Source organism: Amborella trichopoda, chromosome 3 (assembly GCF_054954075.1).
Source record: "Amborella trichopoda isolate Santa Cruz 75 chromosome 3, AtrichopodaSantaCruz75HAP2 v2.0, whole genome shotgun sequence".
Taxonomy (NCBI): Eukaryota; Viridiplantae; Streptophyta; class Magnoliopsida; order Amborellales; family Amborellaceae; genus Amborella; species Amborella trichopoda.
In genome coordinates this window covers 2,103,426-2,170,691 of record NC_142338.1, presented here as the reverse complement: position 1 = coordinate 2,170,691, position 67,266 = coordinate 2,103,426, and the positions used below count along the sequence as shown (strand labels likewise).

Below are 67,266 nucleotides of genomic sequence, written 5' to 3'. Positions count from 1 at the left end.
ATTCTTTACTGATCTCGGAGGTTGATCCATAAGAGGAAACTTTAATTTTGTCCTACATGGATGATCCAGGTGAATGCTTGCTCCAAGAGTGAATCAAAAGTATGCTTTTGATGGATGGTCAGATCTAGGTCTTGAAGAAATCAAACCTTTTTTTCCCCCCTCTTTTCTTTTGTGTGCAAGCAGACGCAACCTACTTAGAAGGTAAGGTGTTAACCCAAAGATAGCGATAAGCTCTGATTCGCCCTCTCGCGCATAATGGCGAGCTTTGCTTGGGCGGTCGCCAGAGCAGTGATCAGCTTCGCTGATTAGCGAGGCGATTCGACAAAAGTGCATCTCCGGGAGAGTAGGCCAAATAGCAATCGGTGGGGAAGGATGAATGAATCTTGCCGCTTTAAAACATCGAAAAGGCCTTTCTTTTACTGTAGCATTTTGCCCATAGGCATTGTGTAGATGCCTCATATATATAAAAACTCTTCCCAACGTCTATAGGTAAAATAAACAGTGATTTCGTTTGCCCTCATCATCATCTAAACTTTATCGCATAGTCACAATTGTCCGATAGTGTTTTAATTTTCATTTTTTTTTTTATTAATCGGAATGATATGAAATTTGAAATGTATGTAGATCTTAGTTAGACACATCTAATAAAACTATGAAAACAATAATTCACAAAATATAAATTGATCAAAATACCCCAAAAAATTTACAAGGGTATTTGGTCAATTTATATTTTGTGAATTATTTTTTTCATATTTTTATTAAGTGCGTCTCACTATGATATACACACGCTCCAAATTTCAAGTAATTTGGATTTGTAGAAAAAAAAATGAAAATTGAAACACTATCGGACAACTGTGACCGTACGATAAAGTTTGGATGGTGATGAGAGTAGACGAAATCATTGTTCATTTTTGCCTATAGGGGTTTTATAGTTTCTTCTATATATATATATATATATATATATATATATATATATATATATAATTTAAGTTTATCTAATGTTTTCTGAGATCTTTCTAAATCACCACCCTAAAAATACATTTTTTTATTTTTTATTTCATTTTTCTTTAGTACTTTTTTGGTGAATGACATAGACCTTTGGGTTAATGATCTGGACTACTGATTCGGGTTTAGTAACAATGATCGAGAAAGAGAGATAGAGAAAGAGAAAGTACATGGATACAATCTTTATCTACAAGCACAATCAACCATAAATGGAAACAATATAAAATAGTCAAATTAAAAAAATAAAAATAATAAGCTGGTTAAATAAATGGAAATTATCGCTAACATACTTTAAATTTAACAAAATTGAAAAAAAAAAATCTCAACCTTCCCAAAACCTCACCAACACTTTTTTTTGGTGGCAAACAAAATTACGGTACTTTGAGTACCTAACACTTATTAAGGTATTCTTAGTACCGTAATGCTTGTGTTGAGATTTGAGAGATTGAGCTGCAAGAGAGCGAATGACTCTTTTCGAGTCTTCTGCACGACACTTTCTGTACCTCCTCCCCTTGCGGCAACACTGGGTACACATATTCAACACAATTCCCTTCAAAGCAGTTTCTGCTGCTGCTGCAACCAAATGCTTAATCTCAATTTCTGGCACTTGAAGCCCAAGAGAAGATGTCACATGATTTTTTAAGAGCGCATATTTGGGTTCCAATACCTTTACAGCAGGTCCACTCATCATCGAAGTAATTGAACCTTTGCCAAGCAGCAAGAATAAAAATCGAAGAGTACAAAACTCTCTTCCCTGCGAATGAAATGCATCCCATTTTCGCCTCAAATCCAACAAAAAAAAAAAAAAAACATTTTTCAGCAAAACCGGCTTCAAATTCCAACCAAATGTTTCCAAATTCCAGCACAAACGAACCAGACCTCAAATAAATCCGGTTCAAGTCCCTTCAAAATCCGGCCAAAAAACCCTATAACTAGCAAAATCGGGCCAAAAAACCTTATAACCAGCAAAGTCTGGCCAAATTTCCACAATTAGCTGGAAATTTATTGGGGTTCTCTCATTACGGTACTCTTAGTACCGTAATGCTCTTAAATTTATTTACAGTCATAAAGAGACCGTAATGGCCCAAAGTTCACTGGAATTCCAGTAGACTTTGGACCATTACGACCTTTTTATGACTATAATGGTCTTAAAGAACTTTACAGTACTAAGGGTACCGTAATGAGCATTACGGTACTAAGAATACACTAGAATTCCAGCAAACTTTGAACCATTATGGTCTTTGGAGCATTATGGTCTTTTTATGACCGTAATGGTCTTAAGGAGCATTACGGTACTAAGAGTACCGTCTCTTAGTACCATAATGCTCCTTAAGACCATTACGGTCATAAAAAGACCGTAATGGTCCAAAGTTCACTAGAATTTCAGACTGTAAAGAAGTTTAAGACCGTAATGCTCATTACGGTAAAAAGACTACCGTAATGAGCATTTTCATCCAAAAAATCGTGAAAATTAGGAAAAAGGGTGTAGGCGAGGTTTTGAATAGTTTGAGTTTTTTTTTTCAATTTTGTTAAAATAAAAGTATATTAGCGATAGTTTCCCATAAATAAAATATTTACCAACAAAGTGGTACTCTTCAAATTTATTTTTCACTAAGTATTTTATCTAGATTTTTGTTTAAAAATTGCACAAATTGTGTTTTTGGAGGTTTGCAGCATTACTTAATAAAGATATTTCAATGATTTAATTCATGTAGTCACTTGAGTCAAATAATTTAAGGGATTATATACAATGAGACCATTTACCTTTACTATAGGGAGGTCACAATTACTTACAAACATTTGATGTAAAATTTGATAGCTTGGGTGTGTTACAAAGTTCAAAAAATTTTATTTTAAACTTTGAGCTTAGTCAATGAAATAAATACAACTACTCAATTTCACATCCAATGGCCACGATTAGCTGTGACCACCTTGTATCAAAGGTAAATGGTCTCTTTATTTACTTTTTCATAACTTAAATATTTTTTATTGTTTTATGTAATTAAACCAATTAAGTCACTTGAACCAAATAACTTAAATACTTCTGCTTGTTTTATGTGATTAAATATCTTTGCTTGTTTTAGGTACCAAACTAATGACATGTTCTTTCATTTAAAAAATCTTATTCTAAATTTGATACCTGGAACAAAGGGACGTTTTCATAATTAGGTCCCACTTGGGTCATCCAAGTCCAAAGACGTGAATGCCCTTGCTTATTTAAACTTCTTTGTCGGATCAGGTCTGGATCCACCTAGATCTGGATATCCAAAGACTACACCTAGTATCCGTATCTGGACCCATAACAACGAACCGCACCCCTACCCATTCAAAATGTAACCTTAGATGGATAGAGCTTTGCCTGGAAAGAAGATTCCACCATGGACGGAGATATGGTTTAGAGAGAGAACCTTTTGGCGGAGGTATGGTTTAGAGAGAGAATAGAAAAAGAGAACTATGGTTTAAAGAGGAGAAAAATAGAACCTTTGGCAGAGCTATGGTTTAGATAGAGGAGAGCTATGGTTAAGCGAAAGGATCTTTGTCTCTGACTTCAAATGGGGCTTGGGGTTTCTTTCCAACCAGCGGAGCTAAGGTTTAGAGAGAGAGAGAGAGAGAGAGAGAGGATCTTTGTCTCTTGACTTCAAATTGGTCGGGGGTTTCTTTCCAACCAGAGAGGAAAAGAAAAAGCTTTGATCGTGTTCAAGTGGGGATTAATTTTCTTTACCAAATACCACAAGAGAGACAGAGAGGGGAGGAAGCAGATCCCTCCATCCTGACTCCCTCTGTGGGTTTTCAAAAGGGAAACTAGGTTTCTTTCCATAAGATAGAGAAAGATTTGTGAATCTTTGGAAAATTTCCCTATGCGGGCAAAAAGGAACTGGGTTGGAGTGAGAGAGAAAGAGAAAGAGAAAGAGAGATATTGACAAATATGGGAATTGAGTTTTCTTCACACAAGAGAGAGGGAATGGGGCGTCTCTTCTTAAGAGAGAATTACTTGAGATAAAAACCGGGTTAGATCTGGTTCAGATCCACATGTACACTGATCCTATCCAAATTTATGATCCGAAACCAAATTTTAAATCAAAATCTTAGATCTATATCCAGATCCAGAAAAAATCAGAATTTCAAGTTTCGGATCCAAACCAGGTAAGTTCTCAACCCTATTCCGGAACATGTTCTTTTATTAAAGAAAACTAGCTATGGATTTAAAACCTAAAATAAGCTCCTTTCATCTCTGGTGACTTAAAGTGGGGCTAAATCGCTGAAATGCCGCTGCCTATTGTAGCTTCAAATACAGAAATAAGATTTTCTCATGAAATAACACAAAGGTTTGAAACTTAAAATAAACAAAGATTTAAAAGTCATTTGAGTCAAATGCCTTAAACAAGTCAAATTAACCAAAATACCATCACTTGTTTGGGCTACAACCCCTAAATACCATTTTATTTTCTCCTTATAAATTTTTTGAGGGAGCTTACTGAACGTGTTTCCATAGAGTAACCACTCTTGTGGTAAAATTGTTGATTTAACCATCCCATTGATTGTTGAGGTGGTTTCAACTGTTTTAATGGAATTTTCCCAACAAAAAGACAATTCGAATTCAGAAGGGAAAAAAAGAAATTCACCACAAACTCATCCACTTGTAATCAGTTTCATCCTGAGAACCAGTTCTAGTGTCAAGCTGAAACACATCACAAAAAATAACTGTTTCCATGAAGTATACAACACATAATGCAAGTTTCCATTGCATAAAGACTCGGTGCTGACATAAACACAGACAAAATACCCACTGCTGAGACATATCGCAAGGACTCTATACAATCAATCCAAGTTCTAAAGATTAAGAAGGACTCAATGCTGAGACATAACATGAAGACTCTATACAATCAATCCAAGTTCTAAAGATTAAAAGAATCGTTTGGTGTTCGTATCTACCGACTTCCCTTTTAATTAGTGGGATCCATGGAACCCCACATCTTCCAATGGGTTCTCTTCTGAAGCTCCATGAGCAGAGACATAAATACAGATGCTTTTCTCGAGACAATTCACAGACACTACTGTGGCAAAGAGAGAGGAAGGTTAAAATAATGTGTTGAATGATTCCTCAGATTACCAGAATGGTTTTACTTGATTAGCCTTCTCTCAAAGCAGCTTGTGGGGTTTCTTTTGGGACCATGACAATGGACGACCTGGAATTTTACAGGAACAATGACGGTTGTTAGAGATGAGATGAATAATAAAATATGTGACACATTATAATCCAGGCAAACCCTCTGCCTTTCTTGCATGCACACACTATATGGTTCATGATGTCATAGAATTTAATCTTTCATACCTTGTCTACATTTGTTTGTGCATATATATTTCAACTAAATGGTTGTATTGGTTCAATTTTTTTTTTTTTTATTGGTAATCAAACTCATTGAGCTAAAAATCAAAGTGCAGCATAAAGATAACCCTCAATTTTTTCTGGATCTGGATCTGATCTGTTTATCACTCGAATTCATCAGCTCCTCAAATGTGTCTGATGCTAGACATTCAGTTTGAACACAGGAGTGGCATGATAGATTGCTTCTAAATTCTAAGTCATCTAAATTTTCATTGTTTCTGTTGCATGTCCATTCTAATGCCACCAAGGTAATGGAACAGCATATTGTCTGGATAGATTTAACTACTCTTCATACTAGTCTACTCTATGCTTGCACAATTGCTACTCTACTCATCACACACAGGCACGCACACACTTTAACATATAAATTGTTCACTCTGATGCACATGATATTTTGCTATAGTATTCAATTTGGGAACATAGGTTCTATATTTTAGAGAGTAGAGGTCACCTCTAGAATGCAAAGATAACTACTTGCAAGGCTAGATTCGAAGCCTGCCACTCGAGTAGCAGTACTGCTGTTCTTAGTCCTGCTGCAATCTAAGGATTCCTGTTAAAAAATGGCATTAGAGCCCTCGATCACAAAGTAAAGGGAAAAGGTCAATTCAATGCACAAAAAACTATAAACTAGGTACCCCAAGTTTTTCTTCCAAGTTCTCTTCTTCCTTTAGTTGGTATGAGAGAGAGAGAGAGAGAGAGAGAGAGAGAGAGAGAGGTACTCTGAGTTTTTCTTCCAAGTTCTTTTTCTTCCCTTAGTTGGTATGTACCCCAACTATGTACCCCACGTTTTTCTTCAAAGTTCTTTTTCTTCCCTTAGTTGGTATGTACCCCACGTTTTTCTTTGAAGTTCTTTTTCTTCCCTTAGTTGGTATGTGAGAGAGAAATAGAGAGAGACGGAGAGAGAGACAGAGAGAGCACTGAGTACCTCAAATGTCAGAGTTCATTTCGCAGCCCCTTTCAGCCAGCTGTTTGATCTGAACCACTTGTAGCCTGAGTGAGCTGCGGAGAATGTGCAGCAATCATAAATTGTGGTGGTGCCGTAACTGGAGGAGCTACACCTGAAATCTCTAATAGTAAGGGACTGTTCATTCTCATTTCAAAATCTCACTTCAAACTTCAAAGAATGAAGCCAAGTTAGAAATAAAAAAGAATCACCCTATTTTCATTTCTGTTTTTTTTTTTAATTATTGATAAGAAATTACTGGTATAAAGGGAACCCAAAAGGAAACTAGAACTACAAAAAGGAAAAGAACGCTATGCCTGAAGGGAATGGTGCCTGGATGGATGGCAAAGGTGTAGCTGTGGCTCCATTGACATTCGGCCCACTAAATTGCATTATATGATGACTAGGCACTGCATACCCTTGAAGTGCAGCATAACCATGACCGCTTGGTAGAGGCTGACCCACCTGAGCATATGGGTAAACGGCTGTATTAAGGGTTCCTGGTGCACTATACATCTGAAGGTACTGATGCCCTACGTAGGGGGTGTACATATTCTGCTGCATAAAAGGGACAATCGAGACATCAGCCATAAAGAAAATCTTAAGCAACAAGTTGAATTGGTACAATTGAAAATAGATTTTATATGTTACAAAACCAAAAGGACAGAATACCAAAGCCCAGTGGATTAATGTATGGATACCCATAATCCTTGGCTGTAATTACCATCTGATTAGTTGGTAAACATTGTTAAAGAGACTGTGGGACCCACTAGAACAGGACATGGTGCAGCAGTGGGTATCTCACTATTCATCGACGTCATTCATTTCTTTGGACATTGATGAGTCCATGAGTCATTGTTCATGGCCCATCAGAGAACAATATACTTTATCCAAACTAAAAACCTGCGAGACATAATTATATAAATATTCCTAAACACCATGCTTGATATAGATCACCAACCTGTGCATAAACATATTCTGGTCCATATGTTGCATAGCTGCAAAAAGAAAAAAAGTGATCATTAGTTTCTTAGAGAAAACTCTATACAAGTCTTACTTTGAAGTTTGAAGACAAGTAAAAATCACCCATAAGGCTTCTAAATGAGAAATATACCTAAAGAAACAAAGGAAATACTGACCCATATGGAGGATATGCGAATCCCTGCTGGTAACTGTAGGGAACCGGATGGTAATATGTCGGACTTCCAACATATGGCCCCCGACCTCCTTGGATTGCTCCAACATAAGGGCCCCCTGAACGTATCCGTCCTACAAAAGTAAAAACACCAGAGAGGTCAAATAGTAACTCTAAATTATCTAGATGTATTACAGAACAACTTTCCTAATATGATATCCTCATCTAAGAAAACAATCGACTTCTGAACATATGATGAGGAAGAAACCATAAAAAAAATGCATAGAAAAGCATTCGGCTTTACTTTTTAAAATATACCTGTTTTCATATTAATCTGTATTAGAGACAACAGCTAAGCAGATTTTTCTTCAATGAACTCTAATGAAAGGGACCCCTGAGAGCTGTATTGGTGAGGTTGTTAATTATATTGTTAAGATCTTAAGCTATTGTTCATGGTTGTTCTAGTAACAAGACACCACGATCTTGAAACTGAAGCACTTCCCCATGTTAAAAGGATAGTGATTCTAAAGAGAACTATTGGAAGTCTTCACAGCATTTTCCCAAGTAAGACTAAAATTATGGTTTCTATATCATTCACATGCTACATATTGCACAAACATACACATCAGGGGCAGCCGCTGTCTGTTCTACAAATGGACAATGGAGATGAACATTTTAGGGTGAATGTCCATCAATGAGGAACTACTTAGCTCCACTCTCCACTATGAGAATAGACATGTCGATGTCCGGTGAGAATTATATATTGTTCCAAAGCCTCAGTACCATGGACAAAGAAGCTAGAAAGAATCTTGATGGAGAATAAGCAGAGGGCAGGCAATAAGATGCAGAAGGTCTACTGAGGCGAAGTGAGAGGTTTTGCGAATCTAAGAAGCATGCTTATCAAAATAAGGCACTCAGAGGGAAGTGGCAATTGAGGAATTTAACAGCCAAGGGACTCTAAAGGAAGGTAATATGCATGAGTACAAATGTGGTGAGAGTGCGTGGAGGGGATTGGAAAGACATTAACAGGTTGACCCGGAGTTTAGTAGGGCACTTTGGTTGAGGTGTTAGGTTTTCAAATGACTTCCATTGTGACAATGGTTGCTCAAGGTATCCTTGCTGGAGAAGAAAAGCTTATTTGTTTGTCGCCACTGCATGCAACTTGACAGAAATATCATATTATCTGTACTCTGGAATTTTTTTCAAAATACACCATCATAACATTGTAGATATTTTCTTTAACTAAACAAAATTTCATTCAACAAAAGGCAGTTATAAATTAAAGGGAAAATTTCGTATAGACCCCTAATTCTTCATATTATTTCATGGTAGACCCTCCTTCCGTTTTTCTTTCAAGCAGCATTAGGAAACCCTTAAAGATTTCACCATACCCTCTCATCTCTTATCTCCCTCTTTTATTGCCTTTTGACTATAAAAATTAGCCCTCAACAAATCTTTTTATACTATTTCAACCCAAAAACTTTTTAACCATCTTTTTCTCTTTCCACCCATTAAAAAGTTTGAGTTAAAATAGTATAAAAAGATTTGTTGGGGCTAATTTTTGTGGTAAAAAAGTCAATAAAAGAGGGAGATAAGAGATGAGGGGGTACGGTGAAATCCTTACAGATTTCCTTATGCTGCTTGAAAGAAAAATGGAAGGAGAGTCTACCATGAAATAACATGAAGAATTAGGGGCCTATACGAAATTTTCCCTAAACTAAATGTGGAGAAAACTTAATTTTGTGATTGATATTTGGGCTTCTTTCTAATTGACACATTTTAACTCTCAAATACACACACATACAAAGAGAGAAATTGACTTGCCAACAAACACATAAACAAAGAAAAATCTCTCCTTCAAATATACATATATGGGATTGTATACAATGAGACCATTTACCTTTGGTACATGGAGGTCACAATTACTTATAACCATCCAACGTGAAAGTAAAAGGTCACAACCCTTGGGTGTGTTGCAAAGTTTGAGAAAATTTCTTTTGAACTTTGAGCTTGGTCAATAAAATAAATGCAGCTACCCAGTTTCATATCCAAGGGTCAAGATTAATTGTTATCACCTTGTACCAAAAGTAAATGGTCTCATTATACGCTTTCTCTCTCTCTCTCTCTCTCTCTCTCTCTCTCTCTCTATATATATATATATATATATATATATATAGGGAAATGTTAGGCCCTGGCAGGTATGCACTCAAATAGATGCATCAGTGAGGATCTATCGTCCATTTATACGGATGGTGAAGACACTTCCCATAAGTCCCAGCCCCGGTTCCTCTCTCAGTGGGGCTTTTTCCTTCTCTCTCTCTCTCCCCACAATTAACCAACCACTAGAAATTCTCTTCTCTATTCACTCTCCTCCCTCTTTCTAACTCTAAGAGAAGCCAGTATCAGACCTCTGCTTCCTATTTTAGAGAATCAGATATCTGGTATATATTCGATGAATGAAAGACTTCCTGGCCAAAATCAGTTGGAGCATCAATGTCTGATTCGTCTCGGAAGTTATGGGGATCAGGTGAGAAGAAGAGAAAGCTTAGGTTTCCAAGATCCAAATAGGTGCAGTTCCACAGTTTGGAGGTTTCCAATGACTTTTCAGGTTGATTTCTAGCTGGGAAAGTAAAAGAACTTCAACTCAATGGGGAGAGCAAACCCTACATTTACCTCCAATTCAGGCCTGAATCCAATGATTTCATGGTCAAGAATTTGCACAAGTTCTTGAACAAGAGTCTGGTGGTTTGCAGGCAATATGACAGTTTTCAGATAAAAAATGGTGGTTTTCATGTGAATTGTGAAGAATGAAAAAGAGAGTGTATCTGAATGGTGGTTTTTCTGAGATCTGGGATCAATTTGAAGGTGAAGAGTGAGTTTTCTCAGAAAAAATGCAGCTTTAAGCAGATGGGGTATTAATTTTCTGGAAAAAGGTGGATTTTTGGCGAGAAATGGATTCCATTACCTCACAATTGATGAGTGTGGAGTAAGTCAGAGAGTACGGGAGGGGGGGGATCGAGTGTCCTGGTTGGTTGTTTGGAGGTGAACTTAGTAACAGGGATGTGCTTTTGTTATGAGAAAATCCACTGTTTAACGAAGAAAATGGAATGTCAGGGAAAGAAATATGAGGTCACATGTCAACCCTATAGACACGGCCTGACACATTGGCCATACGTGTCGGGCCATTTTATTGGTTTTCAGTACGTGTCGACACCTTATATAGAAGTCTCATCATTATTTTGTATATTAACAGGTTCATGGCCACACACGAATGTAGTTCTTCTTCACACAAGCGGTCTTGAGATTGAATCCATATGAGGGGGTTTATTTTTTATGAGACTAAACCCTTGTTGAACTTTGCAAGATTGCACTTTCAAAATTTAATGCCATGGGCAGGTTTGAATACTAGACACGTTAAATTGGAAGACTACACGCTACCACCATCCGTGGTGCTTATGTGTAGATAGTCAACAACATTTTATCTACTAGACGATAGTTATTTAATCGATCAGCTATTAGAGCATAAAGTCAAACAATTTAAATATTATGACTCAAAATAACTCTCTTACAAAATACTAAAATGTGACATTTATGTCTATATTTATTATAATATCATATTAAGATTGTTCCACAAAGAGTCCCAAAAATTTAAATGGGATTTATATTCTAAAATACAAATTGCAATTTGTGGATTCAAGCTTGCCATTGTCATTTCAATTTCTAAATGATTCTACTGACACAACCGTGAAATATGTATGACATGCCTTGTGCAAAATATTATTTTTGCATAAATAAAATATTTTTTTTCTTGCATAAAATATAGGGAAAATTTCATTTAGAACCCTAATTCCTCATATTATTTCATAGTAGACCCTCCTTCCGTTTTTCTTTCAAGCGGCATAAGTAAACCTCTAAAGATTTCACCGCACCCCCTCATCTATTATCTCCCTCTTTATTTGATTTTTGACCCTAAAAATTACCCCCAACAAATCTTTTTATACCATTTCAACCCAAAGACTTTTTTAACCTTCTTTTTCCCTGTCCACCCATTAAAAAAGGTTTTGGGTTGAAATGATATAAAATATTTTTTGGGGTTAATTTTTATGATCAAAAGTAAATAAAAGAGGGAGATAAGAGATGAGGGGGTATGGTGAAATCTTTAGGGATTTCCTTATGCCACTTGAAAAAAAAAAAAAAAGGGGGGGGCCTATCATGAAATAATATGAGGAATTAGGACTCTCTATGAAATTTTCCCTTAAATATATATGAATTTCTAAAATTTTATAGTTTATTTTTATGCTAGTAAACATATTTTTAAATTCTTTCATTATTTATGTATATATCATTAAATTCTCTTATTATTTATGTATATATCATATATCAATGGTTGTACGGACATGTTGAGGTCGTACAGGGTTTTTGGGCTGAAGTACTAGACACTTGAGATATGTACTAGACACGACACGCATGTCGATGTCTGTTTAACACTGACGACAATCAGATAGGATAACGACAAGAAGGGAATAGGCAAAAACACAGGTTGCTAGTATCCCCAACCTTATTTCTGAAAAGGTGTTGAAATCTACAATGTCCATCTAAATGGATGTCGTAAATTGCAGGGGTTTACCTATTATATTAGAGTGCAGCTCTAGGTGTACTAAAACCCCCACCCATATATGTGCATGTCTTTGTGTTTGTACATGTGTGTGCACGCGTGCCTGCATGTGTGTCTATAGTTAATAACTCTCAAAAGCTATAGGCTAAATTTTGAATGGGGTGTGAATTGTTAAATTACTACCTCTCAAAAGCTATAGGCTAAATTTTGAATGGGGAGTGAATTGTTAAATTACTTTAGTATCCCTTCCTTTATTACATGCTTGTAAGACGAGTATGGGTATTGTTGTCATTCAAAAAGATATAACTGATATTTAGATTAAAAAAAGATGAAGGGTTCTTCTATCATTTTAAGGACTTCTTGAATTTTTCACTAAAAACAAACATTTATATCAATAAAGTACCTAGAGTTTCACTTCATAACTACCCTTGTCTTCAGTAACTATGGCTGTTTTTTTTAGCGCAATTCAGTGGGGATGACAATCCCCTACCTGTTGTTTTAAGCAGATTAGGAGTTAACTTTTTGAAGGTATTACTGGGGCAGTGTTAGCGGTGGGAATGGAAACCACAACGTGGTAGGTGTGGGGTACTGCCACATCGACCCCAGCCATTGAATGATAAAAATGACCTTATTCTTACCAAATAAAGAAAAATATTTTGAACAAAAAATTCACCAAAGTATTTTTAGGCGTGTTATAGTCTAATGTTCAAAATATTTTCATTATTTTTATTTGGTTTTCCATATAAAAATGAAACTGCAACTCAAATTTCAGATAAAAAAAAAGAAAAATTTCATATAGAACCCTAATTCCTCATATTATTTCATGGTAGATCCTCCTTTCGTTTTTCTTTCAAACGGCATAAAGAAACCCCTAAAGATTTCACCACACCCCCTCATCTCTTATCTCTCTCTTTAATTGACTTTTGACCATAAAAATTAACCCCAACAAATCTTTTTATACCATTTCAATCCAAAAACTTTTTTAACCCTCTTTTTCCCTTTCCACTCATTAAAAAAGTTTTTAGGTTTAAATGGTATAAAAATATTTTTTTGGGGTTAATTTTTATGATCAAAAAGTCAATAAAAGAAGGAGATAAGAGACGAGGGGGTATGATGAAATCTTTAGGGGTTTCCTTATGCTGCTTGAAAGAAAAACGGAAAGCGGGTCTACCATGAAATAATATGAGGAATTAAGGTTCTATATGAAATTTTCCCCAAAAAAAATTCAATTAAAACTTAAAAATAAATATTTTGTGGCTAGTGGATCTTGTTCAATTTGAACCATGCGTTGTCCAATCTGAACCATTGGAACAATGCTTGTGTACCCTTCCACCATCCACCTGATGTGGACGGGGACACACACAAACCCACACACATATAGTTAACAACCCATAAAATCATTGAAGTTCCTGAACTATAAAATTACTTTAGTTGCTCATTTCTTAAGTTTATGGCTATAAAATGAATAAGAGCATTTTTGTCATTGAAAAAGATATTGTTGATATTTTCAATAAAATCAAGGGTAATTATGGACTGAAACTGTAGGTACTTTATTAATATAAATGCTTTAGTAAAAATTTCAAAAATATCCTCCTTCAAATTACAAAAACACCCTTGGTCTTCTGGTAAAAATATCAACAATATACCCTTCTCAATAACAAAATGCCCTCACTCTACTCTTAGCCATAGAATAAAGAAAAAGGCAACCAAAGTAATTTTAACATATCACACCACTTCCTAAATGCAACCCATAAAATTTCATGGGGTGTTTACCATAGAAAAATCTCCTCGATATACATGTGTATATGTTTTTATTTTTTTGGGGGAGGGGAGGTGGGGCGCGGGGGGGCACAGCGATTGTCTAATACTTAACAAATCCTTTAAAAAATATATGTTAAGGTTAAGAGAATTGTTAAAAGTGTATTAAAAAAAAATTGACTGCTTCTTCATAAAAAGTTGCTTTATATAGGTTGCTTAGTTACTGACTAAAAGTAGATTTAAAATCCTCAACAAAGTACAATGAAATTGTGAAAGTGTTCTAAAACTCTTTTAGTATAAATATCCTGATTTTTAATGAAACTTTCAAATATATCCTTATTAAAGTGTCAAAAGTACTGGTTGTCTCTTAGTCACAATTTAACACATGCCCTTGCTTCATGCTTAAGCAACCTATACAAATCAATTTCTTACTAGAAGCAATTATTGTTTCAGTGAATACACCCTTTGTAACCCATTCTAGCCTCAATGTCTGGATTTTGTAAGGTTATTAAAGCTAGACAATGCCTAACTCTATCAACCCTTCGAAATACAAAGAATAAAGCTAGATTAAAATACAATGGTTAAAGCTGGAATGGGTTGTGAAGGGAGTATTCAGCAAAAAATTGGGTGCTTTTCGTAAATAATTGTTTCATATGGGTAACTAGTCATTAAGTAGGGGTCCCGCGTGCTGACCTCTTCCATGCTCTCTTTATTTGAGCAGAACATGTATATACTATAACTAAACAACAAGGGGTACATTTGTCATGTAATAAGGACATAGTTGAAATTTTCCCTAAAGGAAGAGGGTAGTTGCACTAATAAAGCCCCAAGACACCTTGTAAAAACCACTTTACTTTTGTGAAAATTCTGTATATTTAATTGACAATTAAGCTACTTAGAGAAAGTAACATTTTACTAAAAAGAAACGACCTTTTAGTAAATAACCCACCACAACCCATTCCAGCCTTAACCTTGGTATTCTGAGGGCTTGTTCAGTATTAACAACTAACCCCTCCCCAGCCGTCGGCCCCTCAAAGAAAAAAAAACAAAAAGAAGTAAAAATAGAAAACGACACATACATAAGGGACTGATTTTATGAAACAGCTTCATTGCAATGAGATAGAATGTTAGGGGCATTTGTTAGACTTCAGATTTGAAACATACAGTACTTTCATTTGATGAATGATCTAAAAAAAATTCCAAATTCGCATTGCAAAAAGTGGGCTTTCTAAATACAATTAACGCAGGCATGTCCATTTAATGGGACAATTAGAGCCTGGGGTGATTTTTCTACCCTAGATATTGTAGATAGTCTTAGCATCATCTAATAAACAACTTCAAAAAAACAAAAAAATGATTTTGAGTTCCTTTACCTAGATCTAAATATCTACCAATTGACGCCTTGCATTTATTGTTGGAGAAGGACCGATTTGGTCCTTTTTAGGTTATGAATTTATTTATTTTTCATTTTCATTTTTTATATTGGACATTAGCATGAACAATGTGCGTGCAAAATTTTTAGTGATTCAAATGTCCCATATATGGTTAGAGTGTTTCATTATATTAATATGAAACCATTGCATTAAATCACTCCCATATGTATGAATGAATGAATGTATGTATGTATGTATGCATGTATTTGCGATTATGTAGAATGAAACCATTACCTTTCATACACAAACTGACAAAACTCACAAACACCTCAAGCCATTAGAAGTGCAATAGGATAGCTGCCTATCATTACTCTGCACGAAAGTCCAAGACAATTTTTCTTGGACTTTGAGTACGGTCAATGATACAGCTCTAGCTGTTTGCTTTCACATCTGATGAACTAGGGTGAGAACAAAGATAAAGACTACCGATTTATCACCCAGATCTCGTACATATTGACAATGCTTAGGAATTTCCTAGTCTTCCAAAAAATCTCGCAGTTCCTCATAGTTTATCACCCATATTTGCCCCAAATCACTTGAAATTTTGAGCGTCTATTATTAAAAAATAGTAGAATCTAATAAAAATATTAAAAAAATAATTTAAAAATATAAAATGGCCAAAATACCCCGAAACTTTTCGGGGGTATTTTGGTTAATTTATATTTTGTGAATTATTTTTTATATATTTTTATTAAGTGTGCCTCGATGAGTAGAATATACGCCTAAATTTTCAAGTGATTTGGATTTGTAAAAAAAAATAAAAATTCAAATACGAAATAAAGTTGTAACCGTCAGATCAACCCAAATTAAATTAGGGCCATTGGTTGACACTGTAGCAGCCTATGGGCTGACAACATCCATTCCCATATATATATATATATATATATATATATATATATATATATATATATATATATATATATATATACGGCAGTGATTTCATGCAACGGTTGTATCATAGTATAATGCAACGACACTTCTAGAAACCATGTTTGTGGTTTTGTATGACTCAAAATTTTGCAAACAAACCCTCGTCATCTCAATAATCAATCTCAAAAAAAAATAAGTTTAATTTGAACCCTAGATATGGTCAAAATGAGTAGCCTCCAAAAATGAATCTAGACTGTTCATTTGGTAAATTTCAAGATCTTAGCCTTTATAAACTCAAAATCATTTTTTTATTTTTTTACATTGTTCATCTAATGATAATAAAGCCATCCAAAAAAATTGGAAATAAAAAAATCCTTTTAAGACCTAGATCTAAGCATCTCACCAAAATGAACGGCTTATGTTACTTGAGCTAAACAAATACTTTCTAGGTTGTGTTTTCCAATTTTTCTTTTTTGTGATTGTTCATTAGAATGAAAAGAGTGTATATTTCAAATTTTGAATCAAACAAATGTCCATAACATGGTTTTTGAAGGTTGTTGCATTATACTACTATACAACTGTTGCATGAAATCATTGCCATATATATATCTATATATATATACAATGTCTCAATTGCCCACTTCCCGAGGGCAATACTTGCCCTAAGCCAAGGGGCACTTATGTCATTGTTTCCCTCTTAAGGGTGAAAAAAATGTTTATGGTTTTTTTTCAAGTTTCTTTTCATTTTCTTTTCTAACCGCCCAAGCTTATTTTTAGGCTTTGAAAGTAAAAACCGAAAACCATTTGCTCTAAACCACAATTTGGCGCACCTGCCTAGCACCTACACGGCCACCAGCCTAGTGCCTAGTGCCTATGCGGCCAGATCCCATAGGCCACCTAGTGCCTAAGTGCCGGCCCAGCATTTGTTTGAATCATGTCTGATGTTATTCTCTCAAAAATCCATAATAATGCCTCTTCTTTGTGGGAATGAGCATGCTCATCCACCAAAACAGTTTCTAGGATAAACACTAAAACAACTCCATGTCACCATCAATAATGAAAGGTTGTTTGTGCCTCTTAGTTGTACTGTTCACGGAACAATATATCTCTTCAGATGAGCGCACGCACACACACACATACATAAATACATATATGCGTTATGTGAATGCCCAAGCGGCAGCTAAGGTGATCTAGAACTTACGAGGGTCCTAGATGGTCCAACTGTACTTCATTATTTAATCATATTATTTAAATAATCATTTAAAAGCAGGTAGAGAAAGGGTCTATGGTAAAATACAAATGGTATACCTAAAAGCCAAAATAAAAGAAAGCTATCAACTACTCACTCATTGAAAGTCTAGTCCTCGTGGGAACTCAGCTACTCATCATACATCCCTCAAATGCAAACACTTAACAAATAGCCCTCTCCTATATGTATTGTAGTTCAATGGCCTTATGCTATACACACTCCTCTCCTGAACAGCTTACCCACCTGTCCAACAACACATACAAGCACAAGCCTGGCCACCCAAGAAAGTCACAGCAAGGACTCCTTTTTGGTTTCATCTCCGCTTTACTTTTGGAAAGTTTTGTCTCTCAACTAAGAAAGCGTTACAAGACTTAAAAATGGGGTTCAAAAACAACTCCACTATATCCCAACCACTGAACTGGCCAACAATAAGGAGAAGTGGCATGTAAGGGCATTTGCTTAAGATAGGCATATTGTATCTATCTTATCATTTTCTTGTTTCACAAATGGATCAACTACCCTATTTACAATATTGGGGAAATATATTTTTTTTATAAAGGTGTAGTACTTTGGTCACGAATCCCCACTCACGTATATATCACAAGACATCGAGAGTATGGTTCTTCTGGAATTTATAAGATGTTATTAAAGCCTAGGCTGTCTTGTTAGGCTTGAAGTATTTTGATCTGTTCATCCAACTATTTAAAGGGAAAAAAAAATCTCCTTATCCAACAACACATGCAGTCAAAGAAAGAAAGCACATTTATTTTGCTGCAACAGGTTTGCACTTGATGCATTGTATTGCGATATAAACAAGTAGCTGAAATTTTGGAAGACATAAGAAAGTTCCCATCTCCATGTGAAAATATGTTATCCTCCCCACAAGCCCTAGCTATAAGATTCACCACACCTCCCTTCTCTCTTGCTCACACATCATAAGCAACAAATGTTAGGTAGATTCCCTCTTCAAGACAACCTCCGCATAACCCATAAGCATGTGAAAATTCATAGGACTAGTCTGTAGTTGATGGCCATGGTAACTCCTATCCACAAGAAGGGTTAGAAACCTACTTCCCATTGATTTTATCCCCTGTAACACATTATAGCTCACTAAACTTACACCTAACCATTCATTTATGTGAGCCTAACCTGACAGCTCAAATGTTGGTTTAAAGTCCCAATGTTAAAATAGCTGGACTTATTCGAGTTGAATACCGTAATTGCCTTGGCTTGGTAGAGGGACAAATCAAGAAACTTAGTTTCAGCACCTTTCTGAAAATTTTGCTCAACTCAAACTCAAATTCCCCAAAATTATTATCCTTATTGGAAACTCACAGGGTCAAGTAAACTTGAGTGATTTGTTTTTGTTTCAATTTTTACAAATACAAAGAAATTAATTTTTTTCATGTTGTGTATACAAGTAACTTCAATTATTTTTGCTCAAAAGTGTTAGGGATTTGCTTGAGCCCATTTAACCACTACGTAGCTGGATTAGCAAATCCAAATGTGTCTTTGGGTTTGGGAGTGAAAACCTTTTCATTCAAACAGTTGTCACATTTAGAAATTTTGGGCCCCCAAAAGGAGCACACTGGCGTGTAGATCTATGATCATAAACTCATATCCATTCATCTAATCACAAACTAAAAATGCAAACCTCCATACAGGTCATGTTCCATAAATCTAATCTTGATATTTGAGAAAGTCACAAGATAGAACTGAAAATGCAAATTATATACAGTTACACGATCTATAAAATGAGTTGCCACGGAACAAGTGCATTAGTCACTGACCACACAACAGAAAAAAAAAAAAAACATGCGAATAACAAACTTCTGCATGAAAACTAAGTTTAGACTTCGATACGCATGCGTGCATGTCTAAGGAAAAATTACCCAGTTAAAACTTTCTAGACCTTTATTTTATATAAAATATTTCGAGACCCATTTTCGTATTGAGCATATTCCACATTTCTGCCAAAAAGAGTTACCAACTGAACTGATTATTTCGATATTTACATTGTGGGGAAGTTTTCATGAACATAACTATCACATAAGGTTACGAGGCATGCCAAAAATCACATCTTTATCCTTTTGGAAAACATATGATCCGAGTTGGGTACCATACATATAGCCATGAAATTCTCAAAACTTTTACCACCATTGCCAACAATTTGATCAAATTTGGTCAATTTCAAGAGTGGCAAGAGAAAAATAAAGCACAACAAAGACATCACAGAAGCCCAGCAAATGTATTGCTTCCAGAAAAACATTTCAACACAATCCGCTCAAACTAACTCAAATCATCATCATCATCCGAGCCTTATCCCATCTATTTTGGGTTGGCTACATGAATTCTATTCCGCTTCAAGATTCATGAAAAGATGTGGCAAAGTTTTACGCTGGCTGCCCTAATTAACACAACCCTCTTCTTTTGCCCGGGCTTGGAACCAGCCATGGCGGGCTTAAACTAACTCAAATAATGTTCCAAAATCAATCCTAGTACCATGATTCTCAATATTCAACAACCCCAAAACCCTTAATGCATGCTATCCAAACTTATGAGATAACTAATCAGTGGCAACAATAGCTATTAGATATGAAGCATTCCCTATAGAGATAAAAAACCTCCTCCGCCAGATAACAAGCATGCGAACAACATCAGGAGGCATCAATGACTGGGTTTATTGCAATCAATCTTAAAAAGCTATCAATAGATCAATCAAGTAATCTAACATGAGAGAGAGAAAGAACCTACCATAAGGTGGAGATGGTCGAGGCCGACCTAGAGAAGCCAAGTTACAGTTCGCTCTCCTCCCATCGATGATTGGGCTAGGATCAGCACATGCCCTCCTCGCAGCTTCCGGATCACGGAAAGTCACCTAAACCCTCCATAAGAAATCCCCACCCAACCATAATAAAAACCCTAATCAGAAAAAGGGCATCACCTAAAATCCTTCCAAACCAGTAAAACCCTAGTTAAGAAAGAGGAATAACATAACCATGGGAAATCCCAATTTATCCATATAGAACCCAAATCAGGCATCACTTTAAATCCTCCAACTAGCAACCCATACACTTATAAGGTATTGACAATCAATAAGATGAGAAAGGCATCATGAAACCATAAAAACCTCTAAACAAAAAAAAAGTAAAACTTCAATAAAAGAAAAGGAGAATACTCACAAACCCATAGCCTTTGGACCTCCCGGTATTCTTATCAGTAATCACAACTGCTTCGAGGATCTCACCGAATTGCTCGAAATATCTTCTCATGGTGTCGCTCTGTGTCTCCCATGCCAATCCTCCGACAAAGACCTTAGTGAAAGTGGTATCACCAAAAGGAGAACCCATAAATGGGATACCGAAGCCTGAAGAACCGGAACCAGAACCTGATCCTGAACCAGATCCCTGTCCTTGACCAGATAGAGGCTGATACGCCATGTTTCCTATGATCCAAACACCAGAATGAAATCTATTTGCCCTAAGTGATGAAACCCAATGCCCAGATGGTATTTTTTGCCTAATTCAAGAAACCCAGAAGCCAGAGAGGGGAAAAGAAGAGAATAAGCCGATACAACGATCGACCCAGAGAACCAGAGCCCTCATATGAGGAGAAAAACCCTAGAAAAAGGAATTTGAAAACAAGAGGAGACGGCTAAAGGGGAAAGATGGGTGTGGTGGAATTGGCTGGAATCTGACATGGTTGCACAAAAGCTGATCATGGCGGGTGGTAGGAATCTTAGAGAGACAAAGAAGAAGTGGGTTCTCTCTCTCTAAGAGGTGGCCTCTCTCTCTTCTCTCACTTCTTTTCTATTTTCTAGAGAACGAATTCGGTCATAATAATGATTCGGTTACAGCAAAAACACCCCTCCGTTATTCTCAGTATGGGGAACCCGAGGGATAACAAAGGCACAAAGGAGGCAGCACAGGAGCAGCGTGGGAACCCACAACAGGGGTGGAGGGGCCCTCTCTCTCTCTCTACTTTCTCTCCCTATACACCCTTCTCTCACCTCTTCCCTATGTGTTTCTCTTACACCTCTACAAACACATCTTTCTCTCTCTACAAACACCTCTCTCTCTCTACAAACACCTCTCTCTGTAGCAGCTTCTCTCTCTACAAACACCTGCTCTCTCTCTCTAGCTGCTTCTCTCTACAAACACCTGCTCTCTCTCTCTAGCTGCTTCTCTCTACAAACACCTCCTCTCTCTCTAGCTGCGTCTCACTCCACAAACTATATCTAAATAGACTAAACCCTAAACCCTAATTGGGTTTCATGTTGTTGCAAGCATTTGACTTTTCTTAGAGGGGGATGCACAAGAGATGGTGAGTGCAGGCTGGAACCCAGACAAGTTCAATCCACTTTGTGATGTGACCAAGGGGTTCAAATCAAAATTAGCTTTTTAGGGAGAGGAACTGAAATATAACTGCCTTCTGCCTATTTTATCTAAGGTTTGATAGGGTTTAGACATATGCAAATTGGGAAAATCCAGGGGAAGAAAAATCCTATTTTTAAAAAAAAAAAATAGGTTGATGCTTTTATAGGTCCTAGGTTTTACGAAAACAAAATAAAACTTTGCATCAAGTCCTCCTCCGGAAAGCACTTTGAGCATTGAAAAACATCATGATGACTCTAGAATTAATTTTCAACATTGGCATTAAAATTTAAAACTTAAAAAATAATATAGTTCTTGTAAATATGTGAATACCTATTTTTAGGCTGAAATGAACAGTTTATATGTTTTGTTGCGATATATACTATTTTAAGAATTTATAATCTTAATTTTTTTTGTACAACCATAATGTTCTAGCTGAGATGATCGATTTAAAGATTTTTCAACACTTAAATATTAATTTTTGATGAGTTATAAAGTGAAGTTTTACTTATTTTGATAAAACTACAGCCCTATTAAACCATTTTCCAAAAAAAAACTTCACTAGATCTTCCAAAAGCCCAATCTAGGGTTTTTATCTTTAATGAAATGGACATCTTCTTTAGTTTTTTGGGATAAAGCCAATTCGAAAACTTCCAAACTACAAAGCCTCATGTTTTTTCTTTTGGATTTTTTCCCTTGATGTTATATTATTTGTTTCCCTATTATTAAGAACTAACAATATTTCCCTTATTTATGTGGCTTCCCACGGCACGTACTGAACCAAAAGGAACATAAATACAATACGATCACTCAATATCTTCAAAATAATTCCCTAGTCGAAGGGGACACGTAGGCAACTTTAGGCTGAAAGAATATGGAATTCTAAACCCTAAACCCTCAATATTAAACATTAAGCCCTTGATGAAAAACTACGGAACAGCTCATTCTATTTTTCAGTTTCCTAGTTTTCTTTTCAAAGGAGATATATACAACGAGACCATCTATTTTCATACAAGGAAGTCATAATCATTGTTGACCATTGGCTTTGAAATAGGGTCGGGTGGTTGAGGATGTTGGATATGGTGATATCCAAAATCACCAACATAAAGAAATCCGTGGGATTAAGATTGATATTGATAAGTTTTGTAAATGAAATATGAATTTACAAAGATTAGGACTCTGGGATATATGTCTTTGCTTTAGAGATATATATATCATCCATGTGAAGTTTCCTATTTAGTGTGGATCCTAACCTTATATATAGGGGATAAAATAGGAAAATAATAAATATGGCCTATTTGGACACCCTATGGAAAATGTGGCCTCCTTTAGAGAGAGAGGCAACGGCCTCATGTGCGTGGGAGGTAGCAAGGTCTCTCCATATAGAGAAGAGAGCTTCCTATGGAAAGAAACGTCACGGATGTGCCTCTTGTAAATTGAGATGCTGATTTCTTATAGATAAGCGGTTCCCATAAAAATTTCAGGTGGTTTTTCTTTTTTATTAAGATATGGGTGGTTTACCCTTTTTGTAGAGCAGTGGTTCCCATAAAAAATTTTGAGTAGTTTCTCTTTTTAATGGGAAATGGGTGGTTTTCTCTTTTAGTGAGAGAACGTCTCGGTTGCTCTCAAGAATCTCTTATTTGAGAGGCAGCAAGGCCTCCCCTTAGGGAGAAGAGAGCTTCTTATGGAGAGAAGCACCACGGATGTACTTCTTGTAAATTGAGAGGCTAATTTTTTGTAGAAAAGTTTGCTCTCATGAAGATTTTGAGTAGTTTCCCCTTTTAATATTTTTGGTGGTTTTTCTTTTTAGTGAGAGAATGTCTCAATTGCTCTTAAGGGTATCTTCTTGGATGCTCTTAAAGGTCTCTTCTTGGATAAAGATAAGTCTCTTCCTAAACAGTGATTTAGTTGTGGAATAGAGATTAGTCTCTTCTTTGATAGTGGTTTAGTTGTGGAATAGAGTTTAGTCTCTTCCTTGACAATGGTTTAGCTGTGGAATAAAAATGATAGATCGGCAGTGGTGTTGGTCACAGTGGTTTAGTTGGATAGCGGTTTCACAAAGAAATATCACGGATGTACTTCTTGTAAATTGATAGGCAGATTTCTTGTAGAAAAGTGGTTCTCATGAAATTTTTGGGTGGTTTCCCCTTGAGAGATGGGTGGTTTTCCTTTTTAGTAAGAGAACGTCGTAAGGGTCTCTTCCTGGAGAGGTAGCAAGGCGTCCCTTTATAGAGAAGAGAGCTTCTTATGGAGAGAAACACTACGGATGTGCCTCTTGTAAATTGAGAGGTTGATTTCTTGTAGAGAAGTGATTCCAATGAAGATTTTGGGTGGTTTCCCCTTTTAGTAAGAAACGTCTTGGTTGCTCTTAAGGGTTTCTTCCTGTATAGAGATGTATCTCTTCCTGAAAAGTGGTTTAGCTGGATAGCAGTTTAGTTGTGGAATAGAAATTGATCTCTTCCTAGACAATGGTTTAGCTATAGAATAGAGATGAGAGATCAGCGGTAGTGCTAATTACAATGGTTTAACTGGACAGCGGTTTAACTGTGGAATAGATATTGATATATTCCTAAACAGTAATTTAGCTGTGGAATAGAGATGAGAGATCTGCGTTGGTGCTGGTTGGGAGAGCAGGTAAAAATGGTTTGCTCGACTGGGTTTTATCGATAGTTAGAAATGTAATTATATGTCCAAAAATCTATAATGTAACTTTCATTGGTACATTGGATTTCAAGTTAGAGAGGTAATTCTATGTCCCAAAAATCTATAATGTAACGTTTTTTTGGTATAGTGGATTTTAGTTTGTCATGCCCCATGGATCTAGGTAATTCTATGCCCCAAACTCTATGAAAGTTATTCTATGTCCCAAAATCTATGATGTAACTTTCATTAGTATATTGGATTTCAAATTGTCGTGCCTGTAGATGTAGCCATCATGGGGTGAACCACGTAAATCTTTATATTCTTGTGGCGTGTGTTTTATGTTTTTTTTATCGTATTATGGCTCAAGCTCATGTTATCTCCTATTTTGTTTATAGCTGGATAAGTACACGATCATGGTAGGATCCAACTTTTGGAATTCATTGTTTCAGCATCTAAGTAGGTTTTTAAAAGGAAAATTACGTATATATCCATTATAGTTTCTGTTATTACCAAAATACAAAATAGTTTCCTTTATTACTGGAATATCCGCTTTTTTCACTTCATAACGATTTTTTTTTTAAAAATAACTTTTTTGCTTTTTTTCGATTTTTGAACAACCGAAAATAAATAGAAACTTGGAATTTGCATTCTTATTTTTGGTTGTTGAACAACCGAAAATAAGGCAGCGTATTCCAGAAGCTTGTTGGAATATGCAGTCTTATTTTCGATTGTTTAACATCCAAAAATGTGTTGTTTTTGGTTGTTTAACATCCAAAATGTTATATTTTCAGTTGTTAAACGACCGAAAATAGAACTACATATTCCAGCAAGCTTTTGGAATACGCAGTCCTATTTTCGGTTGTTCAACATCCGAAAATGTTATATTTTCGGTTGTTGAACAACCGAAAATAGGACAGAAGCTTAGAATTTGCATTCTTATTTTATATTGTTCAACAACCGGAAATATTATATTTTCGATTGTTGAACAACAAAAAATGTCCTATTTTTGTTGAACAACCAAAAATAGGACTACGCATTCCAGAAGTTTAAAAAAACTTCTCTATTTTTGGTTGTTCAAAAACCGAAATTAACTTATTTTTGGTCTTCGAACAACCAAAAATCCAGTCATTTCGATTGTTCAAAAACCAAAAAAGGGTAAAAAAAGCTTTTTTTAATTTTTTTTTTGTTATGAAGTGAAAAAAATGGACATTCAAGTAATAACATAAACTATTTGGTATTTTAGTAATAACGGATATATATGTAATTTTTTTATTTTTAAATCCTTTCTCAAATATTATAACAAACATTCATCGATTGGATTTATTTATAAAAGTGTTTGTGACTTTTTTGTATTAAAAATAAATGGTCTCAAAAGTTTTAAATAGCTTTTCCAAATATATTCTAATTGACTTAAAATCTCCTGTATCACAAAGGCAAATTAGAAATAAACCTTGATTAGTCGGAGCCCCATTTGTTTAGCACATGTCTTAGTTTTCAAGATGCATGGCAACTAAAAAGGGAAAGTGTGAATGAGAGAGGGGAAAGGGTGAATGAGATAAGGAAACAGTTTACATAATGATTCAACCTTACAACGTAGAACTATGGATGCACCTAAAAAATCCATCGGAAAAGGTAGTTTTAATGTTGAAAAACTTTTTGATCGATTATCTCGACATTTAGATGTATGACCATGAAAAATAAAACGATTTTAAGTCTTAGAAATAGTGCATTTTACAACATATTATCTATACCGTTAATTTTCAAGATTATCATATATTTATAGATCTACTTGATTTTAACTATTTTTGAAATTTAAAATTTTATAATTAGATATAAAAATAGATTTTGAAATAATCCTTAGAACATTTTACATCAAAATTATATAGCGTTATGAAATTTGAAGGCACACTTTACCTCTCCATCTGTATGCCAACTGCACCTATGAGAAAGGGAGAATAATTTTATGAAGATTGTACGTCATACATCAAATATTTGTACATGGTACATGGTACATTGCAAGAACACCCACTCCATTCGTGGCAGTGGACAATGCAGACTATCTGTGAACAAAATATATCTCTATTGTCTTTCACAGTTAGAAACTTTTTTATTTATTTGAGGCAATGTTATAGTTGGAAATTTTTTTTTTTATTTGGAGTTCTGAATTCTATATAAGTGTTTTGTAGTATCTTTTTATATATATATATATATATATATATATATATATATATATATATATATATATATATATATATATATATATATATATATATATATAAAGATACTACAAAACACCTATAGGTGAAAACGAAAAGTGATTTCGTCTATCTTCGTCACCATCTAAAGTTTATCACACGGTCACGATTGTCTGATAGTATTTTATTTTTAAATTTTTTTTTTACAAATCGGAATGATTTAAAATTCGGGGCGTGTTTTTATAAAAAATAGACGAATCTACTAAAATATCAAAACAATATTTTATATGAAATAAATTGACCAAAATACCCCGAAAATATTTTAGGGGTATTTTGGTTAATTTTTTTTGTAAATTATTGTTTTTACATTTTTATTAGGTACGACTCACTAAGATGCGCACACGCTCAAAATTTCAAATCATTCTGATTTGTAGAAAAATAATAAAAAATAAATACTACCGGACAATTGTGACCATGCGATGAACTTTGGATGGTGATGAGGGCCGACAAAATAACTGTTCTTTTTTACCTATTGGCGTTGGGAAGACTTTTCCATATATATATATGTGTGTGTGTGTGTGTGTGTGTGTATGTGCATCAAAAGTAAAGACTCTCATCTTATACCTGTTTGGAACATCGGACCAACCCCAAATATACTTTCAACACATTAGACAACCCTACATATGAAAAAGTATAACAAACTTTGAAAAAAAGATGTCAGATGTTGCAAATACTAGACCAAGATCAACATTGGAAAAAAAAAACGCGAGAGTCGGACTTCATTGTCAAATATGAAATTGGACCATACCATAATATTGCACTAATAAAAGGGCAAAGGTGGGTCGGGTCTAGTCATGACCTCCTAAGCTGGTTTGGCGTAGTGTTAGCCCTAAGTTTTGTATATATATTTCAATTCGGTTTCTCACCGGCCTGATTAAGTGGGGATGACGAGCTCCTATCTTTTTTTTGAAATTATTAGTGGTTTTTTAATGCGTTAGGTGATAATGGAATCCTAGACCTTAGCTGTGGTACAAATAGTGCTACCAACACGACCCCAACCCCATTCAAATATATTGTTGTTATTGTCAATTATCAACCACTAATCCCTCAAGCCTAAGGTCTATTTCTAGCCCAGAGAGGAGGGTGACTCTAGATTAAGAACAAAATTGGCCCAGTGAGGTACCAAATTCAATCTCCTTAAGTTTCATAGAAAAGAGGGTCACCATATATTCCAAGAAAAAATCAGGCCGGTGAGATACCGAATTGAATATGGATGTGTGGTTAGTTTCCATGATAAATGATTTTCTAAAAGGTTGGTTTACAATCAAAGTAAGGTGCACCTGCAAACTTTGTCAAAGATGTAATTGTGACGTCAAAAAATCTTAGAATGGCCCAAAATCTATTTTTAACTTCAATTATAAAAATTTAAACTACAAAAATGGTTCAAACCAAGCAGATCTATAAAACGCATGAAAATCTTGAAAATGGTCTGTCCAGACAATGCATTGCAAGATGTACTATTTTTGAGACTCGAAATCTTTTTCTTTTTTCACATCCATACATCTCGACGTTAAGATGATTAATCTAATAGTTTTCCAACATCAAAACAACCTTTTTATGGTGGATTTTTTATGTGCACCTTAAGATGTGAACCAAATATAAACTTTCTCCTTGTCCAAAACCGTGCTGAGGACCACAAGATCATAACTGTACACATGAGATTAGCCATGGCATGCTTTTCAAGGGAGTCGGCATCCAATAGAATTGTGCACATACATGAAAAGTACATGCAATGCAATGGTGAGGGAGTAGGGTTAAGTGGGGGCATGTGCTTAAAGGCACATGTGAACAAAGGTAATGCACGCAAGAAGTGTGAGGCCATGGATATAACCATGAGAGAGAGAGAGAGAGAGAGAGAGAGAATTTTTTAGAGAGAGAGAGAGCAATCCTTCGATGATGGGGAATGGGATGGACAGTGCATACACCACCTTACATGCCATGAAATGCAAGAGAAGAGATGGCCCTGACGTAACATTAGCTTTAGTAGACAAGATTTATTCTAAGAGAAAAAGAATGGGCTTTTAACCTAAGTGGTCAGGGTGGCGGGGCCACAATATGATGGTAGAATCTTTATTCCACCCCTGTTAAGGTGCACGTGCACACTCACACAAAGTTTTTACTTTGCAAGGGGTTCTCTCCGACACGAAATGCATGTTCAAATTCGAGCTTACCTCAAAAATTTTACTAGAAGAGGGTTGTTTTGATTCCCGAATACCCTTAAATTGATCATCTCAACATTAAGATGCATAGACAAGAAAAAAAAAAATATTTCAAGTTTTAGAAATAGTGTATTTTGTAACACATTTTTGGACCGTCAATTTTCAAGTTTTCGTAGGTCTGTTGATCTACACTATTTTTTGAAGCTTTTAAACTTATAAATAAAGATGAAAATATATTTTAAGGCTATCACATAAATTTCCAGTATTGAAACCATATTTCTCGATACTATTTGAAGGTAGGCTCTAATTTGATTGTTTTGAGCCTAGGCTCTATACAAACCGCACCCTTATTTATTTATTTATGGAAAAAGTTTATATAAGATTGCAACCTTAAATGTAGAATTATAGATCACCTCAAAAATCCATCAGAAAATATTGTTTTAGTGTTGAAAAACCCTCTAATTGATCATCTCGACATCGGGATGTATGAATAGAAAAAATAAAAAGATTTTGAGTACCATAAATAGTGCATCTTGCAACACATTATCTAGACCATCCATTTTCAAGATTTTCATATATTTATAGATCTACTTGATTTTAATCATTTCTAAAGTTTAAAATTTTTTAATTAGAAATAAAAATAGATTTTTAGACAATCCTTATAATTTTTTACACAAAAATTACATGTTATGATAAAATTTAGAGGTCCTCCTTAATTGGATTGTTTAAGGTTGCAACCTTATAGAAACCACACCCTTTATTTATTTATATTTTTTAATTTTAATTATAAATATTCAATCCAATGACACATGCCCATGACTTAGAATAGTTGATATTTGGCATATTTAATGAACGAGTCAAATGTTAAAGGAAAAAATTTATATAACGCTGCAACCTTAAATTGTAGAATTACAGATGCATTTAAAAAATCCATCGTAAAAAGTTGTTTTAATGTCGAAAAAGGTCTAATTAATCATCTCGACATCGAGAGGTATGAATATGGAAAAAAAAAAAAAAAGATTTTGAGTCCGAAAAATAGTGCATCTTGCGATACATTATCTAGATCGTCCATTATCAAGATTTTCATATGTTTATAGATCTACTTGATTTTAACTATTTCTGAAATTTAAAATTTTATAATTAGATATGAAAATAGATTTTGAGATAATCCTTAGAATTTTTTTCACTAAATTATATATTATGATAAAATGTGGAGGTGAGCTTTAATTGGATTTTTTAAGATTGCAACCTTATAAAAACCACACCCAATGTTAAATAGTTGATATTTAACATACATTTTGATAAATTTATGTTCTATTTAAACAGTTGTGCTAGGGAAAAAATTGGTCTTGCCCAAATAACATAAATGCATTTTTTATGTGAAATTTTTATACATATTTGGTTCGTCGCCTTCTGAGCAATTTTGGAATTCTAATCATTTTGAGCCATTAAATCCGTGGATTGATTGTAGCTCAAATGGATGGTCTAGATTCAATCTATAAGGGATTTGGTTAAGAGGATTTATCGAGCTCTAAATCATTATTTTTTCATTTTATAATTTAGGATGAGTGTTAGATATTCCTAATAATTAGGCAGCCGAATGTGTTGACAGTGATCCAACGGGACCACTGAATTTTTTTTCAATGCATTAAATGGCATTAAATACTCTTACAGGAGCGTACTATAAATTCACCCTGCATGTAAAAACTTTAGGTCTTTTTTCCTGACTCCTAATTTGGAGATATAATCTCCACAACCTAGTGACCAACTTTTGATAGATAAACACACACACATACATGTACTCTTTGCCTAAAAAAATGATGTACTATGATCGAACAAAGTCCAATTTTAAACTTTCTTATCTAAGTGTTTAGCAATTCAAAATTATTTTATTTTTAAAAAAATATTCATCTAGATTGGCCCCAAAAACTCTGATCAAGAAAATTCTCCTAAACAAATTTTATATATCCCTGAAAAATAATGGCATAAGATCGAACGAGGTCCAACTTTTAGATAGTCAGATCTGTGTGAGGGTTTAGCAATTCAAAATTATTTTCTTTTTAAGAATATTCATCCGGTCATTCTACTATTCCCAAAAATTCTAAGTCAAGAAAATCCTTGTACATAGGTCTTTTGTCTGAAAGAGTAAACGTACACACACTGAGTGCCATCGTGAATACTCACTAGTAGTTAAACCAAACTAAGTTAACATTAATGTTGGCAAAAGATTCAAAAAGGGATTGGGATTGTGGTGCTAGAACCCCCATACCTTAATCACTATGTTGTGGTTTCAATTCCCACCACCCCATTAATGCTTTCATAAAGCTAACTCCTAATCTACTTAAAAAAAATGGGTGGGTGGGGGCCTGTCAAATGTTGGTAAAGGATTGCTGCCATATAAATGGCATTCAAATCATACATTTCGTATAGTTGGTATTGAGTAAAAGGACCATTAAGATAAATTCAAGGGAGGCACATGATCTAAGTAAAAGGACCGTAAAGATATATTCGAGGGTGGCACATGATCTCTTTATTGCACGCTAATTGAAAAGTAGAAGACAACTTTCAATATAGATTACACATTTGTTTGGAGTCCAAATGGGGTTGTTTCTTAAAAGCAATGAGTAGTAAATTTGTTTTATTCTTAAATATCTGGGAAACAAATGAATAGCATAATAATGCTGCCTGGGAAGAGGCTATTATTGACCATTTTCGGGTTGCTTTTTTAAAGAGGTAAAATTTATCCCTATTTTGGCACAATTGCCTTTTAAAAAACTTTCAGATGTGTCAAGCACCTTTTTGGAACGAGTTGTTTCACTTGATGAGCTTAAGTCTGTTGTGTTCGGCCAGTCTGGAGATAAACCCGGGTCTTGACGGTTTCCCTATAGTTTTCTTCCAGAAAATTTGGCACCTTGTTAAAGCGGAACTGTTGGATATGGTTAGCACCTTTATGATTGATGGGGAAATTTTAAGGGGATAAATGCCACCTTTATTGCCCTCATTCCCAAAAAGTCGATCATTGCGAATCTTTCGGATTTAAGACCGATTATGGCTGATCGTCTAAAATCTGTGCTCCCTGAGCTTATTTTCCTTACTCAGTCAACCTTCATTCAAAATGACCAAATCACTGATAGCATTGTTGTTGCTCAAGAATCTATCCACTCTAGAATAAGAATTCAAATTCTGAGGCTCATTCTAAAATTAGACCTCGAGAAGGCCTGTGATCGAGTGGATTGGGGAGTTCTTGTGGAAATTCTAAAAAATTTGGGTTTTGGGAAAAAAATGGAGAAAATGGATCTTCGGCTGCCTATCCTCTACCCATTTCTCCATTTTGATTAAGGGAAGTCTGACAGGATCTTTCAAAGCTTCTAGAGGGTTTCGACAAGGAAATCCACTATCCCCTTTTCTCTTCTCCATTTATGCGGAATGCTTCAGTATTTTGATTCAGAATATTGAAGATTCTTCTATATTTTTCGGCTTCTCGATCTCTACAGTGGGCCCAACCATATCTCATCTTCAATATGCAGACGATACCCTCATTTTTGTGATGCTTTTGAGGTCCAGATTGCTAATCTGGTATGCTTTTTGGATACTTGTGAGGCTGTTCTGGGGGTTAAAGTTAATTATCACAAAACCATGTTAATTGGAGTGAACTGTCCCCTTGACCTCACTTTCTCTTTAGTTTCTAGTATGGGTTGTAAGGTCGGATCCTTCCCTTTTACTTATTTGGGGATTCCTATTACTGATTCTAGGCCCTTTGCTTCAGTCTGGGACAAGGTCATTCAAAGAGTTCAGTTCAAGCTAGATATGTGGAAGCCTAAGAACCTATCTTTGGGTGGTAGAATCACCTTATTGCGGTCCTGCCTTGCAAATTTGCCAGTTTTTATGATGTCACTCCTCCTTATGCCTTCATCTATCATTAAGAAGATTGAAAAATTGATGCGCAACTTCTTATGGGGGACTCTAGGGGCTAAACAGAAATATCATCTTCTTCGATGGGATCGAGTTTGTACTCTTAAATGCGAATGGGGTTTGAACATTGGCAATCTTAAATTCATGAATGATGCCTTACTCTGCAAATGGTGGTGGAGGTCTTTTCACTTCCAGAACCAGCTTTGGTTAAAGTCTCTCTCTGCAAAGTATGTAATGGACAAACATGGGTTATGGTTGGGAGGTGGTCGAGCTAATAAGAGGTTCTTTTTGTGGATGCCAATTTTCTGACGTAAACATATGACTGCTCCACATTTTTGGTGGGCAGTGGGCAATGGATTCACAACCTCCGTTTGGCACCAAAAGTGGCTTGGCAATGCCCCCCTCAAGTTTATTTTCCCAGGACTCTTTGCTAAAATCTCTCTACCAGATGCTTCGATAGCTAGTATTGTGGATCTAAGTGGCTCCAAACGAGCTTGGAATCCTTCTTTCCCTTATAATAGACTCGTTGGTGATGATTTTCTGCAGTGGCCGCAACTATTACAACTTTTGGAGTCCGTTTATATTTCCAAAGGGGTGGGGGATGAGTTAGTGTGGGAGCTTGAAAGCGATGGTATGTTCTCTGTCAAATCTTGCTATAGATTCCTCTTCCATGATAGATGGTGATGGTCTTTACCTTGTGCGGCTAAGGTCTGGAAATGGCCTATCCCAGATAAAGTTCATGTTTTTATCTGGTTGTGTAACAATCCTAAAATTTCAAAAAAAAAAAAAAAGAGGAGAAAATATGCTTATAAATAGGTGATGTTCTGTTTGAATATGATGGTCCTTGGGGACCATCACTGTTTTCAAAAACTTTTGCTTTGAATTAACATTTGCTTGCCTTTACTTTTTCCTTTCCCCGCTTTTGCCTCCTGCTGCTTGCAGCTGGCAGCGTCCTTTAGCGGACGTGGTTTTCGTACGATAAACGTTTGCTTTTAACGCGACACCTTAGGTATGAGGTAGAGCGTAAGAAAATAATATAATAATACGTTATAAGAATTTAAATAGGGGATGTGAGCACTCCCACCCTAAAACAAAACTTTGAGATCTCTCTCTGGTCGAAACACAGTGAACTTCTCTCTCGAACAGAAAATTTTTATCGGAAGCTCCCTCTCAAATAATTGTGGGTAAGTGACATCGTCTTTCTGAAAAATAGTCTATTTTTAATAAATAGTGATATTTCCGTCTAGGATCTTTATTTTATCAGTTTTGTGTGTAAGTGACCTCATTGTCTCGAAAAATAATCCATTCTTTTTAAAAATAAAATGAAATAATTATTTCTGCTTATTATCATGAATTTTAGGCGCGATAAATTTTATGCGCACGTGACCTCATTCTCTTGAAAAATAATCTTTTTAATAAAAATTGTGATATTTTATCTATGTTAGAAATTTTGAATGCTGTAAATTAGAAAAATAAATTTATTTATTTTTCTTGTTTATTGTTAGAAATAAATGTGATATTTCTGTTTTTAGTAAAATTGTGATATTTCTTTCTACTGTTTTGAATATTTAGACATTGTAAAATTCATGTGCAAATGACTACCTTATTATTTACAAATTGACATTTTTTCAATTGATTATAGTATTATTGTGAAATGTTTATTTGTGAATTGATATTCCATAAATTGTGATAATTCCGTATTCTTGAATTTTTATAAGAGTTTTTCTATACATATTAAATTGGCAATTATGCTAGAATGCCTTTACAAACTTCTACCTTTCTAAATTTGAGCCCAAAATATTTGATTGGTTATTTTTGAAATGTTATAGAGAGTGACTGTTATTAATGGTTTAAGTGAAATTCATATTAATGGTTTCAGTGATATGTTGAGTACATGATATTGCTGCTTTCGAATGTTTAAAGAGATTTAGAAATAATTTAAGTATGCAAGTGGACTCATCCGGTTCGCCGGTGAGGTATAAGTGGACCTATCTGGGACGCCAGTAGGGTTTAAGTGGACTCATCCGGTACGCCGGTGAGGTATAAGTGGACCTGCAGGGATTAAGTGGACCTATCTGGGACGCCGATAGGGATTAAGTGGACCCATCAGGACGCTGATGAGGTATATATGTGACTTACTTGGGACGCCAGTAGGGTATTTTGTGAAATCCTTTGAATTATGTACTGTCGTTAAAAGTGTTATAAGCATTTCAATTACTCGGATTATACTTAATTATGTAATTATTGAAAGTGAAATTGTTGATGCATTTCTATTAATAGATCTCATTTTGAAAAATATTGATATCTTTCAATCATGATTATTTTTAGGATTATGATGATCACTTACTGAGTAGCCAAACTCATCAAACTATGGTAAACATTTTTTCAGGATAACTACGGATTCATTTTGAGTGCTAGTCAAGATCAACCTTGGAAGATACTGTTGTTGTGCTAGCTTTCTTTACTTACTATGTAAGACCTCGCCACTGTAAATTTGTCCTATCAATAGAGATGTACATATGTTTTGACTGTCACATCTCAGGAATATCAGTATTGTAAATTCTTGGGGTGTGACAGGTTGGCTTTACAGAATAAAACTTTAACGATAGACAACCTGATTAAGAGAGGTAAAGTACTCCCCAACATCTGTTTAATGTGTAAATTTGACGATGAATCGGGAAATCATCTGTTCATCCACTACCATGTTACTTCGAAAGAGTGGTATTGGCTCCTTTGCTTACTTGGGGTCCATGCTACTATCCCAATGTCGGTGCATGACATCTTTTCCCAATTTTCGTTCCTTCATTTGCGGCCTGGGGGTTCTCTTTTGTTGTGCATTGCTCGTGGAGCGGTTCTGTGGGAAATTTGGACAGAAAGAAATAGACGTACCTTTGATGGTACTAGCCTCCCCTTTGAGCGTCTCCTTGAAAATGTCAAACTATATATCTGGAATTGGTTTTCTGTTACAAAGGAAGGGGGGCATTTCTTAGATGGATGTTTGAGTTAATCTGCAAAATTTGTTCCTCTTGGGTAAGGTAAAGATGAGACCCAAAAGCTATTGAACTGCACCGGATCCTGTATATTTCAAACTAAACTTTGACGGTAGTTCTCTTGGGAATCCAGGCCCTGTAGACATCAAGGGTGTCTTGCGAAATAATTTGGGAGAAATCATCTTTACCTATGCGGGTCCTCTTGACACTACCACGGCGAACCATGCTGAACTTTCCTCCCTACCGCAAGGAATTAAATTATTTATCTCTAGAAATTTGGGAGCCACTCGTATTTGTGAAGGAGATTCTTTAAATGTTGTTAACTGCTGCAAGAAGGAGTCTCACATCCCGTGGAGTATTGGAGCTCTTTGGTTAGAGATTATGGACATGTCTGCCCATTGTTCCCTTTCCTTCTCTCATGTTTACCGTGATGCCAATAGTTGAGCAGATTCCTTGGCTAAATGAGGTGTGTCCTTGCATACTTTATTTGGAAACTATGAGGCCACCATAAATAGGCATTATAGCTACGGTGGTCCTCCCTTGTGAATTGCACTTTTTCCATGTTGCATTCTTATTTGGGTGTGGTTTGTACAATGCTAAGGCCCTAAACAATCAAAGTAAGGAGCGCCTCCAAATAGTTTTGAAAGATATTGTTTTTTAGTATTGAAAATTTTTGTGATGGCTTGGAATTTTATTTTCATCCCTAATTATAAAATTTAAAGCATAAAAAAAGAAGTAGATCAAGTAGATCTATGAACACTTGAATATCTTAAAAAAAGATGGTCCGTAAAATACATTACAAGACGCACTGGCTACAAGACTTAAAATCCTTTTTTCTCTCATGTTCATACATCTTGAGGTTGAGATAATCGATTTGAGTAATTTTGGACATCGAAACAACCTCTTTAAGTTAATTTTTAAGGTGGGCCTTAATTTGATTGTTTTGGGCCTCACCCTTATCTAAACCTTTTCCTTCTTTTTTTTTTTAGCATGAATAGATAAGTAATTTGAAGAGAGCTATAATCTCTCCCCCTCTCTCTTAGACGTAGAAGAGAACTATAATCTCTCTCATAAATGGATTTGATCAATACCATAATCCCTCTTTTTTCTCTTATATTTAGATACGATGAAACTCCACACTCCCAAATATAAGCTTGGACTCTCTTTATTTCTTTCCAAACCCAGCTTCGCCCAATAAATAACTTCACTAGTTAACTCCAGTGGTTACTTTCGAAGTTCACTTCAATACGTAACCCCCTTTACTGCTATGGATATCTCTCTCTCTCAAATCCCCTTTTTTTTTTTTTTTTTTTGAAAACAACGACATACATGGTCAGGATTCGAACCTTAGATCTCATATGAGAGTACAATGTTGGAAATGACGGGTGAATTGCGGCAAAATATAAAACCTTTTATGATGAAAGTAATTAGGAACTTCGGTCCTACTAATTTAATAATTTGAATGGATCGCTATCACAAGATAATATTTGTCCCTTACTTATATGAATAAGTGTGTATTTAAGTTCTCTAGAGAAATTTGTGATTGGGATACAAGAAAGTAGGAAATTGAGAAAACTATCTCGTCAGTACAAATGCACTAGTAGTGTGAGATTTAGAGCACTAGAATCGCCTCTCTTTTGGAGATAAAAAAAAACTTGGTACACAAAGGTGAGATCTAGATCACTAGAGTCCCCTCTCTTTTAGAGAGAGAAATTCTCGCAACACTTTTCAACCAGAGGAAAATCTTGATGAATAGAGAAAACAAGTCCCTATTTATAGAAAAAGAAAATGCCTTGTCATCTCTAACCAATATGATATTCAAATCATGGTTTTATGGAATGCAATTGGATAGCCAATACTCACACGGTGGCGATAATCACGCATCGGTAATGGAAACACATCTACCAATTCTAAGTCACTATAGCCAAATTACCAAAATGCCTCTTGCAGTATATGAAGTGCACCGTCAAATATATAAAAAAATACACAGGTATGCTCTTCATAGACCTTCTCTCCATCATATGCATAACGCAATTGATGGTGATATTGTTATATTTGCTCGACTTACCCTACTCTATGTCTTTAATTTGAGATAAATAACTTACTACTTTTATCTCGGTAAATAAAACATTTTACAGTTTCGAAAATACTATAGTAGACAAAAAATATAATTTTAAAATAGTAGTTAATACTTTTGAAACAAAGTATGAGGTACACGTGCTACGACGATGCTCCTTTAAGGTTTCTCTCTCGAATTAGCCCTTCAATTCTCTCTCTCTCGAATTGATGATGATTTAGACAAGACTGTGTAATATTCTCCGGCAAAGCACATCGATTCCCCCATCTAGGAGAAACTTTTGTTGTTGATATTCTACGATACGCCTTGGAATCCAATATGAGATTTCTAAAAGAATTTTTTTGAAATTTTGAGTTCTTAAATATTGGGATCTATTTGTCAAATTAGATAGTTTTTATTCAATCGCAACACATTTTTTTTTTTTGTATCATAAAGAGTACATATAATTTATATTAACATTTCATGAATCTTGAACCTATATTATTTATTCATGCATGGTGTTTTGAGTGAGCGATGCATTTGATAGAGCAGAATGACTAAACAAGATTCGTATAGCTGATCTTAAATAGTTGTGATAAAGCTTGGATGATGATGATAATATAGAGTACATGTAATTTTATTTTTTTTAATCTATTACTTATTTTTATAATTCTTTTTGAAAAAGATAAAAAGTTAAAGTTCCAAAACTTAAAAAGCCTATAATACTCCTTCAAGAGTTTTGTGGGAGGGTACAAGGCTTTTGCGGGCGTGAATAAATGAGCTCCATTAGGGTTGCAGTGGACAATGTGGCCTAGCCTAGCCCTAAAAAGTTAGGGTCTAAGCCACAAAATGTAGCTTAAGGGTTGGGACAATGCAGCTCTTATAGCCCATTGGGTTTGCTGGACCTAATCCTCTATCTAGCTTTATAGTTTTCTTATATATCAAGGCAGGTCAGGGACAAGGCCCAGCAGACCTGCCCGGGCCTAGGTCAACCTTATAAGCACCTAAGCCAGTCTTAGACCTATTGGGTCTAATCCTGGCAGGGTTAGGGTAGTTGCCAACCTTAGCCCCCTTTAGAGCACATTAAACTAGAAAAGTATAGATTGTTAAAAACCTATAACAGGAAGGGCACTCAATAGCTTAATGCGCCTCAATGATAACTGAATGGTGCCTTTGCCATGCCAACATTCTCCATTCTCAAACTCTCTCTCTCTCTCTCTTCCATGTGTGGTACCACCAGATGATGACACATGATGAATTAGTATTAAATATTACTAAATTTAAACAACCTTGTCATGCATCATTTCTTATGTTCAGCTCTTTAAAGAAACAAGACATGAAATCTCTCTCCCAAGCATGAATGAAAAGGAATGATGCTTCTCTCTTTCTCTAAAAGAGTTGGCATATCGCTCTTTCTCTCTCTATCTATTATCAATCTACACTTGTATAAAGTCTATCAACTATAAGTCTATAGTAAATTACTTGTGAGATTGTATATCACCAGATCGTTTATTTTTGTTTCGAGGATGTTACCATTACTACTAGTTATTAGATGTCAAATTAAATAGCTTGGGCTGTGATATAAAATTCAAGAATATATATATATTTTTTAATTTTGAGTCTAGTTAGTCAATGATACACTCACAACCATCTGATTTAAAATTTGACAGATACGAGTGATTATGATATCTTTGTATTAAAAGTAGATGGTCTCTTTGTATACTTTTCTTTTACTTATTTATCAAAGTATTCCTAAAACTCATGATTAATATCTTTGAGAATTTGAATAAAAAAGGAAATAAATAAAATGTTGAATACTTCATTTCATGAAGTTTTAGATAAATTTTCCATAAATATACTCGTTTTAAAAAAAGAGTATGAAGAATATTATTTTCTGATTTATAATGTACTCTCATATTTCAAGCAACAACTAACAAAGTAACCAGGATAACCCAATGAAGTATACTACGAGGTTTGCATAATGTTGTAACCTTAAACTATGGTGCACCTCCAAAATTTGTCATAAGATGTAATTTTGGTATCGAAAATTTTTAGGAGGACTTAAGAATCTATTTTTATATTTAATTATATATTTTTAAACTTCAAACATGGTTCAAATTAAATAGGTCTATAAATGCATGAAAATATTGAAAATGGAAGTCTAGATAATATGTTACAAGATATAATATTTTTGAGATTTGAAATTTTTTTTCCCATATCCATACATCTCGATATTGACATGATTGATTAGATGGTCTTCCAAAGTCAAAGTAATCTTTTCCCGATGAAGTTTTGAGGCACATCTTAATTTTACAATCTAAACTTTTTCCTCATGATATAATCCACAGCTCAACGAGAAAAATTATAAAGATATTCTTAATTCAAATTTATAATGGAAAAATATTTTATGCTCCCACAAGAGTATATTGTTCATTTATTACCTTGGGCAAAACAAGGTCTAGGAGTAATATTCGGAGCTTCAAATTTTGGAGATGTAAACTCTTCAACACAAACCAACCTCAATGAAATTTTTTTTAAATTGCACTCTCTATGCACTTAAACTTTCCCTTAACCTGTCCCAAGCACAAGTAAAGGAGGTGGATTGTATTAGGTCGGTCGCCATCTTAAAACTTTGCCAAAACTTTTTATGAATATTGAATCTACGATGATAATGATGCCTCTGTTTGCACTGGAAAAAAATATTGTCTCAAAATTAAATAGAGACCGTTGATATTTGGAGGATGAGATATAAGTGTTAGAAAACTCAAAAATAAAAAAATTTATTTTCAAAATAATCATCTAGTGAATTTTAGGTGATTCCCAAAATTTCAAATTGTAAAATCCTCTTAAGCAAGTTTTCTGACCGAGGGAGTAGGTGTACAATTTATGTTCCAATGAGAGGATAGCATTTGTGCTCATATCTTTTAGGCTGCACAATCTTTGTTTGATAATGTGCAAGTTCAGCCATCAACTACACAACCAATAATCACTTATTTCCCTTAGAGTAAAGCTACCAAACACTTGGCAGCTATAATGAATAGTAATATAAGCGAGATTCCAACTGTTAGATATTCATCGGGTGGTTCAAAATACATATCACTATTTGAATTTTAATTATTACAAAAAGCATATTAAAAGACTATTTACTTTTGGTACAAGGAGATGAAAATCACTCTTGAGTTTAGATTTCAATCAGGTTGTTGTAAGTGTCATTGATTAGACTCAAAATTTAAAACAAGAAGCTTTGAATTTTATGATATGCCCAAGCCATCCAATGTGATATCTAATGGATATGAGAAATTGCAACTTCCTTATAAAAAAGATAAATAGTCTCATAATATACAATCTCTTAGTTTTATGCAACGTTTAATAAAAGTTTCGATGACTCGGATCACCTATTTGAAAAACCAGTTTAGATTTGTAGATCGGCAGTTCGGATAGGCGGTTTGGCCGATTCACTTGGCCAATAAAATAATAAAAAGGGATTATATACTATAAGTTTATTTACCATTGGTACAACGAGCTCACAATTACTTATATCCATTTAATGCGAAATCTGCTAGCTTGGGTGTATTACACATTTGAAAAACTCGTTTTACAACTTTCAGTATGGTTAATGGAACAATTACATCCGTTGAATTTCACATTCAATGGTCAAGAATAATTATGACCTCCATATACCAAACATAAATGGTCTTATTATATACTTTTCAAATAAAAAATGTAAAGAACAAAATAAAAATTTTAAAAATAAAAAAATTAAAGAAGGGGCCGAATCGGTCGATTCTCTGACAAAACTGGACGGCCGGTTCCTTTGTGCACTTAAACTTTCCCTTAACCCATTCCAAGCCCAGGTAAAGAAGGTGGATTGTATTAGGTAGGCAACAAACATGAAACTTCGTCAAAAAATTCTATGAATCTTGGATCTACAATGATGACTCTCTAAATACTTGAAAAAAATATTGTTTCAAGATTATATAGAGACTGTCAATTTTTTGAGGGTAAGATCTAAGTGTTAGAAAACTCAAAATTACCACTTTTTGGACGGTAACTAGAATGACATAAGGTAACTAGAATGACATGGGACGTTGGCGGTAATATTGTTGATCCCCATGATGAAATATCTGACTCCAATCTCACTAAAGGATAGGGGCCTAAATGCCCATTGCTTTACCAGTTTTACTTACTGGAAAAAAAACTCAAAATTAATTAATTATTTTTTTTAAATAATCATATAGCGATTCTTAGGTGATTCCCAAAATTTGAAACTGTATAATCCTCCCAAGCCAGTCTTTTGACTGAGGGAGTAGGTGTACAATGGATGGTCCCAAGGGAAGATAGCATTTGCGCTCATATCCATCAGGCTACACAATCTTTATTGATAATGTGCAAATCAATTACAGCCGGTAATCCATCATTTACCTTAACATATTCTCCTCCGGAATGAAGCCTAAGGCTTTGTTTGGACGTCTTGGTCGCCATATACAAGCCGTATCTCTAGTTGCCTTTATGTGCAATTACTAAAACAATGATCATAATCTAGTGGAAAGATTTCTAGGCTTTTAGAAATAAAAGTTAAAAAGATATTTTTTATTTTATTCATATAGGTAAAGCGATAATTATCAGTGGCATTTTGCGGATAATCAAGATTTCTTATTTTTTATTTATTTTTGGGTTAGTTTCTTAATGCAACGCATAGGGCTGAGAATTTACCCGGTTTGGGTTTGAAACTCAAATTTCGGATCCTATTCGGATTCGGGTAGGGATCCAAAATTTGGATCCAAATCCAAAATTTAGATCTGAAGAGTAATTTAGATCGGATCTAGTTACAGGTGGATCCAATCCAGATCTGAACTAATTTTAAAATAGCATATTATTTTATATATTAACATATATAAATTTTTAAACTTTTAGAAGACCTAATATGGATCCCATGTATAGTTTTCAGACCTGAATCGGATTCGGATCCCATGTCTAGTTTTCAAAACCGCACCTAGATCTAGGTGGATCCGAACCCAATCTGGAAAGTTTTCACCCCTCGCAACACACTAGTCTAATCAAGATGGACTACTCATGGATTGTTAAGAAACTAGTCTAATCAAGATGGACTACTCATGGATTGTTAAGAAACGAGTCTAATCAAGATGGACTACTCATGGATTGTTAAGAAACTGTATTTATGTATATTTGGGCTTTAGGCTCCCATAGAAAATTATTTCAGAATACTACATAGAACTCTCTCTTTATTGATTGATAAAAAATATACAAGACCAGTATAAATATACGGCCAGTAACAATTAAAGATAAATACTAATGGTTATGAATAACTACTAACTAATCTTATTATAATGAAGAGATACATAAGAGATATATACCATATATATACATATCTCATTATGTATTCATAATGATGTATATCAATAAAGATAAACATACTTTAATATGGATCATACGGCTTCCATAATTCCCAAGTTGCATTGTGAATGGGGGTACCAATCTAGTATGCCGACAATACATTGTTACAACAAAAAAAGTGGTGATCCAAATGGGGCATAAAGTATCATTGAGGAATGAAGAGTTACAACCCTTCATCATTCAAGAGCATTGAACAGTCATATTATACATATATGACTTTGAACTCCTTTTTCACAGAGTGCGTTCTTTGAAAAAAAAAAAAAAAGAGAAAAAAAGAAAAAAAAAAAAAAAAAAAAAAAAAAAAAAATATATATATATATATATATATATATATATATATATATATATTTGAGTTTATTGTTTAACTTTTAGAGGTGTGTAGGATTTTGTGTGTGAGTTGACATTGATTGATTTGGGTTAATTAGTTATTGATTGATTTGAGTTGGTTAGTTTGAAATATAAATAGATAAGATTAAATTAGGGGAGGTAGTTTAGGAGTATAAATAGGATAATGTTGGAACTAAAGGGAGGTTTATCTTCTCAATAGTTAGGGTAAAACGTGGGATAAAAGCAAATATTTGACACATGATTTTAAGAGATAGAAAATATTTGGCACGTGATTTTAAGAGAGAGAAAATAGGGAAGGAGAGATAAAATAGGAAAAGTGTAGAGATAGTTTTTTTTGTTAATGTTTATCTTATTTTTTTAGTCTATTTAAAGGGAGGTTTCCGTTCTTTGTAAGAAAGTGGATGCATTAATAAAATTTGATCTGGTGAAGAGATTTTTGGGGTGGATTCCCTCTCAGACCTTGAGAGAAGGTATATTCTCTCAAATTTTTATTTTTATTTTTTTTTGTTTTATTTTCTCAATTTTCATTAGTTCTACATGTTATACTCAATTTTCATACTTATATTTTGTGCGAATTCTAGATCTTACTTTACTTGTATATTTGTATTGGCAAGCTAATTTTAAATCTTTAATTTCTTTGTATGTTGATGACAAGTTTGTAAAAAAAACTTAGATAGACACGAATTCTTATCAATAAGCGGGGATAATATTATCTTGTGACAGTGGAGCTTTTGTGCTTGGAAACAATAAGATTGGTAATCCATTTGTTATTGGAAAATTGTTTCATGCGGCCAGGACCGCATTTCTCCAATATGTGGTTCCAAGGTATAAAACATCTATCTTAAAGATGAATGCAAATTGTAAATTGGCGGTCCATCAAAAAACAATTGAAACTAACGGTCAAAATATTTTTTTTTATAAAATCATTATTTTTATTTCTTAAAATTTATTTATTTATTTATATTCATGATCTCCATATTAGAGATTACAAGTCCTTAAAAATTCTCCAACTCAAAATTTAAAATTAGATTTTTAAGAGTCGACTCATTACTACATGGACTCCTAGAAACAATGTCCTTTGTTATTCTCTTAAGAAGTACTCGTCAAATAATTTATTTTGTACCCCTTTTCACCCAACATTTCCAACAAATATATATATATATATATATGTTCATAAAACAGTTTCATAGTATCAGACAAGACCCGTCCAGAAAAATATTGTACAGCTAGGCCCTAATTACAAGACCATCATCTTGAAAATGCTGAACAAAGTCAACAAGAGTATCCTCCAAAGGCCTGAATCGCCAGCCTAAGCTTTGGAGTTTTTCTGAGCTCAAAGGTGGATCATCCTGTCCATCAATAAATCTGTGGAACAAAAGAAAAAAAAAGTAATAAAAATGAAAAAAATTTGAAAATATTTCAATTCAGAGGGTTTAAATCAGATTCCAAACATGACACATCATGAGATTCCAATTAAAAAGATGGGACTCACTGTTTTGGGTAGGTGTGATTAGGATATCGGCTCCTCATAATCTCGACCATCTCCTTAGTTTTGGCTGCATGTCCAACACACACGTATCTTCCTAATGCTTCTGGGTTGTTGTAGACCAGCAAAAGGGCCTCTGCAAGATCCCGAACATCAATGGTAGAAAACGTTTTGTTACGGAATGTCTCCGGCTCTCCTGCTCAAAAAAGGTTATGTTTTCAAATGTAAGTACATTGCATGAACCACATGCATTATGGGTTTGAAGAATGAACATGATATTGGCATCTAAATTAACAAGAACTTCCATAGATTTCAACATATTCACAAACTTCAACCTTTTTCAAAAAGCATACTTAGAAATGTCTAACAATTACCAGAGAGAGAGAGAGAGAGAATAAAATAAAAATAAATAAAACTACTGGTCAACTTTTATTGAAGAGTATAACTTTGTGAATATTTTTATTATTCAATTAGTGCAATGGGATGTCTGGATATTTGTTAGAAACACACTCACTTTTTAAGAATAATACAAACAAGTTATCCTCCCCATTCCACATTTTCAGATGGTATTAATGAACCCATCAATGTCGTAGCTTCTATTCATGACAGTGCTTCAATTCATGACTGTAGCAAACATGATGTTGTCTCTCTCTCTCTCTCTCTCTCTCTCTCTCTCTCTCTAGGTTGTGTAATCTCTATAATAAATAGGATCATTTTTATTTCTTCGCTAAATTTCTGGTGGGTCAATGGGTTGAATGAAGAATTTATTAATTGGTCTTATAAAGCACAGAACACTGAAAGGAGGTTTAGTTCGGGTGAGGTGAAATGTAGGTTGGGGTTGGCCAATACCTATCCTTATACCATACACACTAATTTAGCACGAAGGCACCATGAGTATCATGAAATTTCATTTGCGAAAAAAAGGTCACATGAAATTCTTTTTTGAATCATAGCCTATGCCTTCAAAAATGGGGCTCACAATAGTAATCGGAGTATACCTTAGTCCTATTCATGGTTTTAGCTTGGGTTGTTGGTGTTGAACATGGTTGCCATGAAGTACTTGTTTGACCTTGTTATTATATGGGATTTGTTTACAAGCAGAAGAAACCAAGTTTTTATTGACATTACCAAGAGAAAAAACCCAGGTACATATTAACAATTCCTAAGAAGTATCCAATTTATTATTATTATTATTATAGATGGTGGTGAAGTCGATATTAGGAAATACTGAGCTAACTAATCGACACCATACATTTACTCTGACCATATTCTTAAAACTAAATTTAAGAAGAGGGAATGCCCCATACATACCTTTCAAAAGCTTGATGAGAAATAGACTACTGGCATTTACTGTTGGTTGTAGCCTTGGTCCTAGCACCGCTGATGGACAAACTGATACAAGGTCAAGTCCACTTCTCTCAGCATACTCCCAAGCCTCACTTTCAGCCATGGTTTTAGAGAGGTGATACCAATTCTGCAAGTAGAAAGAAAACAATCCTTAATCTTAGTTCGCCATAAAAGATAAGACAAAATAATGTATTATATATAAGATTTTGTTAGGGTACTCCTATACATAGAGTATTTCTTCGATGTACTCAATATTTTTGGACAATTATTAACTTTGTTTTGTAATACAAAAGTTTCCAACCAAGGGTATTTTTTGTAACTAAGAGGGGTAGAATAGATATTTTTATAAGAAACTATAACATTTTATTTATAGTTAAAAAGTAATTAATGCTCCATATAGGTAATGTCACACATCAGGTGAATGATGTCATTCTCCACCATAGTTAATAAAATGCATTTTTTTTATCAAGAATTTATGCTTTGCCTTTAGTAATTATCAAAAATACCTCTAAACAAAAGTTACCACATTAGAGTACCAAGTATACAAAAGTGGCGAGTACATTAAGGAAATACACCATGTGTATGAGTACACTAAAACTAAGATAAGCCCTATATATTTCAATGTAATAAAGATAGAGTCACTAAAATATATCCTATAAAACTAAAAAATAAAAAGGAATGTTTACCAGGTATCATACATAAGAAATCCTTGAATACCAATTTGTTTCTTCTGTTTTGATGCAAGTAATGATTTAAACTTGAAAACTAACCAAGTATTGTGAAAGAAAACATGCATGTTGGATATGTTAATGGTCACACTTTGTTTTTTCGAAAATAGAACATCAATGTTTAAAAAAAGCTGGGCGGCGCCGACGGCCATGGAGGGGTCTAGGCCGCCTATAACCTAGGTGACCTAGGTTCAAAAGGGGGCAAGGAGTGTCCAATAATCTTGTTTTGGGCCTAGATTTTGTATTAGAAATGCACATTCATGCATTTGGGCAATGCGGCCAGGCCCTCTAACCCGCCCAGGCACTAGGCGGACCGCATTTTGAATCAATGAAGAACATTCAAGGAAGTCATGCATGTCTAATCGATGAAGAACATTGAAGTCATGCATGCTAGACATGCGTGTAGCACTCACTTTTTCCAAAAGAAGTTTATTCGAAGGCTTAGTAATCCTCCTTACTACATCTACTCAATCAGAAAAAATAACTGCAAAGACTCTGACTTGGAGCAGAGCTTATTTAATATTTCTTCCATGAAATTTAACTGGATTGATTACATCTTCTGTAGAAAATTGCTTTTAGAATTGTGAATAGTGAAATGAAACAGGATCCAAAAACATCATTGTGACCAGGTTCCAAATTGTGGGTTTGCATGGGTAAGATAGAGATCAAAAGTCAAAATTGTTGGTGCAAAGGTGGTTCTGCTGATCCCTTCTTTCACTAGGCCATCCACAATGGTGGTTGCGCTTCTTTCCAAGTGAGATGAATGAATAGTAATGAGTTCTTTTTAATACTTTAATTTTCACCAAGAGACCTGATCTTTCCTCTATCATCAGCTTTTACGATGAAGAACTCATACCTCAGAAAAGTTAATTTATCAAAGTAATAAACTCCAGTATGACAACAATTTAGTATTAATACATACAACAGTCACTCAGGGTTAATCTATCAAACCATTACCTCAGTTGTTATACAATATTGCGTGTCAGACCAACAACTTTCATCCATGACCCTATCTCGAGGCCAATTTGGATTCATGTAAACAGCTGCAACAGAGGAGACAAGGACAATCCGTTTTACTTGTGCCTCTTTAGAAGCTTTAAGCACATTCAATGTTCCTTTGACTGCCGGATCCAACAATTCTTTCTGCAACAAAATATGAGATTTCCAAAGAAATACTATTCATTTAATGGATAAGCCAAATAACTGCCCTTCTTGAGATAGGCATTGACCAACAAAAAAAAATTGTCAGCATATATTAGGATGATGAAAATGTATATATATATATACAGATTAGCAAATCCTCAAAACAGTTTTTCTTTTTCTTTTTTTTTGAGGTGAGGTGACGACTCAAATAGTGTACTAGGAATGTTGTAGGCAATGTTATTCCTTAGACCTTGTTATGGGTTATACATTGGATTGTCTTCACTTAGATCATGGATTCACCATTGGATAGTAGCGATCAAATATAAGCATTTTAATGTAAACAAAAAACATAGTGCAACAAAAGGTAAAGTCCATCAAGTGTAAATATTTCATTACTGTTAAAAAGGTACTACAAAATGGACATGGAGACGTGAATTCTGGTCAAGGAAGGGAGAAGACAACCCTAAAACATAATATAATCTTGCCTGAGGATCTGCCACCCTGTTTGATGGAACTGGACTTGCAACATGAAAAACTCCATGGCATCCTCTGATTGCTGAAAAAATGGAGTTGTAATCCAGGAGATCCGCTTTGAAGAGTAGTAAATTTGTTGAAGAATTTTCCAACTTCTTAACATGGGCATATCTTTCATCATCTGCAAGAACTTTTTCACAGACAGATCAGCTGTTCTGGTTATTCTGTATACCATAAACCATATGATCATAGTAACAATATGGTTACCATGACCATAAAGGGTGCCATCCCTCTGATCATACATATGGTTTATCTTTGTCATCAGTTTCCAAGAAAATGATCGTAGTAGCAGTATCGTCATAGGGTTTCATTACCTGCCAATCAATAGGCTGGATGCAGATGGTAGAAGAGTACCATAAGGGTCATGGTGTACCTTCCCTATGATCATAGAATATGATTTACCTTCAACATTGATTTGCATAAAACAAAAAAAGATCATAGTAGCAATATATTCATAGGGGTCATAATCCTCAAATCAATAGGTTGATTCAGATATATGACCTTCTCTCCCTTCATCACCATCTAACCCGTACTATCACTATCCAACCTCTTCATTGGACCATGACACCCCCATGACCATACTCCATGATCACATGAAGCATACTATACTTCCCCTTTCCTTTAACTCTACATATCATCATTGCTACACGTTTTCATGGAGCATGAAATGAGTTGTTATAAAATTCATGAACTTTGGATGCATTAAAATGCTTCCATAAATTATCAAACAATATTAAAACTTGACATAAGGATGCATTTCTACATCAAGTTTCATAAATAGATGGACATGACATCATCTCTTCCTATATATGCCTGCTCAAGACTGCGGTTGCAAAGACCATGCTATTAGGTAGCAGCCCTGCTCCAAAATTGCCCTGCTCCAAAATTTTCCCAAGAACTGAACATTTGAGCCTAAGTTAGAACCCAAAATTTACTTGCCTATGATCACAAATTAGAACCCAGTATTTGTAGGAGTCATGCCTCCCAGAAGACAGACTGTATCATCACATTTCTTTGCTCCCAAATCCATTACATGGTGCTACAAAATGCCTTCATATTCACGTATGTCATAATATATTCTCATATAGAGTATGACTCTGTGATGTCCAAACTAAGAAATTTATAGCCTATAGAAAGTGTTAACTTTTACAAACCCAACATTTATGATGCCAACTCTTTGTCCAATTCCTTGCGTCATGTGTCATGGTCCTTATGAATTAATGGAATGTTTCCTTTATCTTTACTCTGCTTTAGTCCTACATTGGTTGCATTGTACCATGTCATGAGGCCTCTTTTCTATAACAAAAGGAAATAATCCTGTCGGTTAACAAACCTCTCATTGAGATAGGAGAATGAGAATGGCCTCAAGTCATATAGAGAACCAAAATGGAGTCCTCCAAAACAGGATATGCACTGCAACCATGATTACTTCTTTCTACTGTCCTCTTCAATCTTTAACTTTTCACAACCAACTAAACTTGTTATGTGAGCTGCAGGGTACATCGCTTAGAAAGGTTCGATAAGTCATTCGGGCGATCCCCTCCCACACATAGGAATCAGCCCTATTCTCTCTAAAATGAATAACATGTTTGTTTGATGATTTAATGTATAAAACAAATGTATTACAGATGGGAAAGATGCTCTATGCAACTTTTTGTTTTTGTTCTCCTTCATTTTCTATTCTTTTATTAATTTTTTGTTTGATTGTCAATTTGGCCGATCCGGATCAGTATGATGGAGGACCAATCTACTCGGACCATTCATGTTTTAAAACACTGTAAAAAACCTATCTAGTGAAATAAATTAATTGAAACAGTGAAGCAAACCTAGAGGCCTAGTTGTTAAATTGGGTGCATAATGAACCAACAACTATGGGTGCAGATTGATCAAGTTTGTGTTGTGGTTAAGGGCAAACTTGGAACAGGTTAGGTAGACCTCAAGACCGGACCAGACAGGTGGTCTGACTGGTCAGACTAGCAACTGGTGGCAAAAATTGGGTTTGTCAAAAATCGATCCAAAAAGCAGTGTTTGACTGGTCTGATTGGCAAGTTTCAACCAGTTTGTTTGACCAAAGTATGCAATGTTGTTCTAGTATACATATTTTGAAACTACTGTTAATATATTTATTCATATTTTTAAATCCATTTGGGAGAACTTAGGTGCCGTTCCAATAAGCGGTAAGATGAGAGAAAGTAGACTTAGGTGGCCAGCCATGTGCAACCAGACACAGTGCAGCACTTGTAAGAAAATGCGAGTTAGTTTAAGTGGAAGGCTCAAAAAGAGCAAGGGGTAGGCTCAAAAAGAGTAAGGGGTAGGCCCAAAAAGATATGGTTAGAAGTAGTTAGAAAAGATATAGGGACTTATAGCCTCACTGAGGGCATGACCCATGATAGAGCAGAATGGCGGATCAAGATTGGTGTAGCTGACCCTAAATAATTACGAAAAGGTTTCGATGATGAAAATAATGATATTTTTAAATACATGGAAATCAGTTCGACTGAAAGTCAGATCAGCTTTGACTGGACCAAGCCTCTCATCGATTCGGAGGCCAGTTCGATCCTGATAATATTGATCGAAACTGACTTGATTGGTTGGGTGGGTATATCAGTATCATCATCATCACCATCACCATCCAAACCTTACCCCAACTATTTGGGGTCAGCAACATGAATCCTGATCCCTTAAACCGCTCATCAGGATTGATGAAATAGATGGGAAAATTTTTTACAATGGTTGCCAACCTAACACAATACTCCTCCTTTCTATGGGCTTAGAACTGGCATGACCAGATTTGGACGGGTTATGGCGGAGTTTGGTGGGTACACACACACACATACACTCATTGGTCGGACCTGACCCCCTTTGTACTCCTAACAATAACTTATAAACCATAGGGACATGACCAACCTTCAGGCTTACCTGTTACCAAATGCATAACAGTTAATGCTACCCGAAATTATTGGTGGATCATCCAATTCTTATTTTCCCCACCCAAAAAAAGTTATAAACTCTATTATTCTTCTACATTTTTGAACTTATATGTGAATGGATTTGGCAAAATAATCTTGAAAAACTTCAATATTCAGAAAAAAGTACGCGAACAAAGCGTCTTTAATTGAGCCAATTGCTAAAGAATAGCAATGACTATAGTGGTGTCTACCAAATTTCGATAAGGAACCATATTTGATTGTAACAATTTGGGGACTCAATATTTGAAGAGTCAATAAAGTAATCACCAGCAAAAATTCATTATTTAGATAACAGATTCAATGGAAATAATTTCAGTTTCAACTCTAATTAGCAATCTTCATGCAAAGGCTGAAACAAGAGACCCTGTTAAAAACCAAAGTGGCCCAAGTAGAGAAAGAGAGAGGTGGTAAACAAATTGAAGGACCTGGATCCCTCACAGTGCCATGGACTGTGTATCCCTCAGAGAGAAGAAGCTTCACCAGCCATGAAGCACAATAACCCCCTGCACCTGTCACACATACTCTTCCCTTCTCACCCATCTCTCTCTCTCTCTCACACACACACACTAGAATCCCAAGCTCTTCCAACTCCAAGATTCTCTCTCCTCTAAAATCCCAAAGTCTCCAAACTCGAGGTCTCTCTCTGTCTTCGCACTGCAAAATTCTATGCTTGGTGCAAGTGCATCAAGGCTAGAAAATGGAGTGATTGAAGTTCTAATTTGAAAAATGAAAGCACGTAGCTACTGGGAACCTTCGTTTAGGACAAGTTAAAAATGGGCCGTCCATTTCAAGATTAAGAAAAGTGGGCCACGTGATGCTTCTTTTTTAGTTTTTTAGTTTTTCAAATGTATGTCCTAGGCTCAACTGTTATCAGGGGTAGGCCCCTGTCCCGCCACTTGCTCACCGAAAAAACAAGAGAAAAAAGGATGGGGTTTCTATGAGTCAGCCCACTCATATGTACACATGCGGCTCCCCTCTAAATTTAGCCTGATGGATTTTTTATTCAAAATTTTAGGGATTCATTTTGTAAGTCAAAAAAATTGGAGATTTAACATGTAATTTTTTTTGGGATATTTTTGGCACCGTCCATATTTGTTTGACCCTGTCCTCTAATATCTTAACGATGGACGTTGAAGATTCAGTGGGCTTTTATACCGGCTGATTCATAAAACGCTTTTCTTAAAAGAAAAGTGTATTAAGAGATTATTTATTTTTGATACAAGGAACTCACAATCACTCTTATACTTAAATTTCAAATCAAATGATTGTAAATGTATTATCGACTAATCTCAAAATTTTAAAAGAAGTTTCAAATTTTGCAACACACCCAAGACATCCAATGCGATATCTAATGTCTAGGAGTAATTGCGACCTCCTTGTAATAAAAATAATTGGCCTCATGGTATACAATATCTTAGTTTTATGCTGTGACTCAGTTCACCTACTTAAAAACTAGCATAGATTACTCAGTGAATCGGCTAATAAATAAATAAAAAGGAACTATATACTATAAGTTTATTTACCATTGGTACAAGGGGGCTACAAAAAAATTTGTTGTATAACTTTGAGCTTGGTTAATAGAATAATTGCATCCCCCGGATTTTACATCTTATGGTTAAAATTAATTTGTGCCTTCATGTATCATACATAAATAGTCTTATTAAATATTTTCCAAATAAAAAAGTAAAGAACAAATCAAAAAGTAAAAATAAAATAAAATAAAAGGAGGGGTCGAATCAACCGATTTCTTGACAAAACCGGCTGGCTGGTTCCTTTGTGCACTTAAACTTTTCCTTAGTCCCTCCCAAGCCTGGATTGTGTTAAGTAGGCAACATAAGACTTTTACCAAAACTTTCTATGAGTTTTATTACTCAATAACCAGCAAATCTGCGAAAGGAATGATAAATAGTCTTCTCACTTTCTTTCTGGTCAAGGTAAATTTTTGTTTTTTAATTACTGTACTTTCATTCTTGTAATTTTAGTGGTTAAGTTTTAAAGAGGATGTAAATTTAGTGGTTATGGGAAATATTATTGGGTAGTCTATATAAGGCCTTAATATTAAACAAAGTCGCAACTCTAAATCCTTTATGTTTATGTAATTATAGGGCTAATTTGAAAATAGATGGCTAAAAAATGTGTTACAAAATATATTATTTTTACGATTACAAATCTTTTTTTCATATCCCTACATTCCAAAGTCGAAATAATTAATTGGAGAATTATCTAACGTCAAAATAACCTCTTACTTTTATAGTAAAATATTGCTACTTCATATGAACTTCTATCATATTAAAAGTGAATAAAAAAAAAAAAAAAACATTTATATAAGGTTGCAACCTGGCTTGTCGAAATAAAACTGTAGTAATTCCCAATGTCCATTTTATTTGGATGACATAGATTTTACATTATCTTAAAAGACGTATTACTTTTTGATACTATATTAAAATGCATGTCAAATCTACACCGTCTATCTAAAATAGATGATGTAGAATATCGCAACCTTACTTTTACGAAGCAAAGTTGCTACTTTATACAAAACGAACAACCTGAAAAGAAAAAAAAAAAAAAAAAAAAAAAGAAAAAAAAAAAAAAGAAAAAAAAGAAAAGAAGAATGTGGCAAAACACCAACTTTTAAACTTCACCCAAAGTTACGTGGATATCGATCATCCACATTTCTTGCTTGGTCTCTCAAAAAAAACCTTTTTTTGGTTTTTTATTAAAAAATTATAATAATCTCAATCTTGTGAAAAAAAACTAAGTGCTAATTTTTGGCTATTTCAAAGCCAACAATAATAACCTGGGAAACCATTTTTCTTGGATGCCAGTTTATAGGTTGATAAATAATATTCACAAGGATAAAAACCCAAGAGCAACCTTAAAACATACACTTACTTAGTGGTTACAATTAACCTTGACTATTGGATGTAAATTGGATGGTTGCATTTATTCTATTGACCAAACTCAAATTTCAAAAAAATTTTTCTCAAGCTTTGTGACACACCCAAACGATCAGATTTCACATCAGATGGTTATATATAATTGTGACCTCTTGTATCAAAGTTAAATGGCCTCATTGTAAGTAAATAGTCTCAGTACAATCCCAAATATTATTATTAACAAAGATAACTCTTAATGGAGAGAGGGAAAACATTTCCCTTCAACTCCTCTAAGCGAATGGGGGCCAGTTGCTTATCAAGTTGTTTTTATTTATTACTGTTTGATGGCAGCACCATCCATTCGAGTGCCTTTGTAATTCCCATAGATAGCAAGAAGTGCTATGCTATTTTTTAACGCAATCTTTATTTACGTACCTTTCGAATTACAAAAAATGTACCTGACAAGAAATTTCCTTTCAGGTGCCTTTGTAATTCTCTTGTTTGATAACAGGAAGTGCCTATAGGCATTTTGATAAATTTCACAAACCAGTGTGAAGCCCTTAAGACACAATCTCTCCTTCTCTCAACTCCTACTTACAAGACCAGCTTCCTCAAAATGTTTAACAGAGTCAACAAGAGTCTCCTCCAAAGGCCTGAATTTCCACCCTAACCTTTGGAGTTTCTCTGATCTAAATTGAACTGCATCTTCCTCTTCATCAGTGAACCTGCCAAAAATAAATAAATAAATAAAATATAATAAAATAAAAAATAAGTTAAAATTATTCCATTAAGGTTTTTTTCTTTTTTTTTGCATTATAACAGGATTAAAAGAAAATGGGACATCTTAATATGCCAATAAAAGAAGATGGACTCACTGTTTTGGGTAGTTGTGGTTTGGATATTGGCACCTCATAATCTCAACCATTTCCTTCACTGTGGCTCCGTAGGCCACACCTATGTACCTTCCAGAAGCTTCCGGGGTCTCGTAGACCAGCAAAAGGGCCTCGGCGAGGTCCCTAACATCGATGATAGACCAAGTTTTGTTGGGAACACACTGTTGGTTTCCTGTTTTGAATTACAAAAAAAAAAAAAGAAAAAAAAAAAGAAAAAGAAAAAAGGAAAATGGAGTGAGTCGAATTCGTTGTTGGATGGAGCATTGAGATGATAATGATATAGAAAGAAAAGCAGGTTTGAAAGTTTTGACAATCTGACACCAATTTTAAAAGAACATGGTTTCTCTGAGTCCATGTAGAAAGGAGTCTCCTCTTAATAATCTATTTTTAAGATGGATTTTTGGACCCAATTTTCAAGGACATATAATCTCTATCATGGAGATCATGAATATGAAAAAATAAATAAATTTTAAAAATTAAAAAGAATAGTTTTATAAAGAAAATATTTGGGCTGTCGGTTTCAACTGTTTTTAGATGGACTGCCCATTTGCCTCCATCTTTAAAATGGATGCTTTATACCTCGAGGGATGCAAATGTAGAAATGCATCCCGAGACACATGAAACAATTTTCCATTTTAAAAACCCATGTTAGAAGGACTAGCTCTTATGAGCTCAGATCTGTTTTTAGATGGACTGTCCATTTGCATCCATCTTTAAAATGGACCCTTTATACCTCAGGGGATGCAAATGTAGAAATGCGTTCCAGGACACATAAAACAATTTTCCATTTTAAAAACCCTTGTTAGAAAGACTAGCACTTATGAGCTCAGATCTTATAAGCTGTGAGAGAGAGAGAGAGAGAGAGAGAGAGAGAGAGAGCAGCCACAAGTTGCTTGAACCAACAAAATAGCCCTTCAATTCAGTTTTGTTATGTCTAGTGACAGCAACCTGGAATTATAGTTGATACAAGGAAGGGTCATTGTCTAGATTTAAAATGCTTTCCAAAATTGGTGGTAGTAATATGTATTCTAAACTTTAATGCTAGCTTATTACCACTTAGTGAACCATGTAAACTTACTGTAATCAATATTATTAACCATTTTATGAAATGAACCAGCCAACAGCACTACTGTGACATACAAGGAAAGAATCACAAAGATGTAACATGAGAAAAAACATTTAGATATAATGCACTATAACCATGTAGAATTACTATAATCAATATTATTAACCATTTTATGAAATGAACCAACCAAAAGCACTACTGTCACTTAAAAGGAAAGAACCACAAAGATGAAACATGAGAAAAAACATTTAGATATAATACACTATACGGCTGTCCCAAATGGTTGGGATAAAACTCTGATGATGATGATGACACTACGCGGCGACCCTTTCCCATGATCTTAGAAATATTCACAATTGACAACATACCTTTCAAAAGCTTGATGAGAACTAGACTGCTTGCATTTATTGTTGGTTGTATCATCGGTCCTAGCACCAGCGTTGGACAAACTGATACAAGGTCAAGTCCACTTTTCTGACCATACTCGAAAGCTTCACTTTCAGCCATGGTTTTTGAGAGGCAATACCAATTCTAGCCAGTAGAAACCAAAAGAGTGATTACATTTAGTTAGATAATCCACAGAATGTCCCCTCAAGAAAATTTGTTTCTATAGCATTGCAAAGGAGAATTCACAAAACCCACTGGACTATATGATTGGGAAGCAATAAATGTTTACTGTACAACAATCCTCAGATACTAATATGTTGCTTCTATTATGACAGTTCGTGTTTCAAAGTAGAATACGGTGTCTGACTGGAAGTCTCATTTTTTATTTTTTGGCTTAAATGGAAGATTGGAAGTTAGCCATGTAAAAGTGATGCAAAGCACAAAAATAAAAAGAAAGCATAGACTAATTCTTATTCTAAGTAATGGAAATCAAGTTCAGCTCCAAGCATATATCATGTACATGCACTTGAAAAAATCTACCCACATGATGTAACAGAATTGGAAAATAAAGCATAAATACATTACCTCAAGCATGTCAAGTGGAATGTGTTAAGTACAGGGAATGCATACTAAGATTCAATGGACAGTGAGAGAGATGATTAAGATCCAATGGACTATGGAAAAATCATGTTTTTTTTATCAAAAAATTATTGGTTTTTTCCTATAATCCATGGGGTCATCACACATGTATGGTGATGGATAGAGATTGATGCCCAATAGACCATCAAATGACCTTAATGGTGGGTCCCACTATCTCTTAATCACCATCCATCATCTCAGTGGAAATGATGACCTAATGGACATCGATTTTCCATAGTCTTCTGATTAAATTTCAGTTTCCCCTTAGTATACATGACTGCAAGTTAACCCATGTGAAAAGCATGTAACTTTGATCTGCTCTCTGATACTAGCTTCAAGGTTGAGGATTTCATATGCTAATTAGATAGTCTTAATATTTGCATATGAGTCCACTTAGCTACAAATTTGGGAGGAGATAAAAAATTAAGAGAGAACAAATATTATAACACCCATAAAGAACCTGTTGAACTATTACCTCAGTAGTCCTGCAAAATTCCTTGTCAGACCAACAATTTTCATCTATGACCTTATCCCGAGACCAATTGGGGTTCATCGAAACAGCTGCAATGGATGAGACAAAGACAACTCGCTGGACTCCTGCCTCTTTAGATGCCTTTAGCACGTTCAAAGTTCCCTTCACTGCTGGATCCAATAAGTCTTTCTACAAAATATTCAATCCAATTTCCTAATTGAGAAGATGTAATACTTCAAAATAAATGTTTTTTCTGTTTGAATGAATATGATAAATTTTTGCTATGTACTAGAAGATTGAATTGAACAAATTCGACTATTATCTAACTTTCTAATGCCAATGAACATATGAACAAGCTCGGAACTCTGAAACAAGTATCTACACTGATTATAAGAGAGCGAATGATATTCCTCGGAACTTTAGATGATAATTCACCCTGATTTGCTCATACTACAAGCACTCAGGCATAAGCATTAAAATAAGTATGAATCTCATACATTGTCCAACAAAGATAGAAACTTAACCTCTGTGTATTTCTTTCAGGATTTAGAGAGAGAGCGAGAGAGACAGCCGGGGGGGAGGGGGGTGTGGCGCCAGTTCATTTACTTCTAAGAAGTGTTAATTAAGAATGTAGATACCAAAGAAAAGCATAACATAATAATTTTTTTCTTGAATGTTAGCATAACATAATCTTGCCTCTGGATCTTGCACTTTGCCTGGTGGAACTGGACTTGCAACATGAAAAACTCCATGGCATCCTGAGATCGCTGAAGAAATGGTATTGTTGTCAAGGAGATCTGCTTTGAAGAGTACTAAATTTGTTGAAGCATTTTCAAATTTCTTTAAATGGGCATTTTTTTCAGCATCTGCAAGCACAATTCCTCATAGTGAGCAACTACACCTACCACCCTTTAGCTCTCCTTAGCTGTACATATAGCCATCATACAAGGCCAGAATGCACTACTAGATACTTGGGATTACTTTCCTATTTATCAATCTAGATACTGTCTGTTTTGGAATTGAGATTTTGAGAGTAGAATCATCTTTTTCCAAATAGAGTGATTCTCTAGAAGTGCATCCACATGACAGTAAATTAGGTCTTTTCAACAATGATATATATAGCAATTTAAATAACTGTTATGACAGCAAACAATAGACCAATTGACTGAATTCTGTGTGTTTGCATGGATTCAACAAAGGTAAGATAGTTCCAAACAACACAAGGATGAAGGATGATTTTAGTATCAGATAAAGCATTGTAAGAGTGTCCTGTGGGCTTCGACCAAAAGGTTGACACCTCGGCTTCTGAGCCAGAGGTTAACGGTTCGATTTCGGCCTTACCCTAAAACAAACCAAGCTGACCTTCCCAAATTTTTGGGAATCCGGGTTGGTCTCGAGTTGTTAGCAGTTGATGTTAGCAAACACTACATTTCAACTTTGATTCGTACCACTGAACTATCCCAAAAAAAAGAAGAAAAGAGCATTGTAAGAGTGCCAGTTAATCATTCTAGGAGTTGAATAATAACATAAAACTGATATCACAAGGCCAGTAAGACATCTCAATAATCTAATATTTTCTTTGCATTCAAATACATTTCATTGTTAAACAAAAATGTCCTCACATTCACCTATCTCATATAAGGCCTGTCAGTATAAAATGTTTGGGACTCTGTACAGTGGCCTTGTGGAACCAAATTATATATTTGGTCTTTCAGCCAAGACACACTAGTTGAAGAGACTTGTTGATCCAAAATTTTCTCATACACCTTTGATGCATCCTAGGATCACTTCAAAAAAATTGCTTTGAGCTCAAAATTCCTCAGATTTGATGCATGCCCCCATGATTCGGTTCCGTAAGACCCCCACAATCTTTTTCCTGCAATTTTATTCTATAACTTCTAAACAAACAAATTGGTAGTGCAGGAAGTTTTCCAAATATACAAATTCAACTTTTTGTTCGCAATTGCAATTTGGAAGGCATGGATTGTTGCAACTTGAGATTATAAAAAAGCATCTCTCTTCCTCCCTCTCTCTCTCTCTCACTTGCTCTCTCTCTCTCCACAGATACTTTGAGAACAAAATTTATGCTGCGAGACTGTAAGAGAGCCTCTTGCCTCTTTTATTTTCATTACTTTTCTCTGTCTTCTTCTTCTTCTTTTTTCCCCCTCTCTTTACTTCCTTTTTATTTTTCGTCACTGAACTTCTTTCCTACTTCTTCAATTTACCTTTCACCAGAGACTCTAGATCAAAATCGTGTCATGGTTCTCAATGATGTCTATTCAAATATATTTCTCAATGTTCTGAAACTCTGCTGGGGCCTTGGACGTGGCCCTGGCCCAGGCCTGAGCCAAGTTACTCAGGCGAGCCCAAGTGGACTCACCTGAGTAGTGTGCATTCCTAAAAAGGCTATAAAATTGAAACAACAAAAAAAAATGACAAAAATAAAAAATCAGTAAAAACCAAACCACACCATAAATAGCACTAAAAGCCTAAAAATGATGAAAAATATATTTATATGGAATTTAGAAAAATCTTATTTATAGCTGGAAATAATACAGAGGATCATAAAATCATCAAAATAAAAAAATAGAGCAAAAAATAAAAAAAAGTTCACAAATCATTATCAAATCATCAAACCAATATAAGAACATGTTTATCGATTGATTCACTTAAGAAATATAATTTTATGAATTTATTTTTATTTTTTAATTTACCCAGTTTTTAAACTCAGGTGCGGAGCACTCGGCCGAGTCCCTGAACATTGATATTCCTCTTTGTTTCATTGTCTTCATAGATCAGAAAATCAACTCAAGTCATAAAGAGAACCAGACTGGGTTTTCTCCAATCAAGGACATGCATATTTCTATTAGATTAGACTCATATTTCTAGCTCATTCCTTAAACTTTCACAAATCCATTACATTTGTGACTGCTTAAGATTCAACATAGCATCACTCAAACCATAACCAGTAAAGTAATCTCATTGCAATATCAAGCTAATCCTATTGACACAACATATAAACTCTTGCAAATGGAAGCAAATATAAATTGATGAAAAATTGTGACTTCAATGGAAACAATCGCAGTTCCTGCTTTTGACATAACAAATAAATTCTTTGTTTTGTTTTTTATTTTTTCATTTTTTTGTTAGGCCTCAAAGATGAGATCTTGTTAAAAACCCAAGTGTTCCTCGTAGAGAGAGAGAGAGAGAGAGAGAGAGAGAGAGAGAGAGAGAGAGAGAGAGCATTAAGAGGTGGAAACAAAACAGAGAAGCATGAAAAGCAAAAGAAAGAGGGGTTGATTGAAGACCTGGGTCTCTGACAGTTCCATGGACGGTGTATCCCTTAGAGAGAAGAAGCTTCACAACCCAAGAAGCACAAAACCCCCCTGCACCTGTAACACACACTCTTCCCTTCTCACCCATCTCTCTCTCTGCTTTCAATAGTCAAGCTCTCTGGCTCTCTCTATGCCTATGCATGTGGATGGTCTCTCGATCTATTTACAATAATCAATCTCCCGTCACTCTCTGCATCTTTTGCATGTCCATGGATAATAGCAATTGATAAGATGAGATCGTAAAAAAAAAACTACGGACCATTGCTCTAGGCCGGGCTCTAAACCGAATGGGCCGGGTCGGGATAAATGAAATCCAAAGTAAAGAAACAGAAGAAAGGGGTTTGGTGGGGCTGAACCTGTCGTGGCCCTATCGCCTTGTCGTCCAGATGTGGTAACCTAGCCATCGGGCCACGATCTTCAACCTACGGTAACCCAGTTATTGGGCCTCATCATGCGGTCCAAGCCTTGTTTTAAAATTCTAATCAAATTCCGAACCTGGCCAAGGGCCGGGTCTGAGAAACCCGTAAACCAGGGAGTTTACCCGCCGTAGCTGGGCAGCTACATGGCGGGACAAAAAGTGTTAGAAAATAAAAAAAAATTACAAAAAAAATTCTTAATAATATGAAAAGCATACCCGACCGAACCATCTAAACTGGCGGGCCGAGTTTCCAAACACTGGTCCAAAAAACTCCAATTTTTTAAGGGCCTTTTGCTTTAAATGATTTGAGAGCATGTGTGTGTAAGATCATGTGTATAAGGTGATCCCAGGGACCAACCCTAGCGGCCCACATTAATTAAAGATCTGGTCAAGCATTATTAATTGGACCCCTCGATGTTAATATCCAGAAAAAGTAACGGTCATTTCGTTGTCTTCCCTTGGAATCTAGTAAGCACCTGGATTCTATGCGGCCACGCACGCACATGTAATCTATTTTTGAGATAGTCTTTCGGATTTAATTTTTAAGGACTTGTAATCTCTAACATGGACATCATAAGTATAAAAAAATAATTAATTTTAAAATTAAAAATAACAAATCAAGTAAGAAAACATTTGAGACTGTTAGTTCCAATTGTTTTTATATGATGCGTTAAGATGGATATTTTACACTTTTTGGACCACATATAATATATAGTCATGCAGTCGAGACCGGATGAAACAATTTTCCATCTAACAAAGAAACACATAGGGCCCATGTTTATTACTTGGGTGGGTTCTCTTCTTTTTTTTTTGGATGTGGTTTGTATAAGTGTAAAGGCTCTAAACAATCAAAATAAGGCTTACCTTCAAATGATATTGAAATATATTGTTTCAGTATAAAAAAAAAACTTTATGGTAACCTCAAAATTTATTTTTATCTGTAATTATAAAATTTAAAGATTAAAAAATAGTGTAGGTCAAATGGATCCATGGACATTTGAAAATTGAAAATCTAGATAATATATTATAAGATGCACTTGAAATCTATTTTTTCTCATGTCCATATATCTTGAGGTCAAGATGATCGAATTAAGAATTTTTCAGCATCAAAACCAGTGTTTGAAAAATTAGTCAAGTTAGCTCAGACTTAGCCAAGTAACTAGGGCTTGAACATAAGTGAGCTCGAGTTGGGGGTCCAACTCCCCAACTCAGGGGTATTAAAAAATTAAAAAAATAATTATAAAAACTTTTTAAAAAATAAGAAATATATATATATATATATATATATATATATATATATAAGTAATATTCCTATTGGACCCTCCCCCACCCATGTGTGTAGGACATCAAATAATCACTATAAAAGTTAGCACAGATCTCTAAAAAAGTTATCACATTGATGTAGAACTTGACTTTTTCATAGATCCGTGCCAAATTTAATGGCGATCCTTTGAGGTCCTACACACATAGGTGGGGAGGGTCTTAAGGGATCATTTCTCATATATATATATATATATATATCCTTTCCATCATTTTGACAAAGTATTTTGACCTTGAATACTTATTTTTACATTTTCCCATCTTTGTTTAAATTTTTTAAAAATATCCCAAGTCACAAACTAATTTTCAACCTATCTACTTTCTTGCTACTACTTTTAAACGACATTTAGAAGTGCTTTGTTTAATTTTAATTTAAATATAATATTCTTATTAATTGGCTCGAGCGTGGGCCAAGTACTTGGCCTGAGCTGCAATTTCGAACGCAGATTGTCTACTAGTGAGTTTTTCGATATGCTCCTTAATTTGATTTTTTTGGACTTCACCTTTATATAAATTTTTTTTTTTTTTTTTGAGAAAAATATCTCCCTGCATGGCACCATTTCTAATAAATCCAAAATTTAAAAAGTTCTTAAGGCATAAAGGTCCCAAAAAACATATTTACTGATCTCTGGATCCACTTGACCTCTTTTGATCTCACTTTTTTTGCCTAAAAAAAATTTAAAAACAAGTACGTTTTTTTCTAAGAAAATTTAAAAACGTCCGTTTCTTTTTAAACCTCCCTCTCTTTTGGGGATTAAGGCGACCTCTCTCTCTCTCTTTCGGGGGATTGAGGCGAGAGGAGAGAGGGAGAGAAACATAGGCATTTAGAGGAGAAAGGAGAGAGATGGTTTAAGAGAGGGAGAGAGGTTACAGAGAGTAACTCGAACATAGCTGAGTAAACCCAAATTGTGTGCATAACTCGTGGTATATAAAAATAAAAAATAAAATAATTTTTTTTTAAATGTAGAAATGTTATATAATCTCTTTTTACATGTTTTGACAAAGTTTGGTCAGTATCTTTTGACATAATTCCTATTTTTATTTTTATTTTTTAGATTTTTTTAAAATTTCAGAAACTGTAAATCCATTTTTTCTCTGCTTTTTTTAAGCGTATTTAACTTTTTAAAGTTATTTTTGGTTTTATTTCGCTTATACCATTATTTTTCAAAATTTTCCATTTTTTTTTAATTTATTTGGAGTATTTTGGGCTATGAGCATGACTCAGCCGAGTACCTTGCCTCAGCCAAGGGCTGAGTCCCTTCGTTGAGGCGAGTCCCGGCACACTGAGATGAGATGAACTATTCAACAGTTTACGCAAATATCTTGATTTAACATCAAAGCATCCATTGAAAAGCATAGGCTGCTGGAGTTGGAATAGTGATCATGAGTTGGAATGGTAAAATGTTAAATAATTCATCTTCTATAGGCAATTTGATAAATTTCCAGACCAGTGTGGAGCCCTTAAGTCAGTTCTTTCAGAGTATGTCGAAATGTATGCACTTCAATCACGTGAAAATGTGTGAAATCCACCATTTTTCTGATAAACTTAACTGAAATGTATCAAATCTTTCTAAGTTTATTGATACATGCTGTCTCTTTCTCTCTCTCTCTCTCTCTCTCAACTCCTACTTACAAGACCAGCTTCCTCAAAATATTTAACAGAGTCAAGAAGAGTCTCCTCTAAAGGCCTGAGTTTCCACCCTAACCGTTGGAGTTTCTCTGAGCTCAATTGAACTGCATCTTCCTCTCCATCAGTGAACCTGCCAAAAATAAATAAAAGAAAACAAAATAAAAAAATATGACAAAATTATTCCACTTGGATTTTTTTTTGGAGCATTAAAACAGGATTAAAAGAAAATGAGACACCTGCATATCCCAATAAAAGAAGATGGACTCACTGCTTTGGGTAGTTGTAGTTTGGATATTGGCTCCCCATAATCTCAACCATTTCCTTCACTTTGGCTCTGTGGTCCACAGCTACGTACCTTCCAGAAGCATTCGGCTTCTTGTAGACGAGCAAAAGGGCCTCGGCGAGGTCCCTAACATCAACGATATACCGAGTTCTGTTGGGGACACACTGTTGTTCTCCTGTTTTGAATTACAAAAAAAAAAAGAAAAAAAAAAGGAAAAATAGAGTGAATCCTCTTATGAGCTCAGATCTTATAAGCTCAGAGAGAGAGAGAGAGAGAGAGAGAGAGAGCAGCTACAAGTTGCTTAAGAAACAAAATAACCCTTTAATTCAGTTTTGTTATGTCTATGTGACAGCAACCTAGCAATATAGTTGAGACAAGGAAGGATCATTGCATAGATTAAAATGCTTTCCAAAATTGGCGGTAGTAATATACATTATAATCTTAATGTTAGCTTATTACTAATTAGCGAAACATGTAGAATTACTATAATCAATATTATTAACCATTTTATGAAATGAATCAACCAAAAGCACTACTGTGAGTCTGTGACATACAAGGAAAGAATCACAAAGATGAAATATGAGAAAAAACATTTAGGTACAATGTACTGTACGGCGTCACCAAATAGTTGCGATAAACCTCTGATGATGATGACAGTATACGGCGGCCCTTTCCCATGATCGTAGAAACTTTCGCAATTGATAACATACCTTTCAAAAGCTTGATGAGAACTAGACTGCTTGCATTTATTGTCGGTTGTAGCATCGGTCCTAGCACCAGCGCTGGACAAACTGATACAAGGTCAAGTCCACTTTTCTGAGCATACTCAAAAGCTTCACTTTCAGCCATGGTTTTTGAGAGGCAATACCAATTCTAGCCAGTACAAGCCAAAAGAGTGATTACATTTAGTTAGATAATCCACAGAGAAGGTCCCCTCAAGAAAATTTGTTTCTATAGCATTGCAAAGGAGAATTCACAAAACCCACTAGACTATACTATTGGGAAGCAATAAATGTTTTACTGTACAACAATTCTCAGATACTAATATGTTGCTTCTATTATGAAAGTTAATGTTTCAAAGTAGAATAAGGTGGAAGACTGGAAGTCTCGTTTTTTTTTTTGGCCTAAATGGAAGATTGGAAGTTAGTCATGTAAAAGGGATGCGAGGCAAGAAAATAAAAAGAAAGCATAGAATATTTCTTATTCTAAGTGATGAAAATCAAGTTCAACTCCAAGCATATATCATGTACATGCACTTGGAAAAATCTACCTACATGAGGCAACGGAGTAGGAAAATAAAGCATAAATACATCACCTCAAGTATGTCCAGTGGTATGTGTTAAATATAGGGAAAGCATACAAAGATTCAATGGACAATGTGAGAGATGATTAAGATCCATTGGAATATGGAAAAATCATATTCTTTTTATCAAACACTTACTGGTTTTTTACGATAATCAAGTGGGTAATCAGAAATGTATGGTGATGGATAGAGAGTGATGCCCAATATCAAATGACCCAATGGTGGGTCCCACTATCTCTTCATCACCATCCATCATTGCAGTGGAAACTGATGATCCAATGGACAGCGATTTTCCATTGTCTCCTGATTAAATTTCACTTTCCCCAGGATACATGATTGCAAGTGAACCCATGTGAAAAGCATGTAACTTTGATCTTCTCTCTGATACTAGATTCTAGGTTGAGGATTTCATATGCAAATTAGATAGTCTTAATATTTACATATGAGTATACTTAATTGTGCTACAAGTTTGGGAGGAGCTCAATAATTAAGAGAGAAGAAATATTATAACACCCACAAAGAATCTGTTGAACTATTACCTCAGTAGTCCTGCAATATTGCTTGTCAGACCAACAATTTTCATCCATGACCTTATCTTGAGGCCAATTGGGGTTCATCATAACAGCTGCAACGGAGGAGACAAAGACAACTCGCTGGACTCCTGCCTCTTTAGATTCCTTTAGCACATTCAAAGTTCCCTTCACTGCTGGATTCAATAAGTCTTTCTACAAAATATCAATCCAATTTATTGAGAAGATGTAATACTTCAAAATGAATGTTTTTTCTGTTTGACTGGATATGATAGATTTTTGCCATGCACAGGAGGATTGCATTGAACAAATTCGACTATTACCTAACTTTCTAATGCCGATGAACATATGAAAAAGCGCA

General features: G+C 34.9%; 4 protein-coding genes across 8 annotated transcripts in view; all 4 read right to left on the bottom strand.

Annotated features, from left to right (window-relative positions):
* Nucleotides 1-4,623: 4,623 nt before the first annotated feature.
* LOC18439737 (RNA-binding (RRM/RBD/RNP motifs) family protein) lies at nt 4,624-20,695 on the bottom strand. 4 transcript variants are annotated; one of them, XM_006849895.4, is made up of 8 exons: nt 20,578-20,695; nt 20,150-20,273; nt 7,475-7,604; nt 7,297-7,333; nt 6,653-6,893; nt 6,318-6,450; nt 5,844-5,942; nt 4,624-5,192 (listed from the first exon to the last, which is right to left on the bottom strand). In XM_006849895.4, exons 1-6 carry the CDS (start codon nt 20,665-20,667, stop codon nt 6,350-6,352), a joined length of 723 nt encoding a protein of 240 aa, XP_006849958.2. In that variant the 5' UTR covers nt 20,668-20,695; the 3' UTR covers nt 4,624-5,192; nt 5,844-5,942; nt 6,318-6,349. The 4 variants fall into 4 exon arrangements, with proteins under 4 accessions (XP_006849958.2, XP_088718922.1, XP_020526513.2 ...); XM_088862796.1 differs by having other exon boundaries at nt 6,318-6,391; XM_020670854.2 differs by having other exon boundaries at nt 6,653-6,890.
* Nucleotides 20,696-44,651: 23,956 nt separating this feature from the next.
* On the bottom strand, nt 44,652-52,497 carry LOC18439736 (cinnamoyl-CoA reductase 1). The gene is made up of 6 exons (XM_006849894.4): nt 52,179-52,497; nt 48,736-48,905; nt 48,065-48,250; nt 46,344-46,506; nt 45,039-45,228; nt 44,652-44,911 (listed from the first exon to the last, which is right to left on the bottom strand). The coding sequence occupies exons 1-6, from the start codon at nt 52,291-52,293 to the stop codon at nt 44,773-44,775; spliced, it is 963 nt and encodes a 320-aa protein (XP_006849957.1). The 5' UTR covers nt 52,294-52,497; the 3' UTR covers nt 44,652-44,772.
* Nucleotides 52,498-54,767: 2,270 nt separating this feature from the next.
* LOC18439735 (cinnamoyl-CoA reductase 1) lies at nt 54,768-61,525 on the bottom strand. 2 transcript variants are annotated; one of them, XM_011627118.3, is made up of 6 exons: nt 61,395-61,525; nt 58,783-58,952; nt 58,090-58,275; nt 56,957-57,119; nt 55,505-55,694; nt 54,768-55,354 (listed from the first exon to the last, which is right to left on the bottom strand). In XM_011627118.3, exons 1-6 carry the CDS (start codon nt 61,507-61,509, stop codon nt 55,213-55,215), a joined length of 966 nt encoding a protein of 321 aa, XP_011625420.1. In that variant the 5' UTR covers nt 61,510-61,525; the 3' UTR covers nt 54,768-55,212. The 2 variants fall into 2 exon arrangements, with proteins under 2 accessions (XP_011625420.1, XP_088718916.1); XM_088862790.1 differs by lacking the exon at nt 58,783-58,952.
* A 3,150-nt stretch (nt 61,526-64,675) lies between these two features.
* The window catches only part of LOC18439732 (cinnamoyl-CoA reductase 1-like), a 5,830-nt gene continuing 3,239 nt past the window's right edge, over nt 64,676-67,266 (bottom strand). The window contains exons 3-6 of the mRNA XM_011627117.3: nt 66,915-67,100; nt 65,783-65,945; nt 65,058-65,247; nt 64,676-64,919 (exon numbers count right to left, since the gene is read on the bottom strand). Coding sequence (XP_011625419.1) covers nt 64,778-64,919; nt 65,058-65,247; nt 65,783-65,945; nt 66,915-67,100 — 681 coding nt within the window. The 3' untranslated portion in view covers nt 64,676-64,777. The remainder of the gene's footprint in view (nt 64,920-65,057; nt 65,248-65,782; nt 65,946-66,914; nt 67,101-67,266) is intronic.

What these genes read in the sequence shown, in the direction of transcription:
- LOC18439737 (XM_006849895.4), bottom strand. Translation starts at nt 20,667, where the DNA reads ATGAGAAGATATTTCGAGCAATTCGGTGAGATCCTCGAAGCAGTTGTG. An exon ending in GGTCCAAAGGCTATGGGTTT is followed by an intron (nt 20,274 to 20,577) that starts GTGAGTATTCTC and finishes TGGAGGGTTTAG; the next exon opens with GTGACTTTCCGTGATCCGGA. An exon ending in CAGAATATGTTTATGCACAG is followed by an intron (nt 6,894 to 7,296) that starts GTTGGTGATCTA and finishes CCTTTTATGCAG; the next exon opens with CAGAATATGTACACCCCCTA.
- LOC18439736 (XM_006849894.4), bottom strand. Translation starts at nt 52,293, where the DNA reads ATGGGTGAGAAGGGAAGAGTATGTGTGACAGGTGCAGGGGGTTATTGT. An exon ending in TGGCACTGTGAGGGATCCAG is followed by an intron (nt 48,906 to 52,178) that starts GTCCTTCAATTT and finishes AAGTTCTTGCAG; the next exon opens with ATGATGAAAGATATGCCCAT. An exon ending in AATCACACCTACCCAAAACA is followed by an intron (nt 44,912 to 45,038) that starts GTGAGTCCCATC and finishes TTTGTTCCACAG; the next exon opens with ATTTATTGATGGACAGGATG.
- LOC18439735 (XM_011627118.3), bottom strand. Translation starts at nt 61,509, where the DNA reads ATGGGTGAGAAGGGAAGAGTGTGTGTTACAGGTGCAGGGGGGTTTTGT. An exon ending in AATTTTGCAGGACTACTGAG is followed by an intron (nt 57,120 to 58,089) that starts GTAATAGTTCAA and finishes TCTACTGGCTAG; the next exon opens with AATTGGTATTGCCTCTCAAA. An exon ending in AACCACAACTACCCAAAACA is followed by an intron (nt 55,355 to 55,504) that starts GTGAGTCCATCT and finishes TATTTTTGGCAG; the next exon opens with GTTCACTGATGAAGAGGAAG.